Below are 71089 nucleotides of genomic sequence, written 5' to 3'. Positions count from 1 at the left end.
GACCACCCAGATACACCCCAATTGAACCAGCACTTAAGTTGGTTATCCAACTACTACAATCTTTCTTTTCTTTTCTTTAAGACGATGTAGTAATTTGTTAAAAAGCACAAAAAAAATGCAACTATAGTACATCCAGAATATACAAGAGAAAAACATATGCAACAAGAAAACCTAATCTTTATAATTATGAAAAGCTAAAAGGCCCATAAACTATTTACAAGGGAAAAAAGGGAATCCAACCATCCAATCAAAAAGTGACCTTTAAGAACAGAATATCCCAACCCGCAACAGAATTTTCTCAAACCTCAAAAATATAAGCATTATCTCGTTCCAAACGACCACACTTGCATTATCCAACTACCGTATACAAATTACATAGTATGTATGCACGCAAATAATCCAAATTACCGACTCATTTTCACTAAACCTATAAAAAAATTCAGCTCAGTGGGGTTCATTTCCTCATTCATTTTCATACACTATTAGCTAATTTCATTCAACTTTCTCTTCTCCTTAGTTCCACAGCAAATAGAAACATAAAAATACATTGTCACCAAGAAAAGACATAAAAATGAATTTAAAAAGTAAAACGAAATCGAAACATATATATATAAAGATAATATGAAAGTTTAAAATCAAGATCCGAATCTCCTGGGAAACAATATAAACCACGCTAGATACCCAACATGGCTTAGTTGAGCTCATTAGGATTTACAGTGTCGTCATCTTGTTATACTAAGTTTTTTTTTTCTCAGCAACCAAACAAGGTGTTATAGAAAAAGACCGAGAAACAAAAATAAGGATAAAGAAAATGAGAAACGAAAATAAGAGGAAAGTAAGCGAATCCAGTACCTTTAGCAGGAGCCATTGATTTCTGAATCAGAAGAAGCTCGGCCTCAGACCCCTTCAATTACCTGAAACCCTAAACAAAATCAAACAATATATTTATAGCGCAAATATATACATACACACATATAAGAGAGAGAGAGAGAGAGAGAGACCTGCGGTGTTAGAGGGAAGCGGAGGAGGGACTGTCTCTAGGGTTTTGAAGGAGGGAGAAGAGAGATGGGTTTATGGTTATATAGAAGAGGGCGGGTGAAATTACCATAATATCCATCACCATTACCATTTAGAAACAAGGGTCAGGCTCGGGCCCAATGAAAGCCCGGTCAAAATCGAGAGTAAGGAAATGAGAAATAGAGCCCAAAGGCCCAAAACTACTTGGTCGATAGCAGCGGACTTTTTGTAGTGTTCCTCTTTTTTTTCTTTTTATGGGCTATATATACATTAGAAATATTTTATAAAAAAAATGTTTATTGGCACATATTTAAATTAATAAATAATAAGTCAAATTGAAATGCTATATAGAAGAAAATTGTTTAGAAAATAACAACCCTAGTTCAATTAGAAATTATTTAGTGTTGAGTTGTTTTGTCCAAAGAGATGGTGAGTTCTTCTCAAAAAAATTAAAAAAAAAAAAAAAACAAAAAGAGACGGTGAGTTGTCTAGACTATGCAACAGGAAATGCAAATAAGATGTAAATATTGTTCAAAGAGCTAAGTTGGGATTCTTCAGATAATGCCTTACGTCCAATCTTGTATGGAATCTTATAGTAACCTCATTGCTATATTAGTAACGAGTCAATGCTACATTATAATCATAGAATGAGTAATGTTTGTTACACACATACAATATTACACACCTATATGTTGAACTAAAATCATGAATTGAAGACAAGATTTTAAAATTGAAATCGTGTTTTTGACTTACGATTTCAAGGAAAAATTTGTGTATGTAATAAGGTGTGTATAACAGTTTTTATCCCTAGAGAATTACTTATCTTATAGGAAAGCCAAGTTGACATGAAGGAAAGGGTTCTCCATGCAATAACGTCTTACGGGTCCATGAGGGAGTTGGAATTGATGTGGCTAAAGGAGGTTCCAAATTTTCTCTCTACGTTTGTTAGTCATGATTCTCATCTATGTAGTTGGTGTTTTTTTTCTTTTTTCTTTTTTTTCTTTTCTTTTCTTTTTATTTTTTATTTTTTATTATTATGAATTATGAATGAAAGTTCGAGTTTGTCCTCAAAAAAGAAAATGCTTGATAGTTGGAACACACATGTACAAGTCTACAAGATCGTGCCAATGCTATTTGTAACTGAATTCAAGCAAGAACGTTTCTAATTAATCAAACCATTGTCTCTAACTTCTTGCCTTTTGTTTAATTTAAGATTTAACTATAGAAGGCCAGAGGCTAGAAAGCATAGACATGAATATAAGTATGGGTATGGGTACAACACAGTGACACAAGCACTTTCTAAAAAAATATAACATAACAGACACTGGTATAATACAAATACAGCATCCAAAATGAAGTGCCTGGCAGTCTAGGCTTCCTAGGCCAGAGGCATTCCCAATGTTGCTCTCCTTAGCAGCAAATCTAGTTGCCCTTCGTTTATAATTTTTTTTTTTTAATAACAAATTCAATTAACATTGGCTATCTGGTTGGTCTGGATTATTTACATTTGGGTTGATGAATCCTGCTGATGGTCCATGTATATCAGACCCATAAACATGACCCATCTTGGTACGCTTTGTTTCCAAGTACTTCTGGTTTTCCTCTGTAATTGGTGTCAACACAGGAACTCTCCCAATGACTGCCAAACCATATCCCTTCAGACCAGTGAACTTGGCTGGATTGTTGGTCATTAGCCGCATTGTTTGAACTCCAACGTCTCTTAGAATCTGATAGCATCAATATTGGAAGGTTAGACTTTATGTTCATCTATCAAATTATATAATTGGAACGGCAAGCAATGTTAATGTAATTGCTCACATATTTTAGTAAAAATAAGAAAAACTTATGCAACTGAAAACTGCAAACAAGGAATGATGACAAAAATAAAGGGAAATAAAGAGGATGCTGTCAAATTGTTTACATAACCTTCTTTGTTGTTTATTTTTTCTGTGATATAGTTTAGTCTTCTTTTTTCTCACAAATCTAAACTGAAATCTTTTCTCACAAAGCTCACTCTCTGAACTGGCCGATTAATAATAGGGCTATAGGGGGATGTTTATTACACACATTGTGTGTTTTCTTAACTCAGGATTTCAGTTTTTGAAACACAGTGTGCAACAGACTTTTCCCTAATAATAGATTGGGATGTGTTTTCAGGCTTATACACATTTATTAAGGCACATTACATTTTCATGCATTGTGAGTTGGTTGATTGATGCTGCTTTGGCCGGAATTCATAGTCTGCTATTAGTAGTTTAGTACTTATTTAAGTATTCTGGAAAAACTACACTCCTGAGATATGCTATGTTTGGATGCAGGGTCAACTGCTTAGAAGCATGTTGGTGGTTTAGGTTTTTGCGATAATTGGTGGTTTATCATTTATTCTAATAGTTTCAAAATAATGAAGTACTCACATTTGTTAGAATTTGGGGTGAAAGGGTTTTAGGATAGATAGTTGTTTTCACATGAATGTCTGTGCAAGGAGGTCTATGCATCCTATCTTTCTTATCTTTTCTTAATTTTCTGTGAGAAGTTTATCTTGAATGATATTTAGCTAGAAGAAAAGCTTTATAATACAGACCTGGGCACCAATCCCGTACTCACGTGCATCAACAGCTAACCCAAGTTCTATATTGGCCTGGACTGTGTCATGACCTTGATCCTGCAAATTATACGCCCGAAGCTTGTGACCTAAGCCTATTCCTCTGCCTTCATGGCCTCGAAGGTAAACAACAACTCCTCTACCAGCTTGTTCTATTAACTTCATTGCCAAATCCAACTGGTTGCCACAATCACACCTAGCTGACCCAAATATATCCCCGGTTAAACACTCTGAGTGAACTCTTACTAGAACATCTTGTCCATGGCCAATGTTTCCCTGTCAATGTTTGAAGCAAAAGTGACTAAGCAGAAAATGAAGCAACTACAGTAATTATATTAGATGAACCAAATCACCTTATTGTATAAGGACCACTTTTACCTTCACAATCGCTATATGTTCTGTTCCATCTAGCTTTGAGCGATAGCAGTATGCCTGAAATAGACCCCATTTAGTGGGCAGACGTGAAATAGCAGTTCTTTCAACCAAATTTTCCCTCTTTCTCCTGTACCTACAAGCATAATTCACAAACATTTACTAATGCATAATATAGTCATTGGTGTCTTGAAAATGAATAACCAGATGAATGAAAGAGAAGGCATAACTTATGATGACAAGTGAAGTAGGGTGCTCTGAACTGGGAAATGTTGTGGCATTGAACAATTAAATTGTATATGTTAGTGTTTTATTGAATAGTAAAAAGAACTGGGCTAGAGTATTACTCTAACTTTTGAACTAAAAATGAGGGGGTCAACTACATATGAATATCTTATATTAGTCACACTTTTGTTCATGATTAAACCCACTGCTGAAGTAATTATGCAGACAGTGGTTGCACCTACTTTTTAGGTAGGCACATATCATTTAGAAAGAAAGTTAATATTTGAACATATATGTATATTACCTATTAATTCAGCCTGACCTTATTTAATTAATTTTCTATTATTCTGTATACATACGAAAGGGGCCACTGAAAAATCTTCTAAACAACATTGACCAGAAGATTTGATCTTCTTCACTCAATCAATGCATCAGTGTGTAGCTTACCTAATCAAATCAGTTATTGACACAATTGGAATGTTGTGCTCCGATGCCAACTTTCTTAAACCAGGCAAGGATGCCATTGAACCATCATCTGCGTCAACAATAGCTGAAAGAACAGAAACTGGCCTCAAGCCAGCCAGTGAAACCAAATCTACAGAAGCCTCGGTGTGACCAGCTCTCCTAAGAACCCCTCCATTCCTGTACTTTAGAGGAAACACATGGCCTGGCCTTCGGAAGTCTTCTGGCTTTGACTCAAGAGATGAGAGAGCAAGAACTGTCTTTGCCCTGTCTGAAGCTGATACCCCAGTAGAAGTGCCAGTCTTTGCATCCTATGCAGGCAAACAAGACATGTTGAGATACCTGAGTTTGCCTGTTGCAAATCTTCAATCTATTACAATAATGGTGCGGTAGATTTATACAAGTCAAAAGAAGTTAGAAAAGCCTAGAAAATACCACTGTGATTGTGAAAGTGGGGGCTGAAGAATCCTCATCCTCAGTGTCCGGTGACATTAGAGGAAGCTTCAGTCTTTGAAGATCCTCCTCTTTCATTCCTACCGAAACAATTCCTGATCCATGTTTGACCATAAATGCCACGTCCATTGGACTCGTAAGAGATGCTGCCATGACAAGGTTTCCTTCAATATCTCCATTTTCATCATCTACAACAATCACAAACTAAGAAATTTGCAATGGAGGTTAACAGTAAATTTCACCAAGATTAAAGTTTTATAAAGAAAACTACCCCCCCACCCCCCAAAAAAAAAGAAAAGAAATGAATACATTCATGAAGCAGCCTAATCCTAAATTATCACAAACTATATATTTGTCACTTCCAATAAGTGTTGGAATGATGGTTAAATTATTAAATTTACCATTTCCTAATTGCTGAAACTTCTAAGACTATTGTTAGTTTATCATGATGATATCAAAGCTAGTGGTCCTACTTTCGAACAATGTTGCTTTCAGGACAAGTGGTAGTTTAACAAAAGAATAGATTAACAATGGAAATTACCAACCTTTCCTTGGCGTAGTGTATTAAGCGCCTGCTCAATTGAAAAGTACCCCTCAGATGGGCAGTCAGGGTCACCCTCAGCATCGCTGACAAAGAAATCAATGGTTTCCGGAGTAATTTTAGCATCTAGAGTCCCAAATGGCGCTGAAGCCAACTCATCATCAAAGGCCCCCAACACAGACCCATTTTCACTCCCCTTCAAAGAACTATCATCAAACAGATTTTTAGCTCCAATTCCAGGCACCCCAGCAGCCCAACAGGGTCGATTCAACAACCTGTGCTTGTATAGGCAAATTCCAGCTCTCTGAAAAGCCACCAAAGATGGGTGCCAGCTACAACACCACCACCGTTAATTGTAACATCCTGTTTATTATTTAACTTGAACACAATAGAGCCAGAGAGAACTAACCTTGAGCTGGTGAAGATATGAGAAAACAAGGGATGAGTAAACAAAGCAGAATCCATGGATTCGAGTTTGAGTCTGAGAAGCTTCACAAAATTTTAAGAACGGCTAGCTTTTTTAAACCTATATTCTACTACGTGTTCATTTTGGCTGCACAGTTTACATGTTACGTGCCAAATGAAGGAACAAAAGCCCACCTCTGGTTCTGGATGTGTTTGTAAACTAATTCGTTATCCAAAATTTTAAATTATTTGAAAATGTACGGAGTTTCTCTGCCACATGCTATACATATATTAATCACCATGACAGCGATACTTCGACGTGTACAAGAGCGTGCCAATGTTATTTGGAACTGAATTCAGGCAAAGAATGCTTTCTGTATGATACAATTTAGTGTCCTTAACCCCACCAAACTATCATCTCACACATCCACTATTTCACATATCTCTTTTAGCATCCACTTTTTTGGATTGAGATGTAAGTATTTCCACATCAATTATGCAAATATATGTAAAATTGTGGATGTGAACGATTGTGAAACAATTTTTTTCCTTGACATCAAATATAGTTGTCTTCATTATTTATTTATTTATTTCAATCTTTTCTTGCTAACCTAAGATAGTATAAATAAGAATAACCTATCATATTGTATAAAATTACACTTTACCTTGTTTGTGTACTCTTGTATATATGAAAAACTCAAGATAAATTGGAGAGATGAGCATCAATTGATGAATATTTTTATAATTATTAGTGTTGGCTAATCCCGTGTCAAAAAATTCAATTATAAATTGCAAATTTTCTGTATTTGAATTTCTACATTATAGTAATTATAGTGAGTCCAAAGGATCAAGTTAGAAGCAAAAAGTTTAAGTTACAGCAGCAACATAAATTTCAGTCAAGTGAAATTCTCATGTCAGTCGAGCGAGTTCAACAGAACTTGAAAATCAGAAAACACATAATGTCTCGTCCAAAACTGGCTTGAAAATGGGTCAGGCGAGTTTGCACATGAGAGAAGTATGTTAAATTTTTCTCTGTTGTTCCATCATCCAATTGTGCCTCACATGACCACGAAATCTCACCCTAATTCACAAGAGAGAAGGCAGAGACTACCCATTCCCTTAGAGAGAAAACTCATATTAGCCTCCACTCCATATTGCCATACCTAGAGGAAATCATAGCCAACCACTCCATTTGCCTTGGGATCCAAGGATTGAGTGATTAGTGCTGGAAATCACAAAATTTATCCCTAGAACTCCAAGTGGCTTTAAAGTGTCCAATTGCTTAGATTTGTGGTTCTCAACTTGTGAAATTGGTTATTGTTTAGAGAAATAATGGTTGTGCAACTGGTTGTTGGCAGGAGTCAAAAGCTTAAATACAAGTATGTCTATAAATTAGGAAGGTTGTATTGTACTGCAACTATCTTTCTCTAGTGAATTCATTAGCTGGGTAAGGCCTTAGATTTTTTTTTTTTTTTTTTTTTCATTGTGGTTTATCTCTCATAAACACATTTTGCGTTTATTGGGATTTGTTGTGATTTGATTTGTGTTATTTCCATGCAACATGAAATTGGCTAACTAATGCATTGGAGTTAATTGATCAATTGCTTAAATTTGGTAGATAACCATTCTAGGGGCTAATCTGGCATTTTAAATATCTATAACCATACATAAAAAGGGGGAAAAAAAGCTAAGAATAATAGCACATATAATTACACTTGTTACTACTTACTATATGACCTTACTGGTCTCAGATGTAATAGATTATGTACTGAACTTGGCTCTTGGGCTGTGTAGTTTTTGTTTCTTGTTTATAATATTCCCTATTACCAAAAAAAAAAAAAAAAGTCGAAACAAGATGCCTGAAATTGTTTAGGATTTTTGTTTGTGTTTATTTTTATTTTTAGAAATGATTGGAGTGTGCACTTTTTTTTATTCGATAGTTGGGGGAGAATGATTTGAAGCCTAAATGTTTTTATTTGAAACACCAATAGATATCAGTTGACTTACAAGGCTCTTGGCAAGTGTGCAACTCATAATTGATGAATTTGTAAGCTCAATCCCTTTGATGAAAGATACGCGTGAAAATATGTAATTGGTCCCTAAAATTTGGATTGAAATATATAATTGGTTTGGTCCCTAAATCTTTGGTTTAAGTTTTATTTTTAATCTCTTAAATTTTTTATTTGTCAAAAATGGTAAATGTACTAAATTAACCCTTTTTTTAGAAGAATTTTTTTTTTAGAGAGTTTCAATCTATGGCGTTTGCTCCCGATAATAATTTTTCATTATCAGACCAAGACACCAATTGGTTTTTGATGTAGGCGAGGATTGAACTCCAACTCTCTTATTCAACCATCATATACTTTATTAATTAAGCTAACTAGAACTCACTTTTAAGAAAAAAGTTCACCCATTTATAATATTACTTTTATGACAGAGTGCATGCTTTTTGGCATGTTTACAATTTCCACTATCATCTATATATATGTAGGGAGGATAGGCCCAGAAATGTAAATTGGGTCCTGTTTGAGAACACTTATTAGTCTGAGGACAAGGAAACCTGGATATAGAAGTGCGAACTAGTAAATGGAGGAAGATGTTTAGTCATAAGGGTTCAAAAAGGTGGTCCGAGGACAAATACCTACTCGACTTAATAGAGCAAAGGTCAGAAAGGCTGACATGCCATCAACAGCAACATTCTGGGCAATTCTAATGGTAAGGATAAGCATCAAGAAGGAATAAGTCAAGGGTAAGGTAAGAAATATTTTAAGGAAAGCTGCTATCACCTTATTAAATACTTTGTAACTAATTCTCTGGCTGCATTAATGTAGAAGTGATACTTGAACAGTGATTTTCAGCCTTATAGCTACCACTAAAAGTTTCAGAAAAGTGCTGATACGACAAGGATCTAAGTCAACCATCTGATTTGCACGTGGAGGGTGGAGATGAAGTAAGGGAGGGGAATATAAAGAACGAAATCCCATTGTAGAAGGATTATCAGATAATCTGTAGAGAAATGATTGTACACTCAAAAAGCTGTAAATGTGGTTAAGCCTAAAAGATATTACATAAGAACAACCTTCCTTGGACATTGCCAAGGAGGATTTTCCTTACCCAAAATTGTTTGTTCATGCTTTCCAGCAACAATTAGCCTATTGTAATCGTTGTCCAACTTATTGAAGTTCAGTTTCTAGCCCACTCTCTACAAATTCATTATTTTGGATTCTTTGGGCCTTGTCCATCTCGTTTGGGCTTTGGGACCAAACACCGCCCTTACAATATATATATATATATATATATTAATAGGTAAATCTAAGAGAAAATCCATCTAGATTTTAATTGGATTCTCAATTTTGCATCACGTGTCCCATGTAATTTTTAATTTTTATGCCAAATAGTCTATATATCTATATATATAATAATAAGTGAAACTGAGAGAAACTCAAATTAGAATTTCAAATTAGAGTTCTAATTTTGCATCATGTGTCCTAAATTATTTATTCTGAAAGAGTTTTATTTCTTAATTTTAAAATCAAATGTGGGACCATATCATAAATATTCATCCAAGTGAGTTATTAAGTACCAAAACCAAAGAGTCTAGAATATAAAAAAAAAAAAAAAAAAAAAAGTGATTCACAATAATTAAAAAAAAATGGACAATTTACATTTTATACTAATAATATCCTTACATATTTTTTTAAAGAGTTAACAAAATATAAAAATGACTATCAATAGTATTTGAATTATATATATATATATATATAAATATATATATATATATGCATCTTATTGTATATCTTTAAGTGTATTCATGCATTCATGCATATGTATGGGGTTACAAGTTAGTTTATTGAATGTAAAAATCGACGAGTCCAAATCCAATTAGATTCTAAATTGGATTTCAATTGAAGTCTAATTTTGCACCACGTGTTCATCTATTTTTTTTTTTAAATTTGTGGCAAGTAAATTATTACGTGCAAAAATCGAAGAGTCATTCTAAATTTTATATATATATATATATATATAATGATATTTTAGATATATATGATTTAAAAAATGTGTAACATATAATTGTGATTGTTTTTAAATATACTCGTGCATTTGCACGAGGGTTACACGCTAGTTATAATTAATAATGGAATACATGATTTTTGATATGCTCACAATTTTAACAAATTTTATTATGTAAGCAAAAATTATAACAATAAGATAACATGACTAAGTTAATGTGACAATGGTGGTCAAAGCTAAGAGTTGGACCTAATTCCCTCTCACTTTGATTTGAGGGAATGAGAAAGCAAAATATATTAAAAAAAAATGAGGAGAAAAAGTAAATAAAATCCTTTGTTTGGTTATAATGAATTGGGGTGAATTAAAATGATCAATTTTCCTTCATGGCTTACCATATTCTTTCCTCTTAAATTGAGAGGAAAATGAGACAAATGAGAGAGTTTGGATGATAAGAGCCACCAATAAATTATATTTTCTTCACTTGCTTTCTTACAAACCAATCAATTGAAAGGAAATATTCTATCATTTCTCTTCCCTTCCCTCTCCCCTCTCCTCCTCCCCTTCCTTTCCCTTTTCCCCCATGTGTTCTTGCCAAACGCATAATTAAGCATGAAACCCACCATTTCATTTAATCCCTTGTTCTAGTTGTTTATGATCCACAAGCTTAATGCTCATAGTTTAAATTGTTATTTTTTAAAATTTTTTGAAGTTTAATTTGTTACGTTTTGAAATTATATAATTTTTTGTTTTCGAAATTGTGGGAGGACGAAGATCCAAAGTAGTTAAATAAGCAGCTAAGGTTATTTCTAAGGAGTTAAAATCCATAAAATGATCTAGGTTGGAGATCCCATGACTTGAAGAGAGGTTGGGGTAACTCATTTGGTGAGGATTCTAAGGACATACTCCAGACCTCGGAGGGACGAGAACTAGTGGTATAAAGGGCATGGAGCTAAACCACCCAAAAGGGAAAATTGACTTGGCACAGAACACGAGAAGAATGAAGAAGGAAGGGCATAGAAGTCATCCCCTCCACATTAAATACAATACAACCACTTCTCTAGCCATATTAATGAGGAAGTGACCGTGAACAGTTGTGGCACAGCTAAGATTTTAGTGTAAAGTTTATTGGTATGTTCCTGATGAGACAAGGATCCAAGGAATGTGATCCCAACCCTCCAAGTGTAAAATCGAGATGCATTCAAGTTGGATATAGAAGGAAAAATAGAACATCTGGGAAGGGGGAGGGAAAAAAAAAGGAGAAAGACAAAAAGGAAAGGGAGAGATATAGTTCATCTGTTCTATAGCACCTTCCTTGGACCAAACCCGAGGACAAGCACTTAACTTGTTTTTAATCCAATTTCCAAGTTGAATATTAATGAAACTGATAGCACCTCTTTCTAGTGTTTTGATAATATCATTCATGATCTTGTAGTGTGTATTTAAAAGTAGACTTGACATTTCATCTCTAAAGAAATTAATTGTGATAGTAAATAGCAAACATATTAATTGACATCTAGTTATTGTTTTGCTTTTTGTCCTCCACAGAAACAATATAATTTAATCATATATCACATGTTTTCAAATGTGATTTTTCATAAATCTTTTAGGATTGAAAAAAAAAAAAACTTTTGAAATTTTTGGAACTACAATAATCCCTCGCTCTAGTTGCTAAATGAATATTTCTACATAAGATATATTTTGTTCAAAGAAAAACACAAATTTATTTTAAAAATAAAGCATTTTTCATTAAGTTTCACATTGTTTGTTTTGATGAAAAACCTTGTATAAAAATAGTTTTCTGTGTTTTTCAGTGTTTGGTAGCATTAAAAAAAAAAATTAAAAGAAAACTATCTTTGATCAATAGAAAAAATATGGCTTATTTTTAGAGATTATTTTCCACTTTTTTTTTTTAAGAAAATAATTCTATCTCACAACAAGCTAAATAAGGGAAGTTAGGAGATTAATTATTTTTCAACTCATTTAAGGTTGCTACCAAATATAGGAAAATTGGATAGTTTTATAGAAATATTTTTTAGAAAATGACACATTTTCTAAAAAACATTATTGACAGAACAAACAGAGTTAGAAGTTAGATTTATTGTTTTATATAACAATAGCATACAATATCTTTTTTTAGTAAAGAGAAAAAGGTTTCATCTCATGAGAGAGTTATGTTGTATGCATAAATTAGATAAGATTACTAAAAAAAGGTTTCATCTCATTGAAGAGAATGTTGTATGCATAAATTAGATAAGGTAACACATTCATATCTAAGGGTATCAATTCGGGCTAGCGTGTTGTGTTCGTGTCGTGCCAAGATATTGGTATTCGACTAAATGGCTCAACACGAACTCAACCCATTTAATAATCATGCCTTGACCCTTTAACTCTAACACATATGACCTATTAATGAAGCGGGTTAACACAACATGACCCATTTGACCTACTTAATAAATGGTTCATGTTGGGTTGACACGAATGTGATACAACCTATTTTAACCTACTTAATATTAAGTAGGTTGGGTTGACACAAATTCAATCTATTTACCCCGTTTCAAAAAAGAACCTAGTTAATATTGTCATAAATTTAATACAAACTCATAACATCAAAATATATATTAAGTATTGAAAGTTACCAATAACATCAAATACTTAAAACACAAAGTCCAAAAGTTCAAAATAATATCAAAATACTTAATAAATATCAAGCCCATAATGTAGTACCATTCATCTAGAATATAAGTTCTTTACATCCCAAGAGAAGTGCATATACTTAAACCCAAAATCAAAATAACATAATTCAACAAAAATATAACATCATTTTTAAGTACTCATATGAAATTTTAGAGATTTAGGATTTGTAAAGTTTCAATTTACTATTATAACATTTATAAGTTTTTGTAATTGTGGGGCCAGAAAATCAGGCAGCCTCGCCCCACCTCAAACCAGGCCCAAAGGCCCGCACCGAGGATGCATGCGGGGTCCGAGGATGAAAGTGCGGTGTCCAGCCCCCAAGGAACATATCCGAGGACGACCCCGTCCTCAGACATCCGAGACCTCGGAAGTACACGAGCACCACCCCACCAAAGAGGGGCCTTCTTGAATATCCGAGGAGGAAAGGGGCAAGTGCCACGCGTCGGCGACGAGAGCACGGTGAAGGAACAAGTCTAAGGCGAGCTATCACCTCCACATTTGAAAGTTCAATATGGGTATGAAACACTCTTGAACGTTTAGACCCCCAAATACAAAAATACCAATACAAGCTATATAACAAACAACGTATGTGCGGAAAATGATAAATAGCTTATATCGGAATAGAGACACAATCTAAACCATAAATAATCACACACACAGCAGTAATTAAATGGCAAAGATAAAGGGAAGAGAAATGCAAACACAAGGACAACACTCGATATGTTATCGAAGAGGAAACCGAAGCCCTCGGCGTAAAACCTCTCCGCCACCCTCCAAGTGGTCAATAATCCACTAGAAAATGTAGTTGGGATACATGAACAGCAATAGACTCTCCAAGCCTAATCTACCCAGGTACCTAAGCCCTTCAAGCTTCCTGCTCCAACGAGGTTGCGTCGAACCTTTTTCTTTTCTAGCTTACCGGATTCCACTTTAGCCCATAGTATCAACCAATCACCATTGGTTTCTTCCCAAACTGCTTCCCTAAGCACCAAATGGACCTTCTCACAAACGTGGGTGTGGTGAGATAAGGGTTTGGTAAATAACCTCTCAAGGGTATGACAATGGAGAGGAAGAGAGTAGAGGAATTTGTAGAGTCTCTTTAGATGAAGATTGGGGATGAGGCAATCTTGTTTTTCTCTAGGGTTTTCTCTCACAAAATTCTCTCTGGAAGCTCTCAACAAATGATGGGTATAAGGGTGTATATATAGTAGGGTGAGAAGGGAATGCAAAACGTCAGTTTTTGCCAAATAGGGCAAGTTGGCGACTTGGTCTCGTGGCTTGTCCAAGTCGCGAGTTCAAGTCGCGACGTAACGGCCTGGCCAGCCTAGGACTTTTGTCCTGTAGCGTGACAGCTGGCGCGACCCTTCAGCTTCCCAGTGTGCCTCTCACGTGCCAGCTTTTGGCGGCTTGCCAGTCGTGTTCCACCCGCAAGCCCTAGCCGCGAACCTCTGTTTTTCTTGCACACTCTTGAGCTTTTCTTCACATCTTCTCACACACTACCCTTACAATTTTCCCACCTAAATATAGAGTTACTAAGTGCTAAATTACAAGCAAATTGGTCACGGAATAAAGTCAATTAAATGGTTGATTAAATTCAACCTTACAACATTGAATGCCCTTAACTAACGTCCTGGCTGCATTAATGAGGATAGGACTTCTGAATAATGCTGTCTTGGGTGCTGCAACCCACAGGAGGAATGAGGATGTGGCTGATGGGACAGGCTCTCAAGTGGTGGCCTGGCTGATCAACGAATGTAGGGCTAGGATCAGTTTAGAGAGGTATATAATGTAAGGAGTCTCTCTTGAAAGGGGGACGGAAAATCTGCATTAAGAAGTATTGTAGCGACTTGTATTCTCTCAACCTTTGTAATCAATCTTAAAAGAAATAATAAGAACGCCAAGCTCCGGAAGACAAGTCTGAGGAGCATCATTGTGCACCCCAATTCATATTTAGGTTGTTAAACCCATATGCAACCATGCAAGGCAGTTGCACCCCTTACTAAGGCCTAGTTCTTGAGCCCACTCTTTATAAATTCATTGAAGGGCAAGCTGGGCTTGGGTCCACTCTCTCAACCAGAAGAAGTGCCTCAATCTGGTCCCTACAATTGGGCTCCGAAACGTCAGCAACGCGCCTTGGGTAGATGAATAGACCCCAGTACTGACGGGGGGTAAGGCTCGACTGGGCGCAGAGCAGGCCCGAGGATGTCAAAATCCTCTCCCCGCCCGAGGATGCGTGCAGCAAGATTTTGAGGGGCTATTGTGGGGCCAGAAAATCAGGCAGCCTCGGCCCACCTCAAACCAGGCCCAGAGGCCCGCGCCGAGGATGCATGTGGGGTCCGAGGATGAAAGTACGGTGTCCAGCCCCCAAGGAACATATCCGAGGACAACCCCGTCCTCGGACATCCGAGACCTCGGAAGTACACGAGCACCACTCCACCAAAGAGGGGCCTTCTTGAATATCCGAAGAGGAAAGGGGCAAGTGCCACGCGTCGGCGACAGGAGCACGGTGAAGGAGCAAGTCTAAGACAAGCTGTCACCTCCACATTGAATGCCCTCAACTAACGTCCTGGTCGCATTAATGAGGATAGGACTCTTGAACAGTGCTGTCTTGGGTGCTGCAACCCACAGGAGGAATGGGGATGCGGCTGATGGGATAGGCTCTCAAGTGGTGGCCTGGCTGATCAACGAATGTAGGGCTAGGATCAGTTTAGAGAGGTATATAATGTAAGGAGTCTCTCTTGAAAGGGGGACGGAAAATCTGCATTAAGAAGTACTGTAGCGATTTGTATTCTCTCAACCTTTGTAATCAATCTTAAAAGAAATAATAAGAACGCCAAGCTCCGGAAGACAAGTCCGAGGAGCATCATTGTGCACCCCAATTCATGTTTAGGTTGTTAAACCCACATGCAACCATGCAAGGCAGTTGCACCCCTTACTAGGGCGCAGTTCTTGAGCCCACTCTCTATAAATTCATTGAAGGGCAAGCTGTGCCCCAATCTGGTCCCTACAATAATTATTTACTTTTCTTTTTAAATTTAAAATATTGGTTAGATATAAAAGGTATTTGAAAATTTTTAAATAAAAATGAATATTTATTAGTTATACAAATTAGACATGTTGTATTAAATGGGTCATTTGGGTTGACACATATAAATTGGTGTGTCAAATGTGTCAATTGCAGTCATGCGGGTTGACCTACTTATGACATATTTCTAATGGTGTAACTTTTAGGTTGACCCATTTATGACTCGAGCCTACTAAGACCCAACTCTAATTCATAAAATCTTGTAATATAAATTTGGTGAAAATACTTTTTTGGTCCCTACATTTTGACCTTATTCTCATTTTGTTTTTTTTGTTTTTACTGCTTTTAGTCCCAAAATAAAAAATGCGTTCAATTTTGATCCCTACCATCATCTCACCAATGAAAAATAGCCTACATGGTAAACGGAGTGCACAATTGGCACACATAACGCCTACATGGCCATTAAAATAATAATAAAATTTATTATTTGGCATTCAAATAATTTCATGTCAACATTTTAAATATTAAAAAAAAAAACCATGTCATTGTTTTTTCTTTTCTTTAATTATTTTAAAATAAAATAAAATTTTAGTTATTATTTAGTTATTTAAATAATAATTAAAATAAAGTTTTCTTTTCTTTTCATTATTACGTTGGAACTTGGAAGATAATTTAGATTGTTTCTACATGTTCTTCCCTAGAAAATGATTGATTGTTCTTCATGTTCTTCCCCAAGAACATGGTTGCCCAAAAAATTAAAATTTCAAGGTTTTCTTCTCTTTTCTTGTATTTTCTTAGCAACCAAACAAGAAAAAACACATACAAAACCATGATCAACCTCAGTAATTCTAACACAATTCAAACCACGGTCATATAAAAAACACAAAAACAAAAATACTAAAACCCAAAGCCAATCCTCATCAATAAAATACACCAAAACACAAGCCAATCATCATCAATTTCAGATCTGGTTAGATCAAACCACGGTGACCCACCTAACCACTATCGATCTGGGTTTAGAGAGAGCGAGAGAGAAGATGAGATTTTGGTCAGCCATGGGTTTCGACCATGGGTCTTTTGTCATGGATTTAGAGAAGATGATCGGTCAGGAGTTTTCAGTCATGAGATGGATCGGCCATGAGAGAAGAGAAAGAAAGAGAGAGCTTGAATTTGAGATGAGAGAAGAAAGGAGGGATTAGGTCTTTAGCAATGAGTTTCGGCTGAGAGAGAGAGAGAGAGAGAGAGAGAGAGAGAGAGAGAGAGAGAGCTCGGGTTTGAGTTTAGTGTTTTGGATTAGGTCTTTAGCAATGAGTTTCGGTCGAGAGAGAGAGAGAGAGAGAGAGAGAGAGAGAGAGAGAGAGAGAGAGAGCTCGGGTTTGAGTTTAGTGTTTTAGTGTTTGGTTTCTCAAAAAGTATAAGAAAATGGAAGAAAAGTTAAGTGTTCTCCCGAACTATAATGAAAAAAAAGAAAGAAAAGGAAATGTGAGTGGACTTGTGGTTTGAAAGTGAAATCTATAATAAGTTTTGATGTTTTGGTGGTGTGGGGGATTGATTCTTTGGATTTTTTCATATTTAATTTTGTGTTGATGTGTATCTAATGTTAATTTTATGGGCTTTAAATTTGTTGAGTTTGTGTTCTTGTTTAAGATAAAGTTAGATTTCAATTCATGTGATTTTTAGTTTTTAATTCTGTTTTTAATTTGTTTATTTAGTTAAAATTGATAAATTTAGATGCTAATGTGGCATTTTGTAAATGTCAAATAAAATTTATTATTATTATTATTTTAATAGCCACGTCAACATTATGTGTGCCAACAGTTCACTTCGTTTGCCACATAGACAATTTTCGTTAGTGAGATGATGGTAGGAACCAAAATGGAACTCGTTTTTTATTTTGGAACTAAAAACAGTAAAAATAAAAGTAGATACCAAAACGGAAATGTTGCAAAATGTAAGAACCAAAAAAATATTTCTGAAACTTACAGTGGTGTATATTCTCATGTGTGTGTTAAAAATACTTAGGGTGCGTTTGATAGACTGTAATAGACAATGTAATGTAATAGATATTCTTATGGCATAACTATTCAGTTGTTTTGTTATATTTTTATTACAATGAATTGTTATTCTTCAAAATGAGGAATAACTATTCCTTATCAAAAGTACCGAATATCTATTCTTTCACCTTATGTAATAACTTTTAAAATTTTTTTTTTTCCTAAAAATCCATTAGTTACCACATCTTCAAAAGGAAAGAAAATAAATTTTCCTTATTGTTAATTATTAGATTCATTTTGAACACACTAAAATAAGTATATTTTAGAAAATTTGACTTAAAAATGATTTAATTACACCTTCTTTTTATACTCTACTAAATTATGGATGCATATTCAGGATTTTATTCTTAAACGGTCACCAAATTAATGAATAGTAATATTTTATTACATTCCAACTTAATGTATTTATTGTAATACTTATTTCTATTCTCATGTAATAATTATTACTGTATACCAAACGTGCCTTTAGGACTGTTTGATATATTATTTTAAACACATATTTTCAGTTTTAAAAAAATATTATATGTATTTTCACACACTTTTCACTTATACGTATTTCTAAAAATAATCAAAAATTGTTATTTAAATATATGTACCAAATGGGCCCTTGGTATAAAAAAGAAAAAAAAAAAAAGTATTTCAGGGTATAAATTTAGGTATTTCCAGAAACAATCTCATTAGATAAAGATCAGTCACGCTGTCATGCAACAATTAAATGGGTTCAGACACGGGGCACCAAATCAAACAAGAATTCTTCTAGAAATAATAAATAAAACAAGAATAGAAAATTTGACCAAACTTAACATAATGAGTTTAATGACCTCCCCTCCTGGTCACTGCACTACCAACCAAGTACCAAGTACCAACATCGAAAGTGCACAGTGTCAGTGGGGGCTGCCACGCTGAGGTGGCAATTTCTTCTTCTTCTTCTTCTTCTTCTTCTTCTTGAGTTCTCTCTTTTTATTTTTTAGCCGAGCTCCCAGAAAGCGAAGGACTCTTGACTCTACAAAAAAGAGAGACGACCGACTGAACGAGAAGGACTTCTACTTGCTCTACATTTAATAATTAATACACACTTCTTTTATTTATATATATTAAAAAAAAAATTAGTTATCCTTTTCTGCCTTCTTTTCCTCTCTCTCGCTCTCTCTCTTCGATCCTAAATCTACGGCCTCACTCCCACTTCAATCGCTCTCTTTCTCATTTAAAAACGACGCCGTATTATAATAGTCATAATAGTATTTAATTAATAATCTCTCTGTTTTTTCTCCATGTTTTTCTTTCTAATAACAAATTCGATTACTTGTTTAAATTCTCCAGTAATCAAAATTTAGCGGTACTGCGTTGTGGTTTTCGTGTTTGTGTGCGTGCGTGTGTGTGTGACTGTGAATGGGCTATGGCGGAACCAGCAGCGGAACCAGCATCAGTTCTAAGTAGTAGTAGTTCTTGGAAAGAGAGCAAGTTTGGGAAAGCTGTTTTCGCTATCCTTGGAATCATGCTCACCCTCGTCACCTATGGTGTTCTACAGGTTTTCTTTTTTCTTTTTTATTTTATTTTAATTTTTATATATAAATTTCAATTCCTTTATTTATTTGTATTTAGGGTATTGATTGCAAAAATTTGCCCTTTGTTTCTAGTTAGTATGATCTTAGATTAGTTTTGGTTGCTTTAATCATATGTGCATTTTGCCATTCATATAAATTCCTTCTTTTCTTTTTTCTTTTTTGGCTCATTTTTATCAAAATGACGATCTAATTCGGATTCGGTTAACCTTTTGAATCGATTAAATGGAGTCATTTATATGTACATACATACACGGCTGATGTTAGGCCGTCGAAATCGAGTGATATAATTTTTACCTTTTTTTTTTTTTTTTTTTGGGGGAGTTTGTTGATCTGTTTCAGAAAACTGGATGGCCATTGTAGAAATCATATGTAAAGCTTTCTATTGGCTTGTCCTTTCATAATCAGAAACTTAGGTGTTTCGTTCTAGGTGAGGATTTTAATTTTGTAAACATAGGCGCATCACTTGTGCCATGTGCTAATTGTACTTATACCGTGAGAGAGCTAGTTTGCACAGTGCACTATATAAGTTATATATGGCATTGCTCGACTCAGGAGATGCTTCAGTGGCAGAGCTAATTTCTTTCTCGGGGGATAGATATTTCTGGAATATTAATTTCAGCTGATCGGTTCAAGATTGGGAATTAGAATCAGTCTCGTCCTTTATGGACTTACTGTATTCTGGTGTGTGGAAAGGAGATGGGATGGGTGAGCTGTGGTGGAAACCGGCTTCTCGGGGAATTTTTGATATTAAATTGTACCATAAAGTGTTACAATAACAATCCCCCTTCTCAGGTGTCTTTTCCTTGGAAGGCTGTGTGGAGCTCCAAAGTGCCTCCAAAGATCAGTTTTTTTTTTTTTTTTTGTTTGGATGGCGGCGTTGGGGAGAATCCTGACTAATGACAGTCTGAGGAAGCGTTGGCTGGTTATTATTGATTGGTGTTGTGGGTGTAAGAGGGCAGGGGAGGGGAGTCTACTAACCACCTACTATTGCATTGCCTGATAGACAGCAAGGTGTGGAGTATGGTGTTTACTCTTTTCGGATTGCCCAAGGACGTATTGGAGCTTCATGCTAGCTGGCCAGGCAAGTTTAGGAAACATAGAAATGGGGGGATTTGGAATATGGTCACTCACTGTATGATATGGGGTATCTGGAGGGAGAGGAGTGCGCAGATCTTTGTAGGTGCTGAGAGGTCAATTCAAGACTTGAAGATGTCTTTTTTCCAGACATTGTTTAGGTGGACAACTGCTTTGGGGGATTTTCTTTTTTTCTTTGTCTGATTTGCTCGATAGATGTAGTCTTTATAATTCTTAGTTCTTTTGTTCTCATGCACCCTCAGTACACTTCCTGTGTGCTTTGGCCTCTTGTATATTTTTTTCTTTCAATGAAGAGGTTTAAATGTTCTTATTAAAGTACGTGGTAACCGTCCTTAAGTAAGTATTGTTTATTCTTACATAAAGCAATTTGTGAAATTTCGTTTCGTGCAGGAAAAGATCATGAGAGTCCCATATGGGGTGAACAAAGAATATTTTAAATACTCATTGTTTCTTGTTTTCTGCAACCGAATAACAACATCTGCCGTCTCTGCATGTGCTTTACTGGTGAGTATCTGTTGATATCCATATGCTATTTGTACTTTTGGGTAGGGTTTTAGAGGGAGTAGAAGTTGATTCATAGACAGTAAAACTGATGATCAAACAGTCGGCAATTTTCAACTTTGTTTAACCTGTAACTGACCTAATGCCATTGTACTCATAGAGTGTCTTTTGTTGCTTTAGTAGCTACTCAGACCAGCATACTCATTGTCATATTAATCTTTTATTTCTAGGCAAGTAAAAAAGCCTTGGACCCAGTGGCTCCAGTTTACAAGTACTGCCTTGTATCAGTATCAAACATACTAACCACCACATGTCAGTATGAGGTAAGCTGTCTACATCTTCATGTCTCTTAACAGGATTATACCCTACGGGGTAGAAATAATTTGCTTTCAGCAAGATGATAAATAATATTCACTTTAATGACACAAAGCTTGCTGCAGGCCCTCAAATATGTCAGTTTTCCTGTTCAGACGCTTGCTAAGTGTGCCAAAATGATTCCTGTTATGGTAAGTTAATTGTGCATTATTTTTTGTGGCATTTACAGTATGCATGCATTTAAGTTTCTTTCAGTGGGTTAAAACTGTTTTTTTGCTAAGATGATCATACTTTTTGATGGATTACAATGGCTAGTTGGTTTGCTGATTATTTTAATAACCTTTTATTTTTGCTACTTATGTAAATGAATAACTGGTTGTTATGGTGCTTCACATTGTGCATTCTGATGGTGCTGTTCCTTTGTAATAACTGGAAAGTGGAAAGTGGAAAGTTTGTGTATATCTGTTTCTGTTATCTCTTTTGAGTCTCGAATTTTGGAATTGGTTTCATTGTAATCATTTCGTCACTCTTTATCCCGTATGAGTTCCTTCCATAGAATAATTTGTCTGATACAGGCATTCTGAAGATTAGGTGAAGTGATGGCTTTGCTGAAACATTTTTTTTTTGCCTTCACCTTTTCCCTAGTGAAAATCATCTGATTAAGTTTAGATCTAGAATCTAATGGTCTAAAGTTGTCCTTTGATTTTAAAAATTCCCAATAGATGCTATTTAATTTATGGGTAATTGATTCTGTCCTGCAAATACGGTATTGTTTACAGTCAATTGATGAATTGCATAACTTGTATCCTTATTTTTGACATGGAAATATTTGTTCCTCTCCATGTTATGCTAGTTGTTACTTGTTATACATAGTAAGTGGTAAATCTTACTCATTATTTTCTTATCATTATACAGGTTTGGGGCACTCTTATTATGCAGAAAACATACAAGGGACGTGACTATTTGTTGGCTTTTCTAGTGACCCTGGGTTGTTCAGTATTTATTCTATATCCGGTAATGACTGTGGTCATATCTCCAATTCTTACTCTGATGTTTCAAGGCTTTTCTTTCTTCTTATTCTTCCTCTTCCTTTTTATTTATTTTTAAATGATATTGTTAAGATATGATTATATGAACCTAAGACCTACCTGCACCTTTTATGACTTGAGCTAAGGTTCAGTGGTTTGCTACTTTCCTTTTTAGTTCACGTGGTGGTTTGTATCTTTATTTCTAAGGTGCTACATTAGTGGCTGAAGGCTGTGGTTCAAATTTTAGATGTTAAATTTGAGGTGTTTGATATTGTATACATCATGTGTATTAGGGTTTTATTTGATAGGTAAAAAGTTGGGAGGTGGGGTTTGAACCCAAGGCATTGGGCACCACAGAGACTAGGGTTTTTTTTTACACATGCATTCAATGGGTCTTGAACCCATAACCTTGCCCTTCACCTTGCTTTTACAAGTGGAAAATGTGCCATTTGAGGTAGAGCTCATTGACATGAATATTAAAAGCAGCCGTGGTAGACATAACAAGCTACTTCACAGTAGTTTCTTTGTTATTTTAGCCACCCTTATGGATTACTTTCATACATTTTAGATTTAAAAATTATGTACAAATAGTTATCCTTTCTATTAAAAAATTATTTATCACAGAAGTGCAGTGACCCATACTGCCCTATAGTCCTGTTTAGTTCCATAGTTGCCCACAGAACTGCTGAGACTCTCTCCTGTCAATGAAAAATCTGACACAATTCAGGTTACTTTCATAATCAATTCGACAACTTGAGAACACATGCAGCCCACTTTTGTATCTGAATGTATATTAAGACAATGCTGCATCTAGCCTTATTATAACCACATTGTCATTTCATTTGTTTAAGCGCTGGATTTGGTCATTTGAAAGCATGTCTGTACATGACTTCAACAATATGTATTATGGTGAATTGTGATTCCTGTGATGGACTGTTGATGATGCACAAGAACCTTAACAGCTAGTGTTTAACTTGAATGTAGTCTGAACTATTTTTTCTGTGTTTGCTTTACTGTAGGCAGAAGCTGACATTAATCCATACAGTAAAGGAAGGGAAAACACTGTTTGGGGCGTCTCCCTAATGCTTGGTTATCTTGGGTATCTTATTTGAAACTCTCTTTCATTATTATGATGACTGATTTACAAATTTCTTTACCATTTACTGTTAATTTAAATACTAATCATATTTCCGCTCTCTGTTCAAATGTAAATATTTATTAGTTTCATAGACGTGTTTATGTTTCTACAAGAAGTCTGCCCTGGTGTATTATACCTCTTGATTTTTTTTTTTTTTTTTTCTAAAAATCCATTAGTTACCACATCTTCAAAAGGAAAGAAAATAAATTTTCCTTATTGTTAATTATTAGATTCATTTTGAACACACTAAAATAAGTATATTTTAGAAAATTTGACTTAAAAATGATTTAATTACACTTTCTTTTTATACTCTACTAAATTATGGATGCATATTCAGGATTTTATTCTTAAACGGTCACCAAATTAATGAATAGTAATATTTTATTACATTCCAATTTAATGTATTCATTGTAATATTTATTCCTATTTCCATGGAATAATTACTATGTACCAAACGTGCTTTTAAGGCTGTTTGGTACATTATTTTAAACACATATTTTTAATTTTTAAATAATATTATACGTATTTTTATACACTTTTTTATTTATACATATTTCTAAAAAAACCAAAAATTATTATTTAAACGCATTTACTAAATAGGCTCTTAATATTCAAAAAAAGAAAAAAGAAAAAAAGAAGGTATTTCAGGGTATAAATTTAGGTATTTCCAGAAACAATCTCATTAGATAAAGATCAGTCACGCTGTCATGCAACAATTAAATGGGTTCAGACAAGGGGCACCAAATCAAACAAGAATTCTTCTAGAAATAATAAATAAAACAAGAATAGAAAATTTGACCAAACTTAACATAATGAGTTTAATGACCTCCCCTTCTAGTCACTACACTACCAACCAAGTACCAAGTACCAACATCGAAAGTGCACAGTGTCAGTGGGGGCTGCCACGCTGAGGTGGCAATTTCTTCTTCTTCTTCTTCTTGAGTTCTTTCTTTTTATTTTTTAGCCGAGCTCCCAGAAAGCGAAGGGCTCTTGACTCTACAAAAAAGAGAGACGACCGACTGAACGAGAAGGACTTCTACTTGCTCTACATTTAATAATTAATACACACTTCTTTTATTTATATATATTAAAAAAAAAAATTAGTTATCCTTTTCTGCCTTCTTTTCCTCTCTCTCGCTCTCTCTCTCTCTCTCTTCGATCCTAAATCTACGGCCTCACTCCCACTTCAATCGCTCTCTTTCTCATTTAAAAACGACGCCGTATTATAATAGTCATAATAGTATTTAATTAATAATCTCTCTGTTTTTTCTCCATGTTTTTCTTTCTAATAACAAATTCGATTACTTGTTTAAATTCTCCAGTAATCAAAATTTAGCGGTACTGCGTTGTGGTTTTCGTGTTTGTGTGCGTGCGTGTGTGTGTGACTGTGAATGGGCTATGGCGGAACCAGCAGCGGAACCAGCATCAGTTCTAAGTAGTAGTAGTTCTTGGAAAGAGAGCAAGTTTGGGAAAGCTGTTTTCGCTATCCTTGGAATCATGCTCACCCTCGTCACCTATGGTGTTCTACAGGTTTTCTTTTTTCTTTTTTATTTTATTTTAATTTTTATATATAAATTTCAATTCCTTTATTTATTTGTATTTAGGGTATTGATTGCAAAAATTTGCCCTTTGTTTCTAGTTAGTATGATCTTAGATTAGTTTTGGTTGCTTTAATCATATGTGCATTTTGCCATTCATATAAATTCCTTCTTTTCTTTTTTCTTTTTTGGCTCATTTTTATCAAAATGACGATCTAATTCGGATTCGGTTAACCTTTTGAATCGATTAAATGGAGTCATTTATATGTACATACATACACGGCTGATGTTAGGCCGTCGAAATCGAGTGATATAATTTTTACCTTTGGTTTTTTTTTTTTTTGGGGAGTTTGTTGATCTGTTTCAGAAAACTGGATGGCCATTGTAGAAATCATATGTAAAGCTTTCTATTGGCTTGTCCTTTCATAATCAGAAACTTAGGTGTTTCGTTCTAGGTGAGGATTTTAATTTTGTAAACATAGGCGCATCACTTGTGCCATGTGCTAATTGTACTTATACCGTGAGAGAGCTAGTTTGCACAGTGCACTATATAAGTTATATACGGCATTGCTCGACTCAGGAGATGCTACAGTGGCAGAGCTAATTTCTTTCTCGGGGGATAGATATTTCTGGAATATTAATTTCAGCTGATCGGTTCAAGATTGGGAATTAGAATCAGTCTCGTCCTTTATGGACTTACTGTATTCTGGTGTCTGGAAAGGAGATGGGATGGGTGAGCCGTGGTGGAAACCGGCTTCTTGGGGAATTTTTGATATTAAATTGTACTATAAAGTGTTACAATAACAATCCCCCTTCTCAGGTGTCTTTTCCTTGGAAGGCTGTGTGGAGCTCCAAAGTGCCTCCAAAGATCAGTTTTTTTTGTTTTGTTTGGATGGCGGCGTTGGGGAGAATCCTGACTAATGACAGTCTGAGGAAGCGTTGGCTGGTTATTATTGATTGGTGTTGTGGGTGTAAGAGGGCAGGGGAGGGGAGTCTACTAACCACCTACTATTGCATTGCCTGATAGACAGCAAGGTGTGGAGTATGGTGTTTACTCTTTTCGGATTGCCCAAGGACGTATTGGAGCTTCATGCTAGCTGGCCAGGCAAGTTTAGGAAACATAGAAATGGGGGGATTTGGAATATGGTCACTCACTGTATGATATGGGGTATCTGGAGGGAGAGGAGTGCGCAGATCTTTGTAGGTGCTGAGAGGTCAATTCAAGACTTGAAGATGTCTTTTTTCCAGACATTGTTTAGGTGGACAACTGCTTTGGGGGATTTTCTTTTTTTCTTTGTCTGATTTGCTCGATAGATGTAGTCTTTATAATTCTTAGTTCTTTTGTTCTCATGCACCCTCAGTACACTTCCTGTGTGCTTTGGCCTCTTGTATATTTTTTTCTTTCAATGAAGAGGTTTAAATGTTCTTATTAAAGTACGTGGTAACCGTCCTTAAGTAAGTATTGTTTATTCTTACATAAAGCAATTTGTGAAATTTCGTTTCGTGCAGGAAAAGATCATGAGAGTCCCATATGGGGTGAACAAAGAATATTTTAAATACTCATTGTTTCTTGTTTTCTGCAACCGAATAACAACATCTGCCGTCTCTGCATGTGCTTTACTGGTGAGTATCTGTTGATATCCATATGCTATTTGTACTTTTGGGTAGGGTTTTAGAGGGAGTAGAAGTTGATTCATAGACAGTAAAACTGATGATCAAACAGTCGGCAATTTTCAACTTTGTTTAACCTGTAACTGACCTAATGCCATTGTACTCATAGAGTGTCTTTTGTTGCTTTAGTAGCTACTCAGACCAGCATACTCATTGTCATATTAATCTTTTATTTCTAGGCAAGTAAAAAAGCCTTGGACCCAGTGGCTCCAGTTTACAAGTACTGCCTTGTATCAGTATCAAACATACTAACCACCACATGTCAGTATGAGGTAAGCTGTCTACATCTTCATGTCTCTTAACAGGATTATACCCTACGGGGTAGAAATAATTTGCTTTCAGCAAGATGATAAATAATATTCACTTTAATGACACAAAGCTTGCTGCAGGCCCTCAAATATGTCAGTTTTCCTGTTCAGACGCTTGCTAAGTGTGCCAAAATGATTCCTGTTATGGTAAGTTAATTGTGCATTATTTTTTGTGGCATTTACAGTATGCATGCATTTAAGTTTCTTTCAGTGGGTTAAAACTGTTTTTTTGCTAAGATGATCATACTTTTTGATGGATTACAATGGCTAGTTGGTTTGCTGATTATTTTAATAACCTTTTATTTTTGCTACTTATGTAAATGAATAACTGGTTGTTATGGTGCTTCACATTGTGCATTCTGATGGTGCTGTTCCTTTGTAATAACTGGAAAGTGGAAAGTGGAAAGTTTGTGTATATCTGTTTCTGTTATCTCTTTTGAGTCTCGAATTTTGGAATTGGTTTCATTGTAATCATTTCGTCACTCTTTATCCCGTATGAGTTCCTTCCATAGAATAATTTGTCTGATACAGGCATTCTGAAGATTAGGTGAAGTGATGGCTTTGCTGAAACATTTTTTTTTTGCCTTCACCTTTTCCCTAGTGAAAATCATCTGATTAAGTTTAGATCTAGAATCTAATGGTCTAAAGTTGTCCTTTGATTTTAAAAATTCCCAATAGATGCTATTTAATTTATGGGTAATTGATTCTGTCCTGCAAATACGGTATTGTTTACAGTCAATTGATGAATTGCATAACTTGTATCCTTATTTTTGACATGGAAATATTTGTTCCTCTCCATGTTATGCTAGTTGTTACTTGTTATACATAGTAAGTGGTAAATCTTACTCATTATTTTCTTATCATTATACAGGTTTGGGGCACTCTTATTATGCAGAAAACATACAAGGGACGTGACTATTTGTTGGCTTTTCTAGTGACCCTGGGTTGTTCAGTATTTATTCTATATCCGGTAATGACTGTGGTCATATCTCCAATTCTTACTCTGATGTTTCAAGGCTTTTCTTTCTTCTTATTCTTCCTCTTCCTTTTTATTTATTTTTAAATGATATTGTTAAGATATGATTATATGAACCTAAGACCTACCTGCACCTTTTATGACTTGAGCTAAGGTTCAGTGGTTTGCTACTTTCCTTTTTAGTTCACGTGGTGGTTTGTATCTTTATTTCTAAGGTGCTACATTAGTGGCTGAAGGCTGTGGTTCAAATTTTAGATGTTAAATTTGAGGTGTTTGATATTGTATACATCATGTGTATTAGGGTTTTATTTGATAGGTAAAAAGTTGGGAGGTGGGGTTTGAACCCAAGGCATTGGGCACCACAGAGACTAGGGTTTTTTTTTACACATGCATTCAATGGGTCTTGAACCCATAACCTTGCCCTTCACCTTGCTTTTACAAGTGGAAAATGTGCCATTTGAGGTAGAGCTCATTGACATGAATATTAAAAGCAGCCGTGGTAGACATAACAAGCTACTTCACAGTAGTTTCTTTGTTATTTTAGCCACCCTTATGGATTACTTTCATACATTTTAGATTTAAAAATTATGTACAAATAGTTATCCTTTCTATTAAAAAATTATTTATCACAGAAGTGCAGTGACCCATACTGCCCTATAGTCCTGTTTAGTTCCATAGTTGCCCACAGAACTGCTGAGACTCTCTCCTGTCAATGAAAAATCTGACACAATTCAGGTTACTTTCATAATCAATTCGACAACTTGAGAACACATGCAGCCCACTTTTGTATCTGAATGTATATTAAGACAATGCTGCATCTAGCCTTATTATAACCACATTGTCATTTCATTTGTTTAAGCACTGGATTTGGTCATTTGAAAGCATGTCTGTACATGACTTCAACAATATGTATTATGGTGAATTGTGATTCCTGTGATGGACTGTTGATGATGCACAAGAACCTTAACAGCTAGTGTTTAACTTGAATGTAGTCTGAACTATTTTTTCTGTGTTTGCTTTACTGTAGGCAGAAGCTGACATTAATCCATACAGTAAAGGAAGGGAAAACACTGTTTGGGGCGTCTCCCTAATGCTTGGTTATCTTGGGTATCTTATTTGAAACTCTCTTTCATTATTATGATGACTGATTTACAAATTTCTTTACCATTTACTGTTAATTTAAATACTAATCATATTTCCGCTCTCTGTTCAAATGTAAATATTTATTAGTTTCATAGACGTGTTTATGTTTCTACAAGAAGTCTGCCCTGGTGTATTATACCTCTTGATTTTTTTTTTTTTTTTGATAGGTAAAAGGTAGTATTATTGAAGAAAGAAAAAAGAAAAAGAAAAATAGAGAAGAATAAAACTTTGATGCTTGCTTCTTACACATTGGGCAAGTGAAACACTATAATCAGTAATGCTACAGACACCCATTTTTTGACAACAAATTTCACAATTTTTGAGTTGGTCAGCTGTGAGTGATGGAAAAAAAGTGGTGGATCCATGAATATTGTGTCCACCACTCACAGTCGACCAACTTAGCAATTGTGAAATTTGTTGGGAAAAAATTTGTGTTGTAGCGTTTCTGCACTATAATGATAGAGGAAGATTGTACCAATGCTTTTTGGGTGTGTGTAATTACCAATAAAAAAAGAACAAAAAAATTGTACCGATGGTTTATGCTAATAGTACTACCCATAAAACTATATTGCACAGACATACATATGCATTTGGCTCCGTTACAGCAATACTAATTAATTCTTCATTGCTTATCTCCCTCTAAGGGATGGCACAAAAGTATTCTGCCCTGCCCATGCCGGGCTGTGTGGGTCTCCCCACCCCAAAGAGGGGGATGGGGCAAGAATGGGTTTTCCTTAACTTGCCCCATCCCTAGTGTGTATAAATATTTAAATTATTTATAGATATAATTTATTCTATTACCATCCCCCAAAACACTTGTTTCACTCCCAGCACTCTCACGGACTTCCCTCCCTTCTCTCTCATATCTATCTCATCAATGCTGGAGCCACCTCAATAGGGATGGCAAAATACCTCATTACCTCCAACCAACCTTGTCCTAGTCCTGCCCTGCATGGGTTTCCCTTCCCTGAAAAGGGGATGGGGCACACATGATCCAGCCTCGCCCTGCCTTGTGGGCATACTGTTTGGCATTTCCATTTTAGATCATTTTAGGGTTAGCTTTAAGTTTACCTTTTAAATGATTGAATGAGATATAATGGAAGGATGCCTACTTGTTTCCCATGAATTCAGATGCTTATCTGTGTGATTAACAGGTTTGATGGATTTACAAGCACATTCCAAGATAAACTTTTTAAAGGCTACCATATGGAAATACACAACCAAATATTCTACACAACATCGTGTTCTTGTATTATTAGCTTGACAGGTAATTTCGTTACTGTTGTTTTATCTTGTTTGTTCTTAAATACTGGTTACATTTTGGTTATAGAACAGTATATGTGGGGGATGAGCTTTTTTTTTTTTTTTTTTTTTTTTTTGAGAAACTGTGTTATATTGTTAGGACATATGTTTGATGGGTTCAAGATTTTATTATTCAACTAGTAAGTTGCCCGTGCGATACACGGATAATGTTATAATGTTTTATGTAAATTTGATTTTGGAAAATATTATACATATATTATAGCATATTTATTATAAAACTTTATTTGTAATAAGTTTACCATAAAAAGTAACAATTATAAATTGCACACATATATCTATTAGGGTAAAATACTATTTTGGTCCTTAAACTTTACTAAAAGTTTGATTTTTATCCCTAAATTTTATAAAGAGTTTTTTTAATAGAATAGAAACAAAAATAAGGATGAAAAATGAACTTTTTAAATAGTTTAGAGATGAAAAACAAACTTTTAGTAAAGTTTAATGACATAAATAAAACGTTTTCAATAGTTATGAACGAAATATGAACTTTTCAATAGTTTAGAAACGAAAAATAAACTTCTTAAAGTTTAGGGGTGAAAAACAAACTTTTGGTAAACTTTAGGGTCCAAAATAATATTTTACCCTATCTATTATAATTATTTTGTTTAAGTAATGAGCAATAATTAAAACAATTTTGGGGTAATATTATATAATAAAAGTTGATAAAAGCATATTAATTCATTCTATATTATTGATTTTTATTATGTGATATAATAAAAAGCTTCATTACAATTTTTTTTTTTTTTGGGTTTCTTCAATGCTTTGTTATTGCGGTATGGTGACGCTTGTTATCATCATCAGTTTCTCCATCTTCAACGTTTGAAGTTTAGTCCATCCATATTTGTTCAATTTTTGAGCTTTCATCATTTTTCCTTTTGTTGCATCATTTGTGTTAATCACTAATAATACATCTTACAAAGTTTTGACTTTGTCGCTAAGATTTTTCATAGGTATTTGCATTTATATTAAATTTCAATGATGTGACAGTTTTTTTGTAAATGCTTTTATTTTTTTATTTTTGTTAATTTTGGAATAGTGGAGCAAAAAGAATTAATATAGCATATTGGATTGTATATTTTTTTTTCTCTTCCATATCTTTTTGTCATTTGAAGGTGCATAAAAAATCTTAGCATTTATGTAATTTTCAAAACCATCATTTAGATTGAATTCATTCAAATGAAGTAGGAAAATCGATTTTTTTCCTAATTTTTTTTTTCCAAACCACGCGGGATTTCTTCTCCAATATCAATAGTTTTAAAATAATTTAAATAAGTTGTACTTTAGTTTATTTTTCAGCAAAATTTCTTGTAGATTTATTTAGGATTTTCTCGGCATCTCAATTAAATATCACAAATTTTTTTTTGTCAATTGCATCAAAAACTTCAATTTGAATCATGTATCTAAAGTAGTTTGCAATTGTGTGTGCGTGTGTGTGTGCGCAATTGTGTGTGTGTGTAGTAGTTATAATTAAATAAATATATTATAAATATTTGGAGAGTATGTAGTTAATGTGAGTGCCTCTAACTTTGGGATGGAAGGATTTGTTTTTGTTTCACATTTTGCATACCAAAATGATCCTGCTTGTGGTTTGACATTTTTTTTACAAAGTATGCACAAAATGTAATATCAACCGATTGTTGTACCAATGTTATTTATTGTTGCAATACCCTAACAGTTCACATCTTGCAATGAAATTTGAAATTAATATGTATTATTTTTTGATATAAATAATATGATGTATTATTATTTTTTTACGTAAATGATGAGTATAATTTGAAATGATTAACAAACCTGTTTTGTAGGATCTCATTGAATGCATTTTATCTTTGCTATTGTATTTATATTATTTAAAGCTAAATCCTCCTATGAAAACTTTTTTGCATGTATTTTTGGTATTTCTTGTATAGGATCATGTTTTTTACCATTCCTATCATTGAATTTATTTAAAGAAAATATTAAATTAATGGTATTTTGTGAAATAGTATATGCTATTTATTAGACTTTTTGTTATTATAAATTTTAGAAATATGCACTTGTCAATTATTTCAACAACCTCAAGAATCTCTAGATTTTTTTTTTTTGGTACTGGTTGATGACAGAGAATTTGTTTGCATAAATTTCATAGAACATTATTAATTGACAAAAACATATTGAATTGAAATTGGGGAAAAATGGAGACATGATTTCATGAGAATTAGATTTTCTAGAAGTATCATCTATACGTGGGGGAGGAAGAAGACAGTTTGTAAGAGGGTAAGAGTTTTTGCTTTGACTTACACGTGAGAAAGGTCAAACATTGGTTATATTATGTAAGGTAATAACTGGGCTTGAGTTTTTCATAAGGTTTGGTCTACTTATAAAAGGTAGTCTATTTTGTAGTGAATAACTTTTGGTTTAATTGGTCTAATTGTCTAGAACAACTTATATTTGATATAATAGTAAAAAGAAGTTACTATGATCTATTAGATAACGGTAAAAAATACTTAATAAAAAGAGGTAAAAAATGTTAAATTTAAACAATAGTAAAAATAAGTTACTATGATCTATTGAGTAATAGTGAAAAAAAAAAAACTAAATAAAAAGAGGTAAAAAAGTCTAAATGCAACATTAGAGTGCCTTGTGGTAGGACTTTATGCACTCTCACATGAGGTCTCTGCTTTTATATATAAATTGACTATGAAGTTACCATCAGTCAGGGATTAATTTTTAATTTAGCAGAAGTCTCAAGACAAGATTAACCCTTTCACAGATATAAAAGTCATTCTTTTTTTTTTTTTTTAGCTTTCTCTCACTATTCTGTGTAGTTTAGAAAACTCAATTAAACACAACTAAGGTTTTATCTCAAGAATTTTTTTTTTTTTGATAAGTAAAGAAATTTTATTCAAAGACATAATAATGAGTCACCCAAGTATACGGGAAGTATACAACAGGGGACCAAAACAATCAAATACATAAATTACAAGTATCCATCAAATCATAGACCCAAAAAATAGAATGACTTCCTAAGATAGACATCCAATCTAATAGAGTTTTAAAGGAGAAAAGTTTTAAATCAGCTATAGTCCTTTCAGAATCTTCAATACACTGGTTGATTCTCTCCCGCCAAATGCACCACATTAAAAAATGAGGGATAGCCATCCAAATAGCACCATTTTGATGATGAACAATGTTTTATCTCAAGCAAATTGGAATTAATTTCATTGATCCATGGAAATAATTAGAATTTGTGTAATTATAATAAGGTCCCTTTTGTTTTAAAGTTTAGCCATGTCAATCACTATAACGTATCAGAAACTAACTTATCAAAAAAATAATGTATCAGAAACTATTTTGAGCACCGACACCTGTTGTGTGTTGGGATATTGAAAATTCATACTCTAGATTTTTTCATCTCTATGTATGATAGAAAATCTGTCTTATAATAGCTTGATAAATATGGTTTGATTTATCAGAATATTTTTTCCAAGGACAATATTTTACTTATTAGGCATGTTATTCTTAGATTTAGATAAATTTCTAGCATTCTAGGCCTTTGTCAAAAGTGTGGTCATGCAAGGGAAACATAGCTTTGTGTTTCAGCAATATAGTGGCAGTAAGCTGAGAAATTTTTACTTTGTGTACCACGTGTTTTGCAGAGGGCACACAAGTTCAATGTATATACCATGTCAAACATGCAAAGATACATATTCATCATATACGTTTATGGAATTGATATTTAACCTGTGCTAGCTTATCAATGTGCCATCTTTATGCATAGTTATACAGATCTTTCTTTGGAGCATAACCTGACATCCAGGATCAGCTATGATACGTTAAGACACTTTTGAGATGCTTAAATACTTCTTTTTACCTTCTCTTAAAATGACAACTCTATTGTCAGTGTTTTTGTAATGGAGGCATCGTAGCTACCTGGAACTTATCTTGTGCTACCAACCAAGAGAATAGGGTCTTTCTTCTTACGTTTCTGTGGTGTATTTTCTGTGCATGAGTATCGTGTACTACTTTTTGATTAGAGCTTTTTAATTGCATTTTTGTTGGTGTTGATCTGTGTTGATTTTCATCATTTGATATAGGTCTTATATTACAAGGGCATCTACTTCCAGCAATAGATTTTGTTTATAGGCATCATGATTGCTTCTTTGACATTGTATTGCTTTCGACGGTAAGTGATCTTTACTTAGGTAACTAGTGTATCTTATTCCCATTTTTCAACATCTTTGGCACCCACCCAGTACTCGGTTCTAATAATGATTTTCGTTGCAGGTAGCAACAGCAAGTCAATTTTTCATTTCTTACACTATTCGCAATTTTGGCGCCCTTACGTTTGCCACCATAATGACCACAAGACAGGTAAAATATAAGTCTCCATAACAATTATTTATCTACTTTCATTTGTCCCTCAAAACTACACTTCTAATGGATGGAATCTTCTCAAATTCTCATTGTTGATGTAGTTGGTTAGCATCATGCTGTCGTGTGTGTGGTTTGTCCATCCCCTAAGCTGGGAACAGTGGATTGGAGCTGTAAGCCTCATACTGAATCCTTTCCTGAATATTTTTTTGGTCATTTTTTATTATTATTATAAAAAGTCCAATAACAAACTGCATTGGATATTTTGATCAGGTTATTGTCTTTGGTACCCTTTATGCAAAAACCTTCTTGAAAAATCCGCCACAAAAACCTTCACTTCCGGAACCTACAGGAAATGGAGCTACTAGTCCTTTGAAGCAGAATCCTGTATGAGGGCCAGTCTTATGTTTGCTATGAGATCTGGCACTTGCTATCTCTAACTATTAATAGGCAGCTTTAATTTTAAGTGTAAAGCTGCAAATTGAAAACTGAGAAGGCTCACACAGGAGTAAGTTTAACCTTAACCCAGACAGCATTGCATGCACCTGAAATTGCGAGTCAGCAGCATAATTTCTGATATACAGAGTTCAAACATCTTGTAATCCGCAAATTTTCCATTAATGGAGATAAATCATAGCTTAACTAAAGCCAAAGGAATCATCTATCAAAAAAAAAAACTAAAGCCTAAGCTTTTTGTTTTTGTTTGTCTGGTCTTCAATAGGAATGATTAAAAAAAAAAATTGTATAACGCAGTAGCTTAAGCTAAATTTTGTTTGTTCTGGTGAGTAGTTTAATTTAAGGGGGGAAAAATGTAGGAAAGAAAGAAAGGAAATTTTTTGAGATTAGTTGTTGAGCTCATTTTGCATTCGAACTTACATCTTCTCTTTGTTGGTATTTAATTATCAAATTCCAAACCCCATAGGCATTGCAGTGCAGTCCAATATATGCTTGCATTTGGGCCCTTTGCAATGCCTACCGATAAAAAAACGGATGAATCTGAATCAAAGACAGCCACGAAGGCAAATGATACTAAGATAGTAAACTGTAAACCATGTGTATATAAGCCTGATTAAATTTATTTTAACTAATATCAGAATGTGGTCTATCATCCACATTCTGATCTTAGCTAAAAAGTGAGAGTTCAATGTTTTTTCACTGAGACAAAAAGATATATATATATATATATATATAAATAAAAATAAAAGAAGAAGAAACGAATTATTTTTCAAAACAAATAAAGAAAAAGATTTTGAAGGATTAGAAAAAAAAGTAACCAGCATACTATTTCTAGATGTTAAAAATTAATTTTAGCATCTATACTAGGATATTCAGTAACTTCTATTCATGGATACGATCATGCGAATATGCATAATTGCATGACTTAACCATGCTGCCCGAAACTACTAAGATGTGGTAGGCCGTGCCTTTCCTCAAAACTTTCTAAGTCTATTACTTTTTAATACTTGAACTTATTTGTACAAGGTGAAATCTCCAAATACTTACGTTGTGTTACTGTAAACTTACTATGTTTGGCTACTAGTTCTGACTATCACCATTCACCTTTACTTAGCACCCACCTGTTTCCATAGGTCATTTAATACTTGTTCCACTACCTAAACTAAATTAGGCACCTTTAATCTAAGAAGCTTGGTCCTCTGTTGCTTTATGAGTCAATTACATCTATTTCCTTACCGAAGCAATTTAGTTGATTTTATTTCAATTTTTGACTAGCACGAGCAAGCAAGGAAGACACCCAAGCTTCTTTCTCTTCATTTTTCATTAGAATTGGTTCATTTTAAAAGAAGGGATAGTTGCCTTGCGTGGTGAACCTAGTTCATACAACTTACGACCAAAAGGGTTATACACGCATAAAAGCTACTAGAGCGATCTTGTAATAATTGGTCAGATGAGAGGTCACACGATTCTTCTTTCCTATTGATTTTCTCCAGTCCCATATGCAATGATAATTGGAATATGTGGATATTTTGAAAGCTACAAAACCAACAGCTCTGCACCAGAACATCATCCAGAAGAATGTGAGCTCGTATATACTCCATAATATCTATAAACTATCATCAAGACAAGAGACCTGTCATGAGGGAAATGAAATAAATTTGATTCTCCATCAGATGTATTTTGATCAATTGACATTACCCCTTCGGCTGGTGCTCTGCACCACTGAAATTTTGAGCAATAAATTGACTCACCATGCACAGCCAAAACCATGGGAGTCATTGATTGAATATACGGAGCCGAGGGTGTGTGGGACGAGAATTAAAGTTGACCTCAAAGTGATCACCAAAAAAAGTTGACCCCAAGGTCCAAGGCCCAAGGCCTAACCTATATATGCAATATATGATGAGGGGCCTGGAAATTGAAGGTTCAGTCTTGAAAAGTGTTTAAAGTGAACCCCAATCCATCTAGATGTAGACTTGTGTGTGCGTGAAAAAAAATTCTTATCTCTTCTTGAATTCTGCCTAAAAGATGGTATAATGATTATAAAATGTAAAATTAACAACTTTCAGGAAAAAACTGCAGCTATTTAATCATCAGTCACATTCATTGAGACCGCAACATGAAAATTCTGTTAGCATCCCACAATACTCTCATTACCCCAAATTTTATTTCAGCCTCATTGAATGAGGTGCCTGTGGCTTGAGATGGATATGGAAGTTTTGCCCCTCTCTCAGCCTTAAGCTCGTTTATATCCACAACGCAAGTCTCTAATTCCTCCAGACTCCGTCCATACCAATTACCATCCGCCAGATGCACCTTTCCCTTACCGATCTCCTCTCCATGCATATCGACAAGAACAACATACTGACCCGGCCTGCGTTGAACAAATTCTGCTGGGCCAATATCAGCAAAATCTGCCATGGCAGTATCAGAGTTCTCACCACTCCGGCCGATTCTCAACATGCTTTGAGTATCTCTTCTCTCATTCAATGGGACATTAGCATCTTCACCTGGAACTGAGTTACTGGACACTGGTCCTGGTCCATCTTGCTTGTCTGGAAGGGCATTGTCAACATCTGATGTTGCACGTACATCTTTAGCTGTGCGGGCCAACCTGGCTTTTCGATTATTCAGCCTGTTGATAAAGCATAAAACATTTATATATATATATATATATATAAGTTTCAGAGACACAACTTTCAAAATAACATGAAGAGGCGCTAGGCTACAGCCTGATGCAATATAAGAAGTACATTGCAGATTTGCAGTGCAAATATTATGTTCATTCAATGTAATGCATTTATCAATAAATCAGACAAACAAATATATTTTAGAGTTCAATTATCACCAAATAAATTATGGAACTCAATTGACTAGATGGTTGACGTCAAAGATTAAAAGGAATTGCAGGAAGGTCCAATAAAATAGAAGCTAAAATTAGTCATTTGAATTGTCTTTGGGTGAGAGAAAAGTTGGATGGCCTCCCTAGGAATCCAGTATCCACATGTAAATTTTCCAAACAACTGGTGGCGCCACAAATATTCAGCACTGGCAAAAACATCTATCCCAACCTCAACTGATGCAGTGCCTATAATGCTTATAAGTTCTAAGACCCAAAAGACAAACAATCTTCTCCAGTGCCTTCTTTTGTACAGACAATGAAAGGAATCAATAACAGTCTTACAAGTGATCTTCCCTGAACCAGGCTCTTAAAGAAGAGAAGGAACAAGAGACAGAGGAAACAGTCCACACAACATTGGGAAACACCATTCATCTAATAACCTAAATAATTAATCTACTCTTCAATTCACATGATGCTCTACATGGTCTCCAGGGTTCATCGTCATCAAAAAAGGCTTGCAAAGAGAATTTCAATCTTCAATAAATTTTTTTAAATTACCTATATAAAAAAGGGCTTGCAACAAGAAGCTTAGGACGTAAGGACTACTAGACTCAACTTAGAAATCTAGATGGTGAGAATTTTTGGATCATGTGATTCTACTCTTGGATGGCACAAGTGCAACCCTTTGTTCACTGAAACAATGGTAAGAGTATGCTTTTAAGAGCAGCTGATTCAGATTATCAAATCCTGGATCTTGAGCATCATACATGCCCTGCTATATTCCATTACACCTGGATCAATCAAGCCAAAGGTACTAGATAATGAAAAAAGATAAAAATCCAAATTGATATCTTAATCTGTGATGTTTGTGCTTTCCATAGGCGATCTTCCTTTTCTGGCACAAAGTTAATAAGAGACACTACAAGCTTCTCAGATTTCAAGCTGTAAGTGTACTAATTAAAGTAATCAGCATTTTTTTCCCAGTTATTTGCTGTTTGAAATCCAAGAAGTTGTAGGAAATGATAAAATCTAATAAGAATCAGCCGAAGCCCCAACCTGTTATCTTGAATATCAAAAGGAGGATTAATTGAAACATGAAGAAGGAAAGAGTTATGAAACCACTGGTGTGTGCTAATGTGAACAGATGAGCCTTACTGACCAATTTTTAAGCTGCGAAGGCGTAACTTCAGAACCCTGGAAAACACAATGGAAAATCTTAGTGAAGAAATGAGTTATTGTTTACAAACAGAATTAACTAACATAATTATCAAATTATGAGGGGCACTTGACGTACATGAAGACTTAATTTATCAGCCCAGGATTGTATTGAAGCTGCATTTCGCTGCATATCAGGTTCATCCAAGAGGGCCCTCTCTATTAGCATCACCTGTTTATCATTCATTATAGTTCGCTTCCGTTTTTTCCGCTGCTTTTCTTCACACTGATCCATTGTAACCTTTTCATCCTCAGGATTTCCTCCAAACCCACTCTCTTTGATGTGCTTGTTTGATTTTGAAAACTCACCATTTTCCATTTGATGAACTGCATTCTTTCCTCTTGAAGAGCTTGTATCTGAACCGCTTGTTTCAACATTCTGAACATCTGTGTTGATGCCTCCCAAACCTCCAGATGCACCCCTACCAGAGAGACCTCTATTTTCCCCCCTATTTACATCATCACCTTGATCGATATGATCACTTTTGACATATATCTGCTCCACTTCTTGAAAAGCAGAATTCTCTGACATTTCCTCCTTCAAGGTACCTCTTCTTTTATTAGATATTGGATGATCTTTTCTCAGTAAAGGTGATGAGTATCCCCCAGTACTCTGAGCTTCCTAGCAGGAATCAAACTGTACTTCTCAGGTTACCATGTTGAGAAAAAGCTATATCACCAATTCACCATTGGAAAACTCAACAAGCCAATTTAATAATTGGCTGGTTTATGTTGTTTCATAAAACAATTAGCTTTAACTCAAATGACAGCTCCTCCTCTCGTAAGAGTGTAAGAGTAAGAAAGACGGTGAGGTCATTGGTTCACAACCAATGAGGTGCATTTGTAGTTACCAATAAGAAAAAGGTTGTTTCAAATTTAAGACATAATGTTAATGACTGTAATAATATATATATATATATATACATATGTATCTCACTTTGTGCTTAATAACATTTTTGTTAACTTAAGCTAAGTTTGGCAACTCAATGACTCTCCTATATTCATTTTTTATAGCCACTAAGAAAGTCTTCTACTATAATTCTCTCCAGGTAATTTAAATATCAAATAAAATTGTTTGGCCAAAATTCAATTCACATTCCACGTCAGCCAAATAAAGTGACCATCAACTGTGAGTTACATGAAAATAATCCCAGACATTCACCTGATGATTTTCACTGAGGTTGAGTTTGGAAAACTTATCCCAAGATGTTGACTCCTCAAATTTGTTATCCTTGAATTTGCTCCAGCAGCATGGTTTAAACACATTGAAAATTTATACCCAAAAAAAAAAAAAAAAGCAAAAGAAAACTGATATGGTAAATAATAACTGCATAAATATAAAATTAATTACTGTAAGGACAAAAAATTTACTTGGGCTCGATTTTCTCCTAATTCACCAGAAGTAATTAGCAACTGCAACTGGTCAAAGAAAACCCTGCAACAAAAGTTTGTAGAAAAAAATTAACTAGGATGCAAGCAAACCCCGGAAGTCAAACAGAATAATTTTTTTGTTTTTGTTTTTGTTTTTTTTTTTTTTTTTTTTGGGGATAAACAGAAGATGCTTGTGCTGTATTTGTACACACATGTTCACTTTAAACAGTATATATAAGATAAAAATATAAAGAGGCTATCCTGAATTGTTTCGAATATGCCAAGATCAGGAGGTTAGTGTGGCTGAGATTATGAAGTTTGATAATGGAACCCTATTTTGGGATGTCAGTTTCTTTAGGGGTGTGCATGCTCGGGAATTAGAGGCATTGGCTGGTTTCATGGCTACCATATATGGTGCTTTGGTGAGAGGGTTTGGAGATGATAAGAAGTGCTGGAAATCGGATAGAGAGAAGGGCTTCATGGTTCAGGATCATTACAGTCTCTTAGTGGGCTCTAATGAATATTCATTTCCTTGGAAAAACATTTGGAAACAAAAGATTCCTTCTAGAGTAGCTGTCTTTGTTTGGATTGCTGCTTTAGGGAAATGCTTAACGATTGACAATCTACGGAAAAGGAAGGTTTGGATTTTGGATTGGTGCTACATGTGCAAGTGTAATGGTGAATCGGTTGATCATCTTTTTCTTCATTGTCCAGTTGCAATGGATCTGTGGGCTATGGTGTTCAGTTTGTTTGGAGTGAGTTGGGTTATGCCGCAATCTGTAATGGGGCTTCTAGCATGTTGGCAAGGTAGTTTTGGTCGTCATCGAAATGGGTATATATGGTTGATGGTTCCCTATTGCTTATTGTGGTGTCTTTGGAGGGAGAGAAATAGTCGGTGCTTTGAAGATAAAGAGAGATCCATATCTGACTTGAAACTATTTTTCTTTAGAACTTTAATGGATTGGTTGGCTGTATTGCGGAACCAATCATTTTTATCTTTTCTTGATTTCTTAGATTCTTGTAATTTTTGTTCTTGATTGTTTCAACCCTCGTACACTTCCTGTGTACTAGGTAAAAAAAAAAAAATATATATATATATATAAAGAGGCAATCATATATATAATGAAAATGTTGGGGCAGTTCCTCTCCCTCATCATTTGCAAGTGGGATCCGTGCAAAAATGAAAATATATATTATGTTGGGATAATCCCTCATTTGCTGGTGGAAGCCATTAAGAAATGAAACCAAAACTGCTAAGTTGCCAATTCTCTCAACGGTTTAAGCTATTAGGCTTAAGCTATTAGAAAATGATGAATTTAACCATTTAATCATAATTCTAACACTTCCTTTCACGTGTTGGCCTGAACTCTAGTGGGGCCCAACATGTGGAATTTTTTACATTTTAAATGGAAAGTAGAGTAAAACCAAGGATCAAACTCAAGATCTCTTGCTCTACTACCATGTTAAATTACCAATTTTCCTAAAAGGTTAAACTATTTGGAAATAATGAATTTAATCATTTAACCATAATTCTAACAAAAAAACACAAAAACAAGAGCTTAACTCATGGTAGTATGAAAGCTTATCCACTAAATCTTGGAAGCATTAACAGGAAAGTGATAAGGTCTTGGGTTGCTATGGGTGGCAAACTATATAGAGGAGAGGAAGTTTGAGAGGCGATTTTCCCTTTTCCTTTTACCACTTAAGAAACGTATTTCGTAGGAAGATCAGGTAGTAATTTGGACACCAATTACCATGAAATTTTATGAGCTTATTATGCATCAAAAGCCATAATTCTACTGTTTCTAGTTGGTGATTTGCTCCCTTCCCTTGTCTTTTTTTATTGTTATTTTTAAGCACCCAATTTTGATTTCAGTAGGTGAAATTTACAAGTATCATTATTATTATTAGTATTGGATTAGGAGTAAGATGGATGAAATGGATAAACATATCAAGATTATTGTATGATCATAGAATACCTATTACATTAAAGGGAAAATGTAAAACACCTATTACATTAAAGGGAAAATTTTATAATATTATTAAAAGACCATCTTTGGTACTGAATTTTGGACTATTAAGAAGTAACATGTTCAAAGAATGAGGTTTAGTTGATAAGTTTTGGGTGAGGCAAAATATGGTTCATGGAAAATGAAAGTATAAACCAATTTCCACCACAAGTGCATTTATTTTATAGTCAATCGGAAAACAATTTTTGGTTGACCAACTTTTCCATCGTCCCAAACACCCGTTGTTATGAGTAATAGGGACAAAACAGTAATATCATGTACTTTATATATAAATAATATTTTATGTGTTAGGGTTGTCTCATCAAACCCTAAAACACTTTCACAGTAAACAACATGGTATCAGAACCACCAACCCGCCGCTACCGTTAACCCTTTGACCACCACCCACCAATATTGTTGTCACTGGCAACCGTATCCTTACTCGCTAGCTCTGACGACAATACAGTAAACTTTTGTTGGGAGTTGTATGGTAAACCCTCAGCTTACCAAGCTAGTTTTCAAGTTCAAGAACCACCTTCACAGTCACTTTCACCAACATCCAGAGTAGTCTCTATTCCTAAGAAAGAGTACAATTGCCTCTTGTCTCTGCATTCCAACTTTGTTGGGTCTGATTCTATTGCTACTTTGGCTTAACAAGGTACTTCTGCTGCTTGTCTTGCCACTTAGGACCCTTAGGTCATTAACTTAGGTGCTACTGATCATATGACAGGTATCCCAAGTTTACTCTTTGACCTTGAGCAATCTAGTAGTCTTCCCAATGTTACATTGGCAAATGGCTCAGCCACTACAGTTTCTGGTTTGGGCACTGACAATCTTAGTCCTAATCTTTCTCTCTCTCTTCTATCTTATATATTCCTGATTTTCCTTTTAACCTTTTGTCAATTAGTACGCTTAACAAAATTTTGAATTGTGCTGCCATTTTTTTATCCACTCATTGTATTTTTCAGGATCTCAAGACAGGGAAGATTATTGGTGGAGGGCATGAAGCCGGTGGACTTTATTACTTCGATCGATGTGGTTCTTCCCGTTTAGTGGCTTCTCATTTGTCTATCTCACCTCTTTAGCATCATTGTCGCCTTGGTTATCCATCTCTCAAGAATTTGAAGTCATTAGTTCCGTCGTGTCATCAAATTGAGTCTTTACAATGTGAAGCATGTCAGTTGGGTAAACACCATAGGGTGCCTTTTGTCTCTAGGCGTGAGAGTCACGTTAGTAGTCCTTTTCATTTAGTTCATTCTGATATTTAGGGTCCAATAAACACTCCCTCATTGTTGGGATTTAGATATTTTGTCATTTTTGTTGATGATTATTCTAGAGTCACCTATCTTTATCTTATGAAAGAACGGTCTGAATTGTACTCAATTTTCAAATCATTTTATATGGAAATAAAGACTCAGTTTAATGCTTCACTACGTATTTTTCAGTCTGATAATGCTCGTGAATATTTTCATACATCTTTTGTCTCAATTTTTTGATGATCATGGTATAATTCACCAATCTTCATGCCCCCATACTCCACAACAAAATGGTGTTGCTGAATGCAAAATGCGTCATTTGTTAGAGGTCACTCGTGCCTTGAAGTTTCATTTGCATGTTCTCAAATCATATTGGAGTGATGCTATTCTCACTGCCTGTCACCTAATTAATCGTATGCCTTCCACTGTTCTAGGTGGTCAGATCCCTTATACTGTGCTCTCTCCTGATGCACCTTTGCTTCATCTACCTCCTAAGATCTTTAGTTGTGTGTGCCATGTTCATATCTTAGGTCCAGGGAGTGACAAACTTGATCCTAGATCCATTAAATGTGTTTTTCTTGGGTATTCTCGTACTCAAAAAGGATATTGATGTTACTCACCTACTCTTCGGCGTCATTTCATTAGTGTTGATGTCACATTTGATGAATCTCAGTCCTATTTCTCTCCTTCAGTTGCTAGTGACAGTTCTCCTCCTTGTCTTCCTCTCCTACCACTTGTGTCTCCTATATAATCTCCTCAGAAACCACTACAGGTATATTGTCGTCGGTAGAAACCTCCAACAAAGACATCTACCCCGCCTAGTGATCCGACTCCTGATCCAGCCTCTCTTCCAATTGCTTTGCGCAAAGGTAAGCGTTCTTGTACCTCTTACCCTATCTCTCAATTTTGTCACTTATGGTCACTTGTCTTCATCTCTCCATGCCTTTACCACATCCTTGAATTCTACTGTTGTTCCTAAGTCTGTCTAGGAGGCTATGTCCATCTCTAGTTGGAAATCTACTATGGAGGCAGAAATGTCTGCCCTGTCTGAAAATGCTACTTGGTCTTTAGTTACTTGCCCTTCGGGGAAAACTATTGTTGGTTGTTGTTGGGTGTATACTGTGAAGTATTTGCCTGATGGTTCTATTGAGCGTTTGAAGGCTCGCTTGGTTGCCAAAGGGTATACCCAGACATATGGTGTTGATTATGCCGAGACATTCTTACCTGTGGCTAAAATTTCTTCTATCCAGATTTTGATCTCCTTGGCTGCTAATTTGGGTTGGCCATTATTTCAGTTAGATGTTAAAAATGCCTTTTTGAGTGGCGATTTCAAGGCAGAGGTGTATATGGAGCAACCACCTGGGTTTGTTGCTCAGGGGGAGTCTGGAAAAGTGTGTAGGTTGCATAAGGTCATCTATGGTCTTAAACAATCTCCCAGAGCTTGGTTTGGTAAATTCAGTGAAGTAGTGTTAAGTTTGAATTGCAACGTTGCCACTCTGATCACTCTGTGTTTCTCATACCTCTGATAGAGGAAAGATTTTGTTGATAGTATATGTTGATGATATTATAATAACTGGAGACGACAAGCAAGGTATTGATGATTTGAAAAGATACCTTCAAAGCTCCTTTTGAACTAAGGATCTAGGTAAACTTCGTTATTTCTTGGGTATTGAGGTAGCACGATCTAAAGAAGGCATCGGTTTATCATAGAGGAAGTATGTGTTGGATATTTTGGAAGAAACTGGCTTGTTAGGATCTAAACCAGTGGAGACTCCTATGGATCCTAATGTCAAATTGTATGAAGATCAGGGGGAGCTATTATCTAATCCTGAGAGATATCGTCGTTTGGTTGGTAAACTAAATTATCTCACAATTACTCACCCAGATATATTATTTGTAGTTAGTGTTTTGAGCCAATTTACAAAAGATCCTCGCCTTCCACATTGGGAGGCAGTTATTCGAACTATGAGGTATCTTAAAGCACATCCAGGCCGTGGTCTTTTGTATAAAGTTAATGGTCACCTACAGGTAGAAGCCTACACTAATGCTGATTGGGCTGGATCACTGTCAGATAGAAAATCCATTACTGGGTATTGAACATTTCTAGGTGGAAATCTGATTACTTGGAAAAGTAAGAAACAAACTATTGTTGCTAGGTCTAGTGTAGAGGCTGAGTATAGAGCCATGGCACACACATCATGTGAGCTTATGTGGATTAAGTATTTACTTGAGGAATAAGATTCGTTGTGAAGCTGCCTATGACTACGCATTGTGATAATCAGGCAGCAACTTACATTGCCTTCAATCCTGTGTTCCATGAGCGAACCAAGCATATTGAAGTAGATTGTCATATTACTCGGGAGAAAGTAAAAGATGATGTAATTGCTACTCCATATGTTTCTACAAGAGTCCAAATTGCTGATATGTTTACTAAAGCTTTATGTAAAACTCGTTTGGGTTTATTATGTAACAAGCTAGGATTGTATGATATATGCTCTCCAGCTTGAGGGGGAGTGTTATGAGTAATAGGGGCAAAACAGTAATATCATGTACTTTATATATAAATAATATATTATGTGTTAGGATTGTCTAATCAAACCCTAAAACACTTTCACAGTAAACAACACCCGTAAATGCGTAAAATATTTTCTGGAAATCAATTTCTGTCAAGCAAACACAACTTAGTGCTAAATTGCTAAAGATCCTACATCAAAATTGGTTATAGTATCAAAGCTCATTCAAGATTCCATCCTATATTAGTTTGGTATAAGAGTAGGTTTTGCCATGATGTTTCCACATTATGGGAGATCCCTTTTTTTTTATGAGCACATTATGAGATATCCATAGAAGTGAATTGTCTTGGCAAGATGGTAAAATGCCTTTGTTTTGGATAGACAAATTCTAGACTTGGTTTTTATTGCTAATGAGTGCTTACATAGCAAACTCAAAGTAGGTGCACCAGGAGTTTTATGCAAGTTGGATGTGGAGAAAACTTTTGACCATGTAAGTTGGGATTTTCTTATGTTTATGTTGCAGTGATGTGGGTTTTCGAAGACATGGAGAAAGTGGATTTTGTTTTGTATCTCCACCCATCTTGATCAATGGGTAGCCTTAAGGATTTCTTTGGGAGTTCAAAGGGGCTGAGTCAAGGTGACCCTCTTTCCCCGCTTTTATGTGCTTTTTTTATGGGGGTTTTAAGTCGTTTGTTGGATGGAGTTGTTCATGCTGGGCATATTTCTAGCTTCACTATTGGTACCATGGCCAACACTCCCTTAATGGTATACCATCTACTTTTTGCGGATGACACTCTAATTTTCTGTGATGCCATTCCTAGCCTGTAGCTAAATTGCGAGAGATTTTATCTTTGTTTGAAGCGGTGTATGGGTTGAAGATTAATCTGGCTAAGTTAGAGTTGTTTCCAGTTGGGGAGGTGTCCAACATGGACGAGCTTGTGGCTTTGTTGGGTTGTCGACAGTCCTCGGTGCCAATGAAATATTTGGGCTTCCTTTGGATGCCACATTCAAGGAAAGGACAATTTGGAACCCTATTCTTCAGAAACTTGAACAAAGATTAATAGGTTAGAAGAGATTATATTTATCAAAGGGAGGTGTCGGAACCCAATAGTGTTAGCCTTTGGAGAACCATAAGACAGCTGGCCAACTTTCTCTAAATTCCTCCATTTTGATGTAGGAGTTGGTACTAGAGTAAAATTTTGGAATGATTTGTGGTGTGGTGACTATACCCTCAAAAAGGCCTTCTTGAAGCTTTATTGCATTAGTTGTAATAAGGAGTTCTCTATAGCGAAAGTCATGCATTTTCCTAATCAGATGCTGCATTGGGATATTCTTTTCTCTAGAGCAATTCAAGATTGGGAGTTGGAACCTTTGTCTGTCTTCATGGATCTAATATATTCTATGCCTCTTAAGGGTGAAGACATGACAAACTTTGTTGGAAGTCAGGAAAGAGTAAGGGTTTTAAGGTGTGTGAATACTATTTCCCCCTTTCCTCGACTTCTAGCATTCCTTTTCCATGGAAGCCTATGTGGCGTTCAAATATTCCTCATAGGGTAGCTTTCTTTTCTTGGACTACAACCTTAGGAAAGATTTTGACTTTAGACAACTTATGGAATAGAGGTGCTACTGTTGTGGATTGGTGCTACATGTGCAAAAGGAGTAGGGAGTCAGTGAATCATCTTCTTCTTCATTGTCCACTAGCTTTTGAGTTATGGACAATGGTGTGGAATTTGTTTGGTCTTCTATGGGTTATGTCACAGAGTGTTACTAATTTATTCTCAGCTTGGCAAGGTCCTTTTAGCAAACATCAAAATATGGCTTTATAGAGGGCTATGCCACACTGTGTCTTGAGGTGTCTTTGGCGGGAATGAAATGTGAGATGCTTTGAGAGAAATGAATATTATGTCTTTGAGATTAAATCTCTACTTCTTCACTCTCTTCTGGATTGGACTACTACTTTTAACTCATTTCCTTGTTTTAACTTGTTAGATATGTTAGAGCTTTGTAATTTGAGTGTTTGATGTACTGTTACTCAATTAAACCACCGATGTACCTTGGTATTTCCTCTCTCTTTCTTCTTCTTCTTCTTCTTCTTCTTCTTCTTCTTCTTCTTCTTCTTTTTTAATCAATAAACTTTCGTTACTTATCCAAAAAAATAGATGGTAGGATGTTTCTTGGTCCTTGGAGAAGAAATTCTTCAAGGACTCAACATTCTGTTCTTGATCATTTGTACATACGCTTGAGCAAGTTCATATGCGCATGATTCATTATGCCAAGTAAATATAAGGATTAATTTATTATGTCTGGAGTTGTAGAAGGTGTATCTATTGCTCAAGTCAGGAGTAGGCTGAGGTATGAAATTAAAAAAGTGATGTCTCATGCATACTTAGAAGACTTGAAGATGCCATAGAAAAAGCTATTCAGTTTGAGATGTTGGTAAAATTTGAAGAGATCTACAAATATCAAGCCTAAAGATAATGCTGAACTGCCAAGATTGCATGCAAAAAAGACTATACAGCAGGAGCAGGCAGCAGAAACTCTAAAACATATAGCTAAAGTGCCACAAAGGGAAGATCGAAAGGCAGAACATGATGCTGACACACCAAAACAGCTATAGCTATAAAGGTGGAACAACAAGAGGAACAAGTAGTAGATCCGATACAGCAATCTCAAGAGTCAGAAAAGCATGCAACAAATCCTAGACAGCCAGAAAAACAAGTTGAAACATCTACACAACTTGAAGATGATTCAAAACAGCAACTTGAAAGCTTACTTAGGGAAACTTAGCCCGCTCCTGAATTGATCCTAAACATTGTTATTTATACACAAGGATTCATTTTACTTTTCTACAGCAGAAGCCAAAGCTTTAGGCTTGAGTAAAACCATCCCTAAAACATCTTAGCATGAGGTGTGGAACCCACATGCATATTAGAAGAAAAAAAAAATAGTGATTTGGTACTTATCCATCATGTCTTTGTGGTGGAAAGTGTTTGGTCTTTGGTTGCTAGGCCAGAAGGCTATAGAGATGATCAACCAAGGCTACTCTAATTTAGACTATGTTATGTAAGGTTCTGCTGACCATGTTGCATTCAAAATTATACATGACAAACCATTGTTGTAGCTATCCAAAAGTTTTCAGGCAATTCTACACAAATCTTGCGAAAAGAAGAATCAAGGAAGAGAGGGAAAGTGCTAGAGGTAATCACCTTAAAAGCTGGACATCTTCCTCATTCAAAAAGTTGGGAATTAAAGATTCAGCATGACTTAACAATGAACCTAAAAATACAATACACTCATAAGGAATACAGGAATATCAGCAATTATGTCCTCTAAAATGAAAAAACATTAAAATGACCATTGAAGAGAGATACTTACGGAGGTTCCTGCAAACAGTTGTAGCTTTTGGAGCATCAGAATTAATGGAAAATTCAGGTAATGATTTAGATAGGTCCATTTGCAAGCACTCCAAAAACTTGAGAAGGAAGAGGTTCCTCTCCTGTTCTGTGGATTAAAATAGAAAACTTGATTAGTATAATCAGGAAAAACTGCTGAGAACTGATCAAACTTGTCATGAAATTTACATAATCATTGATAGAGAATCAACCTTCACAGATGGTGGGAACAAAACAATGTAGGTTTGCAATTACTTTGACAAATAACGATGTTCTCTGATGTTCATAGGAAGTCTGGGGCATGTTATTTGGAAGTGAAGTAAATTCCAAATTCGTTCCATTTGATAAGTCCAATGATGAAAGTTTATCCAAAACCCATCCAGCTGCTGCAAATGAATCATACTCAAGACTACCATCTTCTTCCCTCATTGGGAGATTAGAAGAACACCAACTGGATAAAAAATCTCCATGAGGGAGTGAAAATATTGCAGTCAGAACTTTAGTCTGGAGTAACACACAAAAAACATAGTCACAAACCTCATCAAGGAAAATACTCGGAAGGAAAATACTTGGATATGTGCACTGTATCCATAAAGAATTACATGTAGACAAAACAATGACTTTTCAACTGTTAACAACAAATAACAGTAATTCAATATCACGCAAATTAAAATTTTTTAAGGAATCAGAAATTATAGCTTCTATCTTCTTAGAATATATAAAAGCGTATTAGTCTTAAAACAGTCCCTGCAGTTTTTTTTTTTTTTTTTTTTGATAGGTATAATCATGGAACTAAAGCATGTCTTTTAATTTTAATTGAATGAGAAGGGGGAGGGGCAGGGGGGGGGGGTCTGGGGTGGTGGTGGTGTGAAATTGTATCTTGACATTGAGTTTCAGTAAGGCTTACAAAGTGTATTGTAATGTAAGATCGAAAATTAGAATCATCGGAGAAGATATCAGCTAGGCGCATTGCATTGAGTTGCAAAAACCCCGTTGGGTAACTTCTGTCGGAACAAGAAGTAAGATGTTTGGGATCTCTACCAAGTGCAGTCTTCAACAGCTCAAGAACCTACAACAGGAAAATTTTATCAATGGCAAGCAGCTTGACAGTAAAAGCACACTTCGTATACCCAATAGAGTGTAGAATTCCAAAGGGCTAATCTTGAAGATTTACAAAATTTAATAGCACTAATAGCAAAAATGCATTTTGCAGACCAACTGTCAATGAGAGCTCCCAAGGGATTCACACAGAATTTGATCTCTACCTCATATAATCATTTCTTTTGCTGGGCACTCAATAAGACCAATATCCACCAATTGAATTCAGTGCCCAGGGAATTGTGAAAATGGGACTAGAAGAGAAGTATACAGAATTAGCTGACCATCATATTGTTAGAAGATTTTTGGGGCATTATATCCTAGGAAAAAACAGTTAAAAAGGTCTTGCTCTGCAGAACAAGCCAACTAGCTGTACGAGCAGCTGCTATGGTCTAAGAGAGGCCCATTCTTTGATTTTTTTTAATTTTTTTTTGATAAATAAAGAAAATTTTATTCAAAGACATAATAGTGAGTCACCCAAGTATACAGGAAGTATACAGTAGGGGACCAAAACAATCAAATACATAAATTACAAGCATTCATCAAATCATAAACTGAAAAAATAGAATGACTTCCTATGATAGACATCCAATCCGATAGAGTTTTAAAGAAGAAATTTTTTAAATTGGCTATGGTCTAAGAGAGGCCCATTCTTTGATTATTAAAGCAAACTAACCTCTAATGCAACAGACTTAGCCAAATTTAAGCTTTCTGGCGAGCTGGCAACCTCATCCAGGTAAGAAATGCTTTCTGCTTCGCAGAGACTCAACAGCTGAGATAAAGGGAGTTAGTGACTGGAACAATAGAAAACTGCAGTAGATTCTAAAGCAACTTAACCTCCAAGTAAATGTTAACAGTGGACTTTCTTCAATGAGACTCACAATTGATAGGATTTTAGCTTTCATCCTAGAAAGAGCAGCCGCAATTCTGGAGGACCCTGTAAAAGGTGGGACATTTAACTTCAAGATGGCTCGAGCTAGAAAAAGAACTCCGCCCTTTCCACATAGTTCCTGAAATAGTATCAATAACAGCTACTTTATCAAAATAATGAAAACCATGAATTATTTCAGGAAGCAAATGAACATTAGTAAAATGGGACCCAAATCTTTACAGTGATATTTCAAGAAACTTAAACATTGTTTCATCACTGTTGCGATTACATTTATGTCTGCCAAATGAAGATTTTGACTATTTATATCTCCTCCCCACTATGTGCCTTAGCTCTTGACCCACATACAAATGCAGTTAAGATCATGTATATTTTTAATAATATAGTTCCAGGGCATTGTGCTTCCAGTTTGGCCACAAACTAAACTAGTCCAATCTTAATTGTTTTCTTATTTTTCTACTGCCCCTATAACTTACAGTTAACATAGATGAGACACTTCCTAGCACATGACTTTGCTCCAAACATACAGAGAAAAGAAAACGGTTCAAGTTGGTAAACCTTATTCCTAAGTAGGCGCTCCCTAAACATCTTTTGTTGGCACAATGACTGAAGAAACTGTAAAGAGGCTTCACATTGCTGGCATAAAAAGTTAACCATTCGTTCAACAGTCAGACTACGAAAATCAATATGGTGTGCTGACAGCTGGATCTCAAGAAACCCAATGGCAGTGAGGACTGCTCCAAAAGCTGCATCCATAAATATGTCAACCTGACACAGAAAGATTCATGATCAGTCACACATAAATTATGTCAGCCTGAAGAACTTTATAACTTAGAGAAGAAAAATATTTAGCAATTAACGGATCATTGCCATAAACTGATTTAAAAATATTTTTTTTACTAATAGAAAAGTAAAACTTAAACCAGCAAAGAACCAAGAACATGCAAACAGCTAAGGTTAGAGAAAGACTATCTAAATAGTCCAACTGAACCCTCTTTCTGCAAATAGCAACTTAAACAAATCATTTGGTGTCTGTTTGGCTAGAGCTTATAAGCTCAACTTTTAGCTTTTAGCTTTTATGTACAGATTTTTAAAACCTTACTTTTTCTTACTTTTTCAAAAGTACAAATATACTTTAGCTCATTTTCAGCAAAAAGCTAAATAAGATGTTCCCAAATGAACGTGGTCTAAACTCTAAATTGTACCTTAGGGTGTGCAAGCAATACATGGACAAGATCTTGCCACTGTGAAGCTATGCATCCTGTTAACAGATGTAGACTGCTTGCCACAAGTGCTGAATGGACAAGAGGAATAAGACCGAAATTATGGTTTTCCTGCATTATGGAATCAAGTCTCAGTAAAGATAAGTAGTATGGAAGATAGAACTCAAGGGTAAGGATTAAGGAGCACCTGTTTATATCCACCAAGAACAATCAGCAAATAAAACACCAGGTCAAGCAGCTGTTCTGACACTTTTACGTCATCTAGCAAAATCTGTAATACAAAAAGCAGGAGAAAATCATAGTTTACCCTCTTATACTACCCCAGAATCTTCAATAGTTGATAAAAAATCAAAACTATTGGAAAGAGAGAGATGCAGGCAATGGATTTCACTAAGGGTAATAGGAACTTGTTACTGGTGCAAACTAATTTCAATGTGAATAGCTACTTCAAGGCAAACACCAATCCATGAGTATATAAATATTCTTTTCTCCATAATTCATCCTCAACTTTCCATATAATTCATTTAACTTACATTTAGCCTCTTGTACTTCCATTTTTTGCTTCCATCTTCGCCACTTTATAATTTTCATAAGTGGCAGCGACTCTACTTTAGGTAGGCTCTCTCTCTCTCTCTCTTTAATATAATTGATCATTGAACCTCCTTATTCCACCATCAAGTCTCCTTAGTCGATCACCCACATTCTTTAGATTCTCCAAGTACATCTTTAGCCACTCTTTTAGTACAATTAGTCATTTTGTTCCACAACTTATCAACATCTTCATTGTATTCCACTTGACTTCTTTGATCATTTTATCTTTAAACACATCTTGTTTCTCCCTCTTCAAACCGCACCACCTAATCCTTCAGTTTTTTTCTCTAATAACAAGAGGTGGCAAACACCAGAGACACCCAAACAACCTGCCCCCACCCACTTCAACCAGTCCGACCTGGCATGCATTCAGCAAATTTCAACAAACATGGCGGTTGGCAGTGAGTTAAATCCAACCAAATGATCAGGTTGAGTGTCGGGTTTCATTGTTGGAAATCCAACAAAACCCAACCCGTCTGACATCTCCAAACCTCTATCTCCTTCCCTGATCACCATTGTTCCCCTTCGACAGAGAGCTTGAGATCTCTATAAGATCTAGCAAAGATCTTGAGATCTCTACCAAATCCATCATTCCCTGGATAGTGATGCCCTCCACCTCAAAATCCCAAATCGACTACGGAGAATTTCCCTTAGCCCACAGGTTCAACTGAATTAACCAGAGATTTATACTCAGATTTGTACTCACCAAACAGGTTGACAATTCGTGTGTTGACGTTCAGCGGCACTTCCAGCTTTTTTAGACCTATTTTAGTCATTTTGGCCAACAATTTTACCCTAAACCCAACTCCAACCTACTCACGGACACCCCTACCAATACCTCTTCTTTTCCATCTTTGAATACAACTATTTAGTATCTCCAACCTATGTTAATGGCTTTGCTCTCTCCTGGTATCACCTTACAATCTTTACAATCTTTACAATTCACTTTTCAAATAATGATGATATCTATTAGACTAATGTTTGTCCCACTTTTGAAGGTGATTAAATTTGATTCCCTCTCTCCTTGAACCAAATGTTCGTTAATATCAAATCATAAGTTGTTGCAATGCCTATAATGGCATCTCCTAATTCATTTATTATTCTATATCCCTAGCTTCCATGAAATCTTCCAAAACCCCATACTATCTTTTCCAACATGACCATTCAANAAAGCAGGAGAAAATCATAGTTTACCCTCTTATACTACCCCAGAATCTTCAATAGTTGATAAAAAATCAAAACTATTGGAAAGAGAGAGATGCAGGCAATGGATTTCACTAAGGGTAATAGGAACTTGTTACTGGTGCAAACTAATTTCAATGTGAATAGCTACTTCAAGGCAAACACCAATCCATGAGTATATAAATATTCTTTTCTCCATAATTCATCCTCAACTTTCCATATAATTCATTTAACTTACATTTAGCCTCTTGTACTTCCATTTTTTGCTTCCATCTTCGCCACTTTATAATTTTCATAAGTGGCAGCGACTCTACTTTAGGTAGGCTCTCTCTCTCTCTCTCTTTAATATAATTGATCATTGAACCTCCTTATTCCACCATCAAGTCTCCTTAGTCGATCACCCACATTCTTTAGATTCTCCAAGTACATCTTTAGCCACTCTTTTAGTACAATTAGTCATTTTGTTCCACAACTTATCAACATCTTCATTGTATTCCACTTGACTTCTTTGATCATTTTATCTTTAAACACATCTTGTTTCTCCCTCTTCAAACCGCACCACCTAATCCTTCAGTTTTTTTCTCTAATAACAAGAGGTGGCAAACACCAGAGACACCCAAACAACCTGCCCCCACCCACTTCAACCAGTCCGACCTGGCATGCATTCAGCAAATTTCAACAAACATGGCGGTTGGCAGTGAGTTAAATCCAACCAAATGATCAGGTTGAGTGTCGGGTTTCATTGTTGGAAATCCAACAAAACCCAACCCGTCTGACATCTCCAAACCTCTATCTCCTTCCCTGATCACCATTGTTCCCCTTCGACAGAGAGCTTGAGATCTCTATAAGATCTAGCAAAGATCTTGAGATCTCTACCAAATCCATCATTCCCTGGATAGTGATGCCCTCCACCTCAAAATCCCAAATCGACTACGGAGAATTTCCCTTAGCCCACAGGTTCAACTGAATTAACCAGAGATTTATACTCAGATTTGTACTCACCAAACAGGTTGACAATTCGTGTGTTGACGTTCAGCGGCACTTCCAGCTTTTTTAGACCTATTTTAGTCATTTTGGCCAACAATTTTACCCTAAACCCAACTCCAACCTACTCACGGACACCCCTACCAATACCTCTTCTTTTCCATCTTTGAATACAACTATTTAGTATCTCCAACCTATGTTAATGGCTTTGCTCTCTCCTGGTATCACCTTACAATCTTTACAATCTTTACAATTCACTTTTCAAATAATGATGATATCTATTAGACTAATGTTTGTCCCACTTTTGAAGGTGATTAAATTTGATTCCCTCTCTCCTTGAACCAAATGTTCGTTAATATCAAATCATAAGTTGTTGCAATGCCTATAATGGCATCTCCTAATTCATTTATTATTCTATATCCCTAGCTTCCATGAAATCTTCCAAAACCCCATACTATCTTTTCCAACATGACCATTCAAGTCTCCTCCAATAAAAATCTTTTGGTAACCCATGAATCAATACATCCATATCTTCCCAAAGATTTTACTTGACAGATTCTTCCAATCCTATTTGAGAAGCGTGTACAATTATGTTAATTGTCTCTTCTCCTAAGACAAGTTTTATTAACATAATTCAATCCCTTATCCTCCAAACCTCAACTTCTCTTCTAAGACATTTATCTATGATTAGCCAAGTGCCTTGTAGCTCAACTGGTTGGCACCTCTTGAAGTTTCCAAAAGAGAAATTTAGGGTTCAAATCCCTCATCCCCCAACCATTGAATTATAAAAATAAAAAATAAAAACTTTTATATATGATTATCCCTACCTGATATCTATTTTATTTTTTGTGTATGCCATAATTTATATCCTGAATGTTCAATCTCTCTAGATTTCTCACATAATCACTCAATCTCTTGAAGATGTCTACTCTCCTCCTAGTCATTGTATCTACTATTTCCATTAGTTTTCTTATTAAAGACCATATATTTTAAGTGCCTATATGAGTCATATTCTTTTGAACCAACTTCTTTAGCCACACCAGCTCATTAAAGTGCAAGAACTCTTGCCCATTTTTCACTATACTCGAGCAATGATGTAGTGCATCACTCATAGGGAATGCCTAGGTTAACCCTTGCCCACTTTTCACTACATCATGGGTTCGATGCAAACAAGTTGCTGGATGTCCCAACATGCAATTATAGTGGATTCATTCAAGATAGAGTGACAAATTTTACATTTCCTATCAACCTACTGCAACCTTCCTCTTCCATTTTTTGAGTTTGCAACCACCTGTGAACAAAATCTATGAAACTAAGCACAGGCACAGACTAAGGTTTTTATTTTTTATTTTAATTTTTAAAGCAAACTATGCCATAGAAAAGAAAGCATCCACATTTATGATTTATGTCCCTTTATCAGGTAAAAAATTATTTAGACATAAATAATAAAGTTCCCAATACTGTAGAAAGTGCCATACACCTACAGTAAGAAATTAGAGAATATTCAGTCCAAAATGCAAAAACTAGTTATTACATTATATATTTCAGAGGTGCCATGATAACCAAAAAGACAGATCCAAATCCACAAAAGAATAGGTGGGGACTATTCTTTTAAATGAAATTTTAAGTAGTGACACTCCCCACCCCTATCCCTCAACATGGAAATGTGTACAGCACCCCTTCCCATATCTCCCACTCACTTTTCCTAAATGTGAGTATCACTAAACTAATTGAAGTTTCTGATAGCACATTCATTACAGGTTATACCACATATGTAATTTCAAGTGTTTGCACTACACTAATTGATCACACAGCTATAAAATTTGTGGAATGCACTATGCTGCACATGAAACAAGTACAATATTACAGAAACCAATTAAAGAAAAGCTTTGGCAGGCATTACTAACAGTGACCTGCTCCACTTTAGATTGCCGAGATGCTAAATCACACAAGGAATGCAAGAGCCGAATACCACATAACAAGTATCTGAACAACGTCTCATCTCTGTCAGATGACATAAGAACACCAAGAAGGTGCAAAGGAAGAAAGGATGCAAGCTTCTCCATATCAATCTGATACATAAGACAATATAAAATGTGACATGTCAATGGATAGGTAAGAGCAGGACCGCATAATGACAATGATGTTGACAGTTTTGTCCGACCTTCATCAATCCTTTTTCAGTATGGTAGTGAATAGTAAAATTTTCAGAGTCCCTCAATAATTTATTAAGTTCCTGAGAGCTAAGCCCATGTAATTCCTTCACTGCTGAAATTAAGTCAATGGCCTGTTCATACAGATAGATTGAACTTATTAATATGAGAGAGAGAGAGAGAGAGAGTGAGTCCTAAGAACAGAAATAAACTTGATTTTTTTTAAAAGAGAGGTAAAACAGCTGTCTACATTGAATAGAAAAGTGGGGAGGCAAAATAGAAAATAAAAATATTTTGCACCAACTTCTACTTCAGTTGATAATTCTTACTTCTGTTGCACTACATGATGGTTCTTCCCTTGCATGCCTCATCCTTGAGAATCTAGAGCCAAGAAAAAGAAAGGATTACATAAGGAGAATATCACAATGTAGAAAATTAGTACTAAGTAGACTGATGGCCATAAGATATTTTTAATAATGTGAACTGCAGGAAAGGCTAAGACCTTGAATATATTGAAGCAACTTCAAGTGCTAGATATTGATATTAGACCACATATAAGCTAACATAACAGTACCCTGTAAAAGCATTTCTCACTCCTTCCAACTATACTGACCACTGCAGAATCTGTTTAATTTTGGTTGCAAAGAAGACATCAAACATTTATTATTTGCAACATGCAGACACAATAATAGTCATTGACCTTACTTTTTAACATTTGGAATGGTTTTGTACAACATACTGGCAATTTTTGCAGCAAGGGGCAATCTAGATTAAGAAAAATCATATGTTTGCAAAAAAGATGCTCTAGCCATCCAAAATTGAACTGTTGTGGTACTTCATTTTGAACAAACACGCCTGAAATGTAAAAGGACAGTCTGAACAACAAATTTCCCCAAAGTCCAGACACTAACACTAACATGTGCACATGCTTGGCAACCAACAAAGCATTCATGCCAGCGAAAGTGGGAAAAGTATACTATGAGAGAAAATTTAAAAGAGAAGAAAGTAACATAAACAGAACACATAGAGTTATCACTTACGTGGTTCACCCAAGTAGAGCTTTATCAGGAAGGAAAGAAAAAATTAAAAATAAAAATTCAGTGCTAAGGTTTTTCCCCCCCACAATTTCAGTGCATTGGTACTTTTGTTCAGCAATTGGGGGTTGAAAGCTCGCAATCCTTTTATTTTTTTACTTATCAATAAAGGATTACAAGTTTTCGACCTCCCAATCCTCATAAACAAAAATCCCAATGCACCATAGTTGTAGAAAAAAAAAATCTAAATAACCAAGAGTTCGCACTCATAACCATGGGACCTGCTTTAGAAGTGAGAGTGAGTCTTCAACTAGGAAAGTCACCTAGTGCCCCACCATGGGTTTCACATGCTCATAAGTCATAACACAACACCCTGAAATGTCTTGCCAAAAGCCTCACCAAATGTACTCCCCATGTAGAGAACCCATCAAAACCCCTAAAACTGATGCCCACTTATCATGCTCAAAGACAGTTTCCATTGCTTGATGGACAAGGATTAACAAAACAAATACGTTCCATCACAATCAATCTCCACAAATAAGAAACCATATAAAGCTACAAATTTGATACAACTTTCCTAACACATGCATCTAGCTTATTGGCTGCTACATTCACTTACAAGATCAAATGCACAATTATACACACACAGACACACACACGCACACATTTGAAGGATCCAAAAATATTTGCACGATGCAATGCATTAGCAAAATTGATTACAATCAAAGATTAGGGTTAACAAATTTAACACTGCCTATCAATCACCTCTCTCTCTCTCTCTTCACAAAAAGCATGAACCTTGTACACTCAGAAATTGAACATTTTCTAAAGATTGAATTTTTAACATTTTCCTGCTTCCTTTTTTTTTTTTTTTTAATTATTTTTTTTAAGTGAGAAAAAATTTATTAAAAAAAATACTACTTTATGCAAAAATATCACAAATCAGACAAGAAGTACAGAGAATAGTAAACAACAAAAAATAACCATAAACACTGTATATCAGTTTGTACCCAAATTGTCAAAATTAGTCCAAAAACCGCTAATTGAACTAACGAAATGTACTTGCATATGCGAATTCGTTAATACACAGTCCAATAATAACACACTCATATTCAAACAAATACAACCAAATAAAACTCGAAATTAAGTAAAAATATGTGTATTCTAGAACCACGCACACTATAAAAACCCTAGATTTAGTGCAAAGCAGAGTGAGTTTCGGAGACAAGTCTGCGCGCCGTACAGTACAGAAATAACACAAACAAACAAACAAAAAAAAAACAAAGTAAACAAATTTCAGAAAACAAAAACAAAAACAAAAATAAAGAGCTCGAATAAATACAATAACTGTGAAAAATTGAAGCTATAGAAAGCTGACCTGAGAGCCGTACGGTTCGTGTGCGATATGAGTTCGGAGATTGAAGAGCGAGAGCAAAGTAGAGAAGCGAAAGAGAGAGAGAGAGAGAGAGAGAGAGAGAGAGAACGCAAAGAGAAGAGACAGAAACAAAGAAATGAAATTCGCGGGTATTTTGGGGGTTAATGCACAACACACACGTCGATTTAGTGTGAATTTCTTGACGAGTACAGTACAATTTGTATGATTGAAGACTACGTTAATATTTATATTGTACGCTCTCTGCTTAACACACTTTTTTTTTCTTTTTTTCTTTTTTTGCCGTTTTAATTTGGTGCTGGTTTATTGTGAGTCCAAATCTTCTGTCCCACTTTTCCTGCTCCACTCTATACTCCACCAATAAATACTTACCACATGTTCACCTAATTAATTAAATATTATCATTATTGACTTATTAATCCTACAGTTATTAATTAATAGTATCACGTGGCAAGTATTTATTGGTGGAGTATAGAGTGGAGCAGGAAAATATCTTCTGTCCCACTTTTCCTGCTCCACTCTATACTCCACCAATAAATACTTACCACATGTTCACCTAATTAATTAAATATTATCATTATTGACTTATTAATCCTACAGTTATTAATTAATAGTATCACGTGGCAAGTATTTATTGGTGGAGTATAGAGTGGAGCAGGAAAAGTGGGACAGAAGATTTGGACTCGTTTATTGTAGCTGTTGTGCAGGGGGGATTGCAAGTCAATGACTAACGTTCGTTGGTCAAGTTGTCTTTGTAAACAAACAGGGGCTAGTGCAAATTGGGATATTTAGATGTAGGCCCTGTTTGTTTTCAGATGATATAGAGTGAGTTTTGGGCCAATTGTGCATTGTACTAGTGTTTGAGTTTCTCTTTTTGGAAAATAACATAAATTGGACCTCTAGAGTCTTGAGTCTAGAGTTTCTAATCACTTTGGAATTAGGTTTTTAAGTTCATAATTTTGTCGATTAAAGTCTTAAACTTATAAATTCGTTTCAATTTAAAGTTTTTGTCCATCTTCATTATTATGGCCACTAGAGGAGTAACTAAAAATGAAATATCGTTAATAAAATTTAGCGTTTCACCTAAATAACTAACTTTAATTTTCTGACATAAAAATATTATTTTAACTTTTCCACTCTAACTTGAGCTTTCTCTCTAATTATTATACTCTATTTACTCATTGATTGCTAAATGATATACGAGTAAGTCCTAAGTGAAATAGGCAAGTTTGATAAACGGTTTTTAGCTTTTCTTTATTTTGTTATTGCCCAGACTAACAGAAATGAGTAACGAAGTTGAACAGATGTTTTAAATTGAAATGAATTCATAAATTTGGGATTTTAATTGACAAATTTAAAATAAGAGGTCTAATCTTAAATATTGTCCAGTTTTGATTTGAAACTAAAGAAACCCTAGATTTGATTTGTAACAGTTCTATATTTAGGGTTAATAAAATTATGGCCAATGGAGGAGTAAAGAAAAATGAAACATCATTAATAAAATTTAATGTTTCACCTGAATAACTAACTTTGATTTTTTGACATAAAAAATTCTTTTAACTTTTCCACTCAAACTTGAGCTCTCTCTAATCATTACACTCTATTTATTTATTGATTGCTAAATGATTTATGAGTAAGTCCTAAGTGAAATAGGCATGTTTGATAAACGGTTTCTAACTTTTCTCCATTTTGTTATTACCTAGACTAATGGAAATGAGTAACGAAGTTGAATTGATGTTTTAAATTGAAATGAATTCATAAATCTAGGATTTTAATTGACAAATTTAAAATTAAGGGATCTAATCTTAAATATTGTCAAGTTTTGATTTGAAACTAAAGAAACCTTAATTTAATTTGTAACAGTTTTATATTTAGGGTTAAACCACCCCTCAAACGTAAAATTGAAAATGTAATTTTATGTAGCTATTTTTGGGTTATATAAAATTTAATGGGTTATATAAAATCTAAATCGACATCGGTGAAACTGCATTCTACGTGATTATGAAGGCCAAATATTGACTGTAATGAGCAAGGTCAACTCAATACAATTTAAGTTTAAAGCGATTTTTTTAAATAGGAAATTGTTTATATTTAATTAGTAATTTTGTATCTTAATATGATATTTAAATATTTTTCGATTCTTGATATACAAAATTATTAATGAAATTTCTTTAACATCTCATTTTCAATTAATAAAATGACTAATTCAATCCATCTAAAGTAAAATTTTACCAATTTTAAATAGAAAAAAATTATTAAAATGTGGCCTCTGTTTTTTAGAAACCAATTATTCTTCCTAAGAGAGGGTCTTTGATAATGAGTAAAACCTTTTTGTAGAACAAGGATTGCGCAAACTCAATGTTGACGCAATGCCGCATGATGCAGATGGCGTTGGATGTTGGCATCTTGGATTCTTGGTACTCATATTGTCATCTTTGAAGAGTATTTAAAATATAACACAAACTGGTTTTAACAGACAAAACTGAATCTTTGTCAAGCTGGGGTAACATAGAGGTAAATCTTCGGTTTTGTTTGACTGGTTTTAGACTTCAGAGGTTAGGGCCCGTTTGGTAGCCCTATTTGAGCAACATTTTTTATATTTCAAATACACTTACACATATTTTCACACACATTTTCACCCACACGTATATCAAAAATATTCAAATAACATTACTCAAACTCCTCAACTAAACACCCCCTTCAGCAAAGAGTTTAGCCCATTTATGCTTGTCTCCTCGTAGGAAGGTGAACAAGTGTGGATGGAGGACTATCCATCTTTCTTAAGGCCTTTGTTTTGGTCTTGGATTCTTGTACTACTATGTAATTTTACTTTATTCAATCAATAAAATTGCCACATTTTAATTTTTAAAAAAAGTTTACCTTGGTGAGACTGCAGATCAACCCAAACCTATCTATTAATCAACTCATTTATAAAACTCCCTTAAACAAACTCATAGCTTAAATGAAACAAGTGAAATTATATGACAGTATTTAATTGTTAACACTGAAATTATATAATCATAATCATATAACAATGTTTTAAAATGCGCTTGAGTCACATATCCAATTTTTTTTTTTTTTTAATGTGCTTAATTTTGGGTGAAGTGTTCGAGCCTTACCAACTAAATCAATTCTCATAGACTGTTTTAATGTGCTTAATTTGTATCATTGTAAATTTTTTTTTTTAGAATCAATCATAATTGGGCTAATAAAGTCATTATATAAATGTCATTTGTTCATATAATATCCTTGAGAATCTTAATATTGTTATTTATTTTTTAAAATCATCAATTAACTAGTAAGTAAACCCATTATTGATCGATGCACCTTATATTGGTTAGCACCTACCCTATATTTTAATCGGGTGCAAAACTTGGGGTTTCTTTACATAAGATATGTTTTGGTACCGGTATGAAAAATACCAACAATATAATAATGATACTTAGGGCATTGTTACATAATAAAAATTAACCAATTAGCTCTCTCTCTCTCTCTCTTCAATTGATAAGTTATTCTCTAATTTGGTTGATCCTAAATCCATATTCTGTCCTCCATCTAATTGCTATTGAAGGAGGATGTGCCCTTTAAATTATTGGCTTTCAGTTCATTGACCATACAATGTTATAGTCGACCTTAGAAAGTCTACCAGAAAGGCTCTAAGTCTTAGGTCTTAGCAATTAGCTCATTAACCATGCAACCTTAGCTATGTTCTACAAAATTGACTTTTTTAAACCCTTAAAGAGTATTTAGAATAACACAATATCAGGACTCTTTTGTTAGATTTCCGTTGCTTTAATTGGACGGAAAATGCCACAAAGACATGTTTTAAGCGGGAATTACTTGCGGGAATTAGTTACTGTGCACTGTTTTGGTTCACGTGATATCCATGTGATCATTTATTAACCAAAAGAAGCGATAGAAGTTTAACAGAAGAATCAGATGTGTTATTTTAAATATCACGACTGTTTAAAAAGTCAATTTTGTAATGTATTTGATAACCATAATAACTTGTATTTTTACATTTTTTTTTTAAGGACAACTTGTATCTTTACATATAACTCAAAATAGGAGAAAAAATAAATGAAAATAAGGTTGAGCTTGATTTATTTTAATATGCAAATATTAAAAATATGACTTCTCTCCTCTGACATTGAGTATAATAAGTGGCAGAGTATTAGATATTGGGTAGAACTAATAAATAGTAAGATTAGGTGTAGTACATTAGGTTCTCTAATTAGATTCAAACACTTGGTTGTTTTGAATTTAATTATTATTGAAAAAGATAATACTATTTTTATTTTATTGGTCAATATCAATTTATTGGATTTTGAGAATACCAATTGATGCATTCAACTATTTGAATATAATTGGGGAACTTAATGTACTGCACTTAAGGCACTAAGTTTTACTTACTGTGTTTGGTTCAACGAAAAATATTTTCTAGAAAAGAAATTATTTTCAAATGTTTGGTTGTATTCCTGAAAATACCTTAGAAAATATTTTCAAGTGTTTGGTTACAATTTTAAAAGTGCTTTGGAAAACATATTTTCTACTACTTTCTCACATTTTCTCATTTCCCAAACATATGTGTGTATATATATATATATATATAAAAGGAGAAAAATTTTAGATAAAAAAATTGTGATCGAGGACTGGGGTGTCGGCGGCCATAGGCCACCAGTGACAATGGTTGGGCATTGGAGACCAAGGATTTTAGTGGGGGGTATGCAGTGGAGATTCAATTGATAAGTTTTGGGTGAGATGGAATATAGTTTACAAAAAATTAAAGTTGTAAACCAATTTATGCTACAAGTATCTTTATTTTACGGTTGGCAGAAAAACAATTTCCGTTGCTTCAAATACGCGAGTACAAAAATATGTTCCAGAAATAATTCTTTGCCATTCACGTGGAACGCTTGTATGTAGAAATATTAAGCTTCCAAACCATTAACAACAAAGTGGCTGTAGTTTAGTGGTAAGAATTCCACGTTGTGGCCGTGGAGACCTGGGCTCGAATCCCAGCAGCCACACTTTTTTCTCCATTTTGCCACACTTTTTTCTCCATTTTGCTATTTTTCCAGCCTTTTCTACGGGGAGCCACACAATACACGTAGTGTTCTCTCAGCAATTTTTTTTTTAGTGGGGAGAATAAATTAAGTTCTCTAAGTGGTAATGGCTCAGTTGGATTCCATGCTTCGAAAACTTGCAGTTCATGGTCTAGTGTCGTACCATCAGATACTGCTAGTGCTAGTTCTTCAAACCGAAGAGAAATAACATCACAATCAAAGAAAGAAAGAAAGAAAGAAGATACTGTGTGGCTATTGACTAAATCAAAACAAAACAAAAAAAAGCCACCAAACAAAACAAAACAAAACAAAGATGCAACATATGTCAGAGAGGAAAAGTATATGCCTTGTTACTCTATCTTTGAGAGCTGCATGTCGTTTGGATCTCTTTTCCCCTCTTGAATTTTAAAATTTCAACCTCACCGGGGTCTTATTGGCCAAGGAAGCACGACACTGTTTTTTATACGTAACCTTCATCTTCAGATTAATTCACATTTCAGTGAAAGACTAATTGCTTTAATTTCTAGTGGAGGTAGTGGAATTATGAATTGACGTAGATACTAGAGAATTTCTGCTTTCTAGCTTTTGTATTATCTGCAAATGCGATGATTTTTGTGTCGTATATATATACACACACATATACTTGTAGGTAGGTGGAGTGAAACACGAAACCGTAGTACTGATTTGACAATCATAGAGGTCGAATGTCCAATGATTCACCATGCAAGAGTATGCAAGAAGATAAAATGCTAATCATTAGCTAGGCCTAGCTAGGCCAGAGACCAACAAATGGGGTACGTCGGCCATTCTGAAGGTCAAGGTTTTTTCTTTTGGATAGATTCCGAAGGTCAAGTTAATTAATTAAGAAAGTTACATAATAAGCTCAAGCAAAATTATAGAGTACTAGGATGATGGGGAGCACATATTTCTCTATGTAATCAAGAGGCCTAGGTTCGGACAATACACCATCCCCTCATTAAGTTTGAAGGTGGTGCTTCCTATAGTTGTAAGGAAAAATAGCTCTTTCACTTTGCATTAAATTCTAATAGAGGTTAATGGACTGTAATTAATACTGGATGACGGATGTCAAAGGAGGTGTCCTTTTCCATACCTTCTTTTTAGGTAGATAAGATTGGTTGTTCTGAAGCGTGAACTCGTCAGTCAGTGTGTGGAGACAAGAGTGGTCTTTAGCCTGTAAGAATGTACTCTCGAGAGTGGTCACCGGTGTGGTGCCTGTCACAACGCCTCCAATGCCAAAGTCAGTATCCGAAACTTTTTAAGAATGAGCAATATAATGTAATAGAATCAAAGAAATCTCTCGGTATCTATCTCAGTGTGTACGTAACTTGTTCTTGGCAATGTGAGGGCTTTATATATGTTGTTACAGCTTCTAGCCATTGGGGCAGTTATGATGGTTTTAATGCCCTTCTGGGTAACGTTTTCTGCCTCATAATGTTGCTTTAATTTGCTCCCAACAGTTTGTACAATTGGCTTTGTAACCGTCCAGGGTGTTATTGGCAGCATTGAATGAAATGTCTACCCTCGTCAGTGAAGTGGATACTCGTCCTTTCAAGCCCGTCTCGTCTGTCCCATTGAGCTCGTCTATACTTGATTTCGTCAGTCCCATCAGCTACCCTCGGATTCCGTGGTCGTCATGACATGTTATGTTGACCAGGGAAGGTGAATGGTTTTTGGATTGTAAGCGGTTAGGTTTCCGTGTCGTATTAAATGCGTTGCGGCGGCGTCTTTTGGGTTGTAGCCTACGTGGCACAGTTTGACTAGTGGAGTTAATGCTCCACATGATAGGACTATTGGTTTTCCCGCTGGTTTTTTAGTTTCCCAATTCTTGGTTTTAAACTTCCCCTCTTCTCACTTTTTCCTTCTCACTCTTTTCAAAAATCCTTCAATCATTGCTCTGACCATCTTCTTCGGCGACCTCATTCTGCTATTTTCCTCCAACTCAGTGCATGGCGCGGTGGTGCTTCCCCTTTTCACTGCTTTCTAAAGGTACGCCCACTCTCTTTTTCCCTTCTATGCCTTTCCTTTCTTTTCTGTTACAACCTTGTTTCTGATTACTTTCCTCTCCTCTTTTCCTTCTTTTTCTTTGCTTTGTTCTTGCTTTCTTGGGGGTTTAGCTTATACTGTGTCTTCTTTTCAGTTTTCATGGTCCATAGCTCTGAGGTTAGGATAGTCTGCCCATTAATTTCTTTCCTATTTGCTCACTTAGGGGGGGTCCTTAGGTGTTTTTCCTCATATTGAGAATTTTGTTTTTGAGGGCAATTTTTTGAGCGTAGCATTGGCTGACTTGTTGCCCTTGCTTCGTCAATCACTAGATTGGTTTGCCAACGAGGTGAGAGAGCGAAGGAATATGTCCGAGGTTAGGTCGAGCGAGCTCGAGATTGGGTTGTCGTCTAGCGGCGGCCCAGCGGAGGGGGATACCGCCATCTCTGCCCCTCTAAAGGTTAGGGCTTTCCATGCTTTAGAAGAGAAGTGTGGGCTGGACGCTGACACACTTAAGAGATTTAAGGATAGATTTCAATTCCCAGATCGGGTTAGGGTTCGTCTGCCCAATGAGGAGGAACGGGCTTGCCACTTCTTCCCAGGCGAGGTGTGCTTTTACGAGTCTGCCTTTGTCTGTGGGCTGAGGTTTCCTGTTCATCCCTTCTTTATGGAACTATTAGACCATTTTGTTATTGCTCCTGGGCAACTTATGCCTAAGTCGTGGAGAATACTGGTTAGTTGTATGGGGATATAGCTGGCCGCCACGGATGGAGATATGCTTAGGGTTGACGAGCTCATCTATTTGTATCACTTGAAAGCGTCAAAGGATCACGGGTACTATGAACTGGTGTCTTGGGAGAGGAAGACTAGGATTGTCAAGAAGTTACCTTCGTCCTTCAGATACTGGAAGTCTAGGTTTTTCTTTGTGTTTGGGGACGATTTTGAAACTCCCTCGGGCGAGGTTTGGGGTGATCTCCCGAGGTTGCATCATCGGTGGGGAACCCCAACCTTAGGTGCGTCAATATTCCCTTTCATGCATTAAGTTCTATTGTGCTTGCCTTTATCGTTATTGATTCTCTTACTTCTTCTTCTGTGCAGTTAAGAGATGGCCCAAGTTGAAGAGCGGGTATAAGGAGTGGGTTCAGAAGGCGATTGAATACGCGCAGACGATTGAAAGTTGGGACGTCCTTGTAGATCCCAGGACACTTGCCTTCTATTGTCTTGGCCCAGATCCTTCCAGTTACGTCCTGCGAAACCTTGATATTGAGGGAAAAAAGAGTAAGTATTGAGTTCGTCAGTATTCAACTTATACCTATCTCTTCACTTTTTTTTTTTTAAAACAAGTGTTTCCTTCTTGCAGAGATGACGACCAAGTTCAACAAAGATATGTACGCTAAGATGAGGGCCAAGAAGGATGAGCCTCTGTCGAACTTGGGAAAAAAATCTATGTGCGTCACTGGAAAAAGTGGCTCTGTCCCTCCCGTTTCTTCTGTCAACCTAATTGTGTTGGGGGTTGCGACAACGAGAACCGCTTCTTCCACGACTTCAGTGGAGGAGATCGGGGGTACTCCCATTTCCAAGAGGCCAAGGTTGTCCGAGAAGGAGAAGGAGAAAGGCGACCCTCGTCCATCCACGCTCTGGACTGATGAGAGGCTTGTAGTGGACAGAGATCACGGAGTAGTGACTGCTGCGGATCTGAAGGTCTTATCCAGCGTTCCGTTCAAAGACGTGGCTACTCGCCACGTTCACAAGCTTGTACAGGTTAGTTCGCTTGCGCCACCCTCCATTTTTTTTTTTACTGACTACTCTGAATTTCTTTTCTAGGTTCTAGGAGAAAGTATTCATATCACTTCTGAATATCTTACCCAGGAGATGAGGGCGGTGTCCCTTACGTCCAGGATGGAAACTCTAGAGGCGGAGAACTCTACGCTAAGAAAGAATCTTATTGATTCTATAGGCGAGGCTGCTTCCCTGAAGGAGAAAGTGAAGACACTAGATGACGATCTTAAGGTTGAGCGTCAGTTGACACTGGAAAAGGATGAGCAGCTCTTAGGTGCTAAGGAGAAGCTGAAGACGATAGCTGCGAGGTCGGTGGAAGCATTCCAAACTACCAACGAATATAGCACCATTTTGTTTAGCTGGTATTTCAAAGGATTTGAGCTCCTGAGGAGATACCTTATGAAGCATCCTTCTGGGGTAGACATGGAGAAGTTGGACTTGGAGGAGGTAGACCAGGAAATGGCTGCTGACGAGGCCGTCTAATCTTCTGCCATTGAGCCCGACGCTCATGAGGATGTCCCTGCTAATGATGCTCCAACTGGTGAAGACGATGCTGCCAATGCCTGACTCTGATATTTGTGAAAATTTCTTTTTGTTTTGGTGGATGCCTGTCATGTTTTTGGGCAATTTTTTTTTTTTTTTAAGATCTAATTTCTGAACACTTGCTTTTTATTTTATTTTGAGAACAATATTGGTAACCCAATGTTTATGGGTTTTATGTAAAAACAATGGTAATTGCCCTTGGTTTTGGGACTTTAATTAAATTTGCTGCATACTTACTTGTACCCGTGATTGCACACTTGTTTGTTGAGTTTTGCCTGAGTCAATATGTTGTGCTTAGTGGAAGTTCCATATTGTGACTTTCCTCTCTTTCGTCGGTAGTTTTAGCTGTTTTCTTATAACTAGAACTCCTTTGGTTCAGGCAAATGGGTTGGATGCCCGGGTTCAGCTTTTAGTTTTGATTCGTTGTGAGATCCTCGTCGTTAACTTACATCCGTCAAGGTGGAATCTTGCTACTTAGTTGTTTTATCACTTACACCCACTTTAAGGATTTTGTCATCTATACTTGTATTCGTCAGTAACTTACATCCGTCAAAATAGAATCTTGTTACTTAGCCACTTTTTTGACTTACACCCATTTAAGGGATTTTGTAGTCCTTAATTGGCTTTGTCTGTAACTTACATCCGTCAAAGCGAAATCTTGTTACTTAGCCACTTTTGACTTACACCCATTTAAGGAATTTTGTCATCATTAATTGGCTTCGTCTGTAACTTACATCCGTCAAAGCAGAATCTTGTTACTTAGCCATTTTTGACTTACACTCATTTAAGGGATTTTGTCAGCATTAATTGGCTTTGTCCGTAACTTACATCCGTCAAAGCGGAATCTTGTTACTTAGCCATTTCTAGCTCGTGTGGCTTTATATAGTTGGCCAGACTTGTTTGCACGGAGACGTTAGCTGAATAATTCATTTATTAACTTAAGAACGAATACATTTATATGCTACATCTATTGATGGTATTTCTTCAAATACTCAATATTCCATGGCCTTGGTAGTCTTTGCCCGTCGAGGGTCTCCAGATGATAACTGTCTTGTCGGAGTAGTGAACGACTCGGTAAGGTCCTTCCTATGTGGGGTTGAGCTTTCCTTGAGATAAGTTTTTAGCGGCCGTTGTGACCTTGCGTAGGACGAGGTCGCCTATGCTAAGTCGTCTGAGCTTTACCATCTTGTTGTAATAGTCAGTCATTTTCTGCCGGTAACCCGTCATTCTATTGTCATCTTTGTCTCTTACTTCGTCTAGACAGTTCAGGTTCACTCGTAAAAGATC

General features: G+C 35.5%; 5 protein-coding genes and 1 non-coding gene across 14 annotated transcripts in view; 3 read left to right on the top strand and 3 right to left on the bottom strand.

Annotated features, from left to right (window-relative positions):
- Positions 1 to 1059, bottom strand: part of LOC111994435 (large ribosomal subunit protein uL23z) — a 2725-nt gene extending 1666 nt beyond the window's left edge. Inside the window, exons 1-2 of one of the 2 annotated variants that reach the window (XM_065773395.1) lie at positions 1003 to 1059; positions 853 to 914 (exon numbers count right to left, since the gene is read on the bottom strand). In XM_065773395.1, coding sequence (XP_065629467.1) covers positions 853 to 868 — 16 coding nt within the window. In that variant the 5' untranslated portion in view covers positions 869 to 914; positions 1003 to 1059. Of the gene's footprint in view, positions 1 to 852; positions 923 to 1002 lie in introns of both variants that reach the window. The other variant, XM_065773394.1, reaches the window with a different exon arrangement.
- Positions 1060 to 2150: 1091 nt separating this feature from the next.
- On the bottom strand, positions 2151 to 6258 carry LOC111994438 (monofunctional riboflavin biosynthesis protein RIBA 3, chloroplastic). Of its 2 annotated transcripts, none has more exons than XM_024026318.2 (7): positions 6082 to 6258; positions 5677 to 6004; positions 5117 to 5335; positions 4664 to 4989; positions 3998 to 4127; positions 3599 to 3895; positions 2151 to 2744 (listed from the first exon to the last, which is right to left on the bottom strand). In XM_024026318.2, exons 1-7 carry the CDS (start codon positions 6135 to 6137, stop codon positions 2487 to 2489), a joined length of 1614 nt encoding a protein of 537 aa, XP_023882086.1. In that variant the 5' UTR covers positions 6138 to 6258; the 3' UTR covers positions 2151 to 2486. The 2 variants fall into 2 exon arrangements, with proteins under 2 accessions (XP_023882086.1, XP_023882085.1); XM_024026317.2 differs by having other exon boundaries at positions 5114 to 5335; positions 6082 to 6256.
- A 12470-nt stretch (positions 6259 to 18728) lies between these two features.
- LOC136067472 (UDP-galactose/UDP-glucose transporter 5-like) lies at positions 18729 to 23498 on the top strand. Its single transcript, XM_065773393.1, has 6 exons — positions 18729 to 19389; positions 20912 to 21025; positions 21253 to 21345; positions 21463 to 21528; positions 22253 to 22351; positions 23385 to 23498. The coding sequence occupies exons 1-6, from the start codon at positions 19258 to 19260 to the stop codon at positions 23475 to 23477; spliced, it is 597 nt and encodes a 198-aa protein (XP_065629465.1). The 5' UTR covers positions 18729 to 19257; the 3' UTR covers positions 23478 to 23498.
- A 967-nt stretch (positions 23499 to 24465) lies between these two features.
- Positions 24466 to 35459, top strand: LOC111994446 (UDP-galactose/UDP-glucose transporter 5). Its single transcript, XM_024026333.2, has 11 exons — positions 24466 to 25033; positions 26551 to 26664; positions 26892 to 26984; positions 27102 to 27167; positions 27892 to 27990; positions 29024 to 29103; positions 30294 to 30406; positions 34536 to 34624; positions 34726 to 34812; positions 34917 to 34985; positions 35086 to 35459. The coding sequence occupies exons 1-11, from the start codon at positions 24902 to 24904 to the stop codon at positions 35203 to 35205; spliced, it is 1062 nt and encodes a 353-aa protein (XP_023882101.1). The 5' UTR covers positions 24466 to 24901; the 3' UTR covers positions 35206 to 35459.
- A 1824-nt stretch (positions 35460 to 37283) lies between these two features.
- On the bottom strand, positions 37284 to 60644 carry LOC111994434 (nodulin homeobox). Of its 7 annotated transcripts, XM_065773389.1 has the most exons (19): positions 60399 to 60643; positions 58489 to 58610; positions 58316 to 58367; positions 57998 to 58120; positions 57741 to 57905; positions 53264 to 53347; positions 53059 to 53187; positions 52412 to 52621; positions 51846 to 51974; positions 51641 to 51736; positions 50774 to 50935; positions 50079 to 50370; positions 49850 to 49975; positions 49681 to 49750; positions 40697 to 40760; positions 40488 to 40556; positions 39405 to 39947; positions 39270 to 39304; positions 37284 to 37903 (listed from the first exon to the last, which is right to left on the bottom strand). In XM_065773389.1, exons 3-19 carry the CDS (start codon positions 58355 to 58357, stop codon positions 37372 to 37374), a joined length of 2871 nt encoding a protein of 956 aa, XP_065629461.1. In that variant the 5' UTR covers positions 58358 to 58367; positions 58489 to 58610; positions 60399 to 60643; the 3' UTR covers positions 37284 to 37371. The 7 variants fall into 7 exon arrangements, with proteins under 7 accessions (XP_065629461.1, XP_023882078.1, XP_023882076.1 ...); XM_024026310.2 differs by lacking the exon at positions 58489 to 58610 and having other exon boundaries at positions 39405 to 39938; positions 60399 to 60644; XM_024026308.2 differs by lacking the exon at positions 58489 to 58610 and having other exon boundaries at positions 60399 to 60642.
- A 4727-nt stretch (positions 60645 to 65371) lies between these two features.
- Positions 65372 to 65443, top strand: TRNAH-GUG (transfer RNA histidin (anticodon GUG)). The gene has a single exon. It is a non-coding gene; the product is annotated as a tRNA-His (tRNA).
- The last annotated feature ends 5646 nt before the right edge of the window (positions 65444 to 71089 follow it).

Source organism: Quercus suber, unplaced genomic scaffold (assembly GCF_002906115.3).
Source record: "Quercus suber isolate HL8 unplaced genomic scaffold, Cork oak 2.0 scaffold_74, whole genome shotgun sequence".
In the NCBI taxonomy this organism is placed as follows: domain Eukaryota; kingdom Viridiplantae; phylum Streptophyta; class Magnoliopsida; order Fagales; family Fagaceae; genus Quercus; species Quercus suber.
This window is presented reverse-complemented; position numbering and strand designations above follow the sequence as displayed.

Excerpts from the sequence above, each read along its gene's own strand:
- LOC111994438 (XM_024026317.2), bottom strand. The coding sequence starts at position 6,137 with ATGGATTCTGCTTTGTTTACTCATCCCTTGTTTTCTCATATCTTCACC. Across the intron at positions 4,990-5,113 it reads CCACTTTCACAATCACAGTG|GATGCAAAGACTGGCACTTC; the intron begins GTATTTTCTAGG and ends TTGCCTGCATAG. Across the intron at positions 4,128-4,663 it reads TCAATAACTGATTTGATTAG|GTACAGGAGAAAGAGGGAAA; the intron begins GTAAGCTACACA and ends TTATGCTTGTAG.
- LOC136067472 (XM_065773393.1), top strand. The coding sequence starts at position 19,258 with ATGGCGGAACCAGCAGCGGAACCAGCATCAGTTCTAAGTAGTAGTAGT. Across the intron at positions 21,026-21,252 it reads TCTCTGCATGTGCTTTACTG|GCAAGTAAAAAAGCCTTGGA; the intron begins GTGAGTATCTGT and ends TTTTATTTCTAG. Across the intron at positions 21,346-21,462 it reads CCACCACATGTCAGTATGAG|GCCCTCAAATATGTCAGTTT; the intron begins GTAAGCTGTCTA and ends AGCTTGCTGCAG.
- LOC111994446 (XM_024026333.2), top strand. The coding sequence starts at position 24,902 with ATGGCGGAACCAGCAGCGGAACCAGCATCAGTTCTAAGTAGTAGTAGT. Across the intron at positions 27,991-29,023 it reads CAGTATTTATTCTATATCCG|GCAGAAGCTGACATTAATCC; the intron begins GTAATGACTGTG and ends GCTTTACTGTAG. Across the intron at positions 34,986-35,085 it reads GGGAACAGTGGATTGGAGCT|GTTATTGTCTTTGGTACCCT; the intron begins GTAAGCCTCATA and ends TATTTTGATCAG.
- LOC111994434 (XM_065773389.1), bottom strand. The coding sequence starts at position 58,357 with ATGAGGCATGCAAGGGAAGAACCATCATGTAGTGCAACAGAA. Across the intron at positions 40,761-49,680 it reads GAAGATGTCCAGCTTTTAAG|GGTTTTCTTTGACCAGTTGC; the intron begins GTGATTACCTCT and ends CTTTTGTTGCAG. Across the intron at positions 39,948-40,487 it reads ACCTCAGTGAAAATCATCAG|GAAGCTCAGAGTACTGGGGG; the intron begins GTGAATGTCTGG and ends GATTCCTGCTAG.